Source organism: Nicotiana tabacum, chromosome 20 (assembly GCF_000715075.1).
Source record: "Nicotiana tabacum cultivar K326 chromosome 20, ASM71507v2, whole genome shotgun sequence".
In the NCBI taxonomy this organism is placed as follows: domain Eukaryota; kingdom Viridiplantae; phylum Streptophyta; class Magnoliopsida; order Solanales; family Solanaceae; genus Nicotiana; species Nicotiana tabacum.
Genome location: NC_134099.1, coordinates 108,009,882 through 108,081,970, shown reverse-complemented (window position 1 = coordinate 108,081,970; position 72,089 = coordinate 108,009,882). Strand labels below are relative to the sequence as shown.

General features: G+C 37.3%; 1 protein-coding gene and 1 long non-coding RNA gene across 3 annotated transcripts; both read right to left on the bottom strand.

The window, feature by feature from the left end:
• Positions 1–9,882: 9,882 nt before the first annotated feature.
• On the bottom strand, positions 9,883–13,114 carry LOC107780223 (cyclin-D4-1). Of its 2 annotated transcripts, none has more exons than XM_016600758.2 (6): positions 12,597–13,113; positions 11,634–11,720; positions 11,459–11,557; positions 10,963–11,164; positions 10,739–10,863; positions 9,883–10,595 (listed from the first exon to the last, which is right to left on the bottom strand). In XM_016600758.2, exons 1-6 carry the CDS (start codon positions 12,888–12,890, stop codon positions 10,368–10,370), a joined length of 1,035 nt encoding a protein of 344 aa, XP_016456244.1. In that variant the 5' UTR covers positions 12,891–13,113; the 3' UTR covers positions 9,883–10,367. The 2 variants fall into 2 exon arrangements, with proteins under 2 accessions (XP_016456244.1, XP_075096985.1); XM_075240884.1 differs by having other exon boundaries at positions 10,228–10,595; positions 11,459–11,554; positions 12,597–13,114.
• Positions 13,115–37,255: 24,141 nt separating this feature from the next.
• Positions 37,256–43,428, bottom strand: LOC142174144 (uncharacterized). Its single transcript, XR_012703477.1, has 4 exons — positions 42,586–43,428; positions 39,196–39,280; positions 38,446–38,515; positions 37,256–37,518 (listed from the first exon to the last, which is right to left on the bottom strand). It is a non-coding gene; the product is annotated as an uncharacterized LOC142174144 (long non-coding RNA).
• Between the last annotated feature and the right edge of the window lie 28,661 nt (positions 43,429–72,089).

Below are 72,089 nucleotides of genomic sequence, written 5' to 3'. Positions count from 1 at the left end.
ATTGCTGAGTCTCATTAATCTACATTGCATCTCATTTCCGGTACTTCTAATCTTTGCTTAGCTTTTAAATGTGTTTTATTTTCTTTTAAATTGGTAGCTCTACGCTTCTTCTCCCCTTTTTCTTTAATTTTTTAGCTTAGGGTTTCATAAGTTGTGTAGATTAGGGCTAAGTAGTTAAAACGCTGATTGAACACGTACGAGATCAATAATAGGTGAAAATTAGACTAAAAATGTGAAGAAAATTGAAACTCTAGGTTGGTGTTGCTGGGGATAACTCATCGCAGTCCGTGGTGTATTTATTGCGGTCCACAATGCCATTTTGTGCGGACCTCAATGATGAAACTTTAGAAAGTTGAGAATTGAGGACCGCGTCCGCGGTAGATTTTATGCGGTCCGTGGTACCTTAATGCGGACTGCGGTACCATTTTGTGCGGTCCGCGATGGCCTTTATCAAAGTGTGGGTAGTCTGATCCCACCTCAATGCGGACCATAGTGCTATTTTGTGCGGTCTGCAGTGGTCCCTTTGCGGCTGCACTACTTTTTGTACGGTACGCAGTCTGCAGTCTGCAACTATTTTCTTTTGTGTCTGCAATTATTTTCTTTTTTGATTCTTTTGATACTGTGATACTAACAAGCTTCAACTGAATTCCACTTGCAGACAATGGTTCAATCATGAGGCGGTAGTAGAAAACAACATGGAAAAGGAGAGTCCTCCCGGGGTAGAGGAAAAGGCATGATCAAATTGACTCCCCAAGTCTGGCAAGCTATCAAAGACACCGGGAAGACAATACGGGCAACTGATAGAGCTGCTTCCCATTCGGGAAGTGAGTATGTACCCTCCCGGGAGGCATCTAACTCAGACTCCGTGCCAGAATATGTTCCTGACTGGAAGGAGAGGAAAATATTGAGAGATAAACCTCCGGGCACCCCTACTGTTCAAGCGTCAGTGCAAATTTCTTCTGAATCATCTAAGGTCTCAACTGCGGGTAGTGGCAGTGCCTCTTCTACCTCATATACAGCTTCAATACTCGGTGAGGATCCTGTAGAAGAAGAAGGAGGGGGTGAGCCCCAAGTAGGAGGAGTAGATAGAACTAGGAAACCGGGAGCATGGCAAGATAGATTCATGAGTGAAGTGGCCTACCACAAGTTCAGAGAATGATGGCCCAAGAGGAAGTTGATACCTGAGCGGAAATTCATTACAAAGGACCTTTTGCCTCACAACCCCAATGTGCTAAGGCAGTTCAGAGAGAGAGAGCAGGCTGGGACTATTTCATAGGCCACGTTGAGGATGCAAATGAGCACTTGGTGAAGGAGTTTTACACGAATGTTGCCCACATCAAAAAGGGCACTACAGTTACCAAAGTGCGAAATTTGAAAATAAAGTTTGATGGAAAAACGATCAATGACTACCTGGGCTTCCCGGAGGAGGATGAGACATTGTACTTAGAGAAGGTAGCTTTGGGGGAGGATGCCCGTCCATGGTTAGCTGAGTACTTGGCAATCTTAGGTACCACCTAACATGGTTGACAGCGAGAGTAAAAATTCTGAGGAGAACCTTAAACTTCGAAGCAAAAGGGTGGGAGACATTTGTTTGTAGTAGGCTAGACCTCACTACTCACGACAACTCTCTTCCTATCTCCGGGGCTATATTGGTGGCATCTATCATGGCGGGGTACCGATCAATATCGGGAATGTGATGTCCAAGGTGATTACACGGGTGGTGAATGAAGGTGATAGATCCTACCTCTTCCCAAATTTCCTGACCATGTATTTTGAGGATCAATATGTGGAGAAGAGAAGATTTGATGTGAAAGTGAAACCCAAGGCACCTTTCTCCTGGTACATCACCAAGGGTCCTAATAACCCCAAGGACCCTAAAGGCAAAGCCACTACTTCTACTGGCCAGTCTGAAGAGCAAGTAGTAGTAGTAGTGGCTCCTACTCAGCTTCTTTCAGCCACCCCAGATATACCCAGGACCCTCCACTTCTACAGTTCCAGATATCCCCTCATCTGCATCATATCCTTTGACTGCCCACCACTTGAGCCAGACCCTTGCCAGTATCAACATCTGGATGCAGGCAGCCACTTCTAAGCTGTCTGTACTTTCTACTTTGGTGGCAGCCCAATATGCACCTCCTCAACCACAGGTCCCACAGTCAGTGAAGGACACTCTCAAGGAGCTTTTGGAGAACCAAAAGAAGCTCCTGGAGAACCAACAATTAATATTGGACGTTGTGGGTTCACATGGAAAAGCATTGAAGGAGTTGACCAAAGAAACAAAGAAATTGAGAAAGACTCGGGCATCCAAGGAGTCGGTGAAAAAGGTGCGGGTGGAGGTGGAGAATTGAAGGTTGATCACTTGCCTTTGTACCTTTTATTGCATTACCTGGCTCCAATAGCCTAGCCTGAGCCAGAGCAGGGGACAGAAAGGCCAGCCAAGAGGAAGTGGGTGATTCCTTGTGCTGATGTAGCTGTGATAGAGTTGGAGGAGCCGCAAGGAGGTTCCTCTAGCCAGCCTCAGGCCCCAGTGTAGGCCCAGGACTCAATACAGGCCTAGGTCCCAGTGGATACACAGGTTCCCGAGCAGACCAAGGACCCAGGGACCCAGACTCATGATCCTATGCAGACAGAGGGCTAATAGGGAGTTTCTTTTTACTCTCTATCTCTTACTTTAAGCTATTTTTAGTTAGTTAGCATTGAGGACAATGCTAGCTCTCATTTGAGAGGGTAGCCCTATTTGGATGATTTGGGTTGTATATATGACACTATTTTCTTTTGTTATGCTTTCTTTTTACTTTTGGTATGTATATAATTTTACCATTCTAGTTTACTTTTCGTACTTTGCAATTTTGGTCTGTATACAAAGTTACTTTCTGATGTATATATTCATTCCCCCTTATGTATATTCATCTAAATCCCCTCTTGTACATATTCATTCTACTTTTCGCATTTTTTCTTTCATAGCTTCTTATTTCATTTTGATAGCTTCTTATTTTGAGTTTTGCGTTCAATAAGCCTTTGGTTTCCGTAATGCCACAGTTCTTTCCAAAGGTGAAATTTGTATGAACCGGGTGGCTCTTCCCGATGATGGATGGCATGACAACCTTCTTAAGGGTTTGAGTCAATTTTCTTTTATTTTTTGTGTAAATAGTAGCTAGTTAGTAAGGGTGCCTCAAGCAAAGCTTCACTTGGTCCTAACACATTTGCCTTTGATCCTATGGTCAAAAATAAATTGTTGCGTATAGGATGATGAAAGTTGTGACCTTGAGACTCTTGTGTTGGCCGATAATCATCAAGTGATTTTTTGGGACCATTCATGTTGCTCAAATCTTAGCTAAGGTTGTTGTGGGACCCCGACTCTGTCTCTTTAGCAATCCTATAGCTTGTGTGGTGAGAATTTGAATTGCAAGTCCAAGTCCCGAGCCATTAGTCTAGAACTTGCCCTGAATGTTTGTCTAGGCGAAATTCTAAGTGTAGTTTGACTTGAGATATGATTATAGGCTCTCCTTGATCCAAATGATGTCTTGAAAACTTCCATAGCCTACCAAAGTTAATATCCCCAGTCAACCCTTTTGAGCCATAGACCTTTTTCTTTCAAAAACCACGATACAAGCCTTTACCCTTTCTAAAAATACCCTCTCTTGGCACTCGATCTTTCCTTAGCACAAGGCAAAAACATAAGTTTGCGGGGAGAGACGAGGAATGCAACAAAGAGGTAAAAGGTACAAAATGAAGAAAAGGAAAGGCAATGAAAAAGAAAGAAAATCAAAAAGTAAAAAAGAATGATCAATGTAGAAAAAAAATGAAGGGATTCTATAAAAGTAAAGAGATGAAAGGTGTGGAAAGTTGAGAAAGTAGAAAAAGGTTTGAAATAAACAAGAAAGAGTGATAGTGTGTCTCTCTAACCCCTTAGAAAGAAGTTAATAACTCAAAAAGTCAAGAGAATGTATGCCAAAATGAAGCAAATGAAGTGCTTAAGGGAAGATGGAACCTACCTAGACCAAATATTTCCTACCATGAACCAAAGGCCTTCACGATATCTCCACAAAAGCCCTATATGATCTTGAGTTGAATGAAGCTTACATTAGTGGTGACTCACATAAGGGGCAAGCTTATGGTACTTAGAGTCGGACTTGTGACCTTTTTTTGAGAGAGATGAGTGTGTTTCCACTATCCTCGTTCTGAGTGCTACAATCTAAAAATGAGGTTTGCTTAGGGAGAGTTGAGGAGTATGAGTTTGGATTCCACAATGACCAAAGCAGTAGAAAGAGTTTCTTTGATGGGTTGAGTCAACTCTTGATGCTCTTGTGTCGCACTAAATCCATGGTGTTTAGAAGGTCGAATGTTGTTAATGATTCATTTGAATTGAGGGCAATTGTTAGTCCCAATTGATGCTAGATGAGGTCACTTTAGGTCAGCTAAATTTTCTTGAATTTACACTTAAGGAGGTGGTTATTTTGTTTGCTTGAGGACAAGCAAAAGCGTAAGTTTGGGGGAGTTGATAACTAGGGATTATGGTTCATTTTACACTCCTTCTTACTTGAGTTTTGATTAAAAATGTATACAAAATAGTCCCAAAGGCTTACATGTTGTACTTGTTTGCAGGGTTTGGTCAAAAAGGTGACAATTAGTCAAAACCAGCTCAAAAAGGTGCGAAACATGCACAAGTACCAAGAACAAGTCCAAGCACAGTGCAATAGATCTACTGTGGCCACATTCCATTTAGTGCGGGCCGCAGTGAGGAGATTCAGAGAGGTGCATATTTTGGAAACTCAAGCACTGCGGCCGCAAAGCATTTTGTGCGGATCGCAGTGGCCTCATTACAGCCACAATCGAGTTTGTGCGGTCCGCAAAGATGGGGTTCAGAGAGTTGGGAGTTTGGAGATTAATGTCAATGCGGTCCACGGTCCTTTTTGTGGGGACCGCAGTTGAAGCCACCGCGGCCACGGTACATTTTATGCGGCTCGCGGTGGCTAAGTTCAGAGAGCAAAGACTTGAAGCCAATAAGCCTCACTAATCAAGTTGATATTTGAATTGATTTATGTATTTCATGTTGAATCAGTGGTTGCAAACACTAATTTGTGCCTATTTGACTTGGGTTCTTCTTGAGAAAGAGAGCTTGAGTCTAGGAAAATCAGTTCAACAAGGAATTGGGGTGTAATCAAGAGATTGATAGCCCCAATTAAAGGGTTAAACCTAGAGATAGTAATACCCGACTTGAGCCTATATTGCTTGCACAATCTTGACACCCAATTGGTCTTGAGAAAGTCAATTAGGGTAAAGTCACTCAAGCTACCGAGAGGTGTAGAGTGAGCAATTCCTGCATTGGCTGTATCACAATCCCCAGCATAACGACTTTGCCTTAGGCTTTAGATCCTGTCAAGTATTCACCTAGGAGAAAGTCACTTCCCTAGTGCTTCTTTAACTAATTAGAAAACCCTACAAGAAATCATTCTTAGTTTAATTTAGCTTATCATTAGCCTAAATATTAGAAGTAATATTCAACCAAAAGATGATTGGACGAGTAATTAAGAACACTATGCATCTCTAGTTTAGATAGGAATCCAATTCTCATTTCTAGCTCCATGTGGATTCGATCCCGACCATCTCGGATAAAAGCTGCTTTGACCGTTCTTGCCACTTCGTAGTGGTATAGGGTTGGCTTTGATCACTCGACACTTACCAGTATATGGAGTCGGTTGTACTGATACTACACTCTGCATTTATTGTGCAAATTTTGGTACCGGCCCTAGATTATCGTGAGGTTAGTTGCCGGACTTGCTCGTCAGGAGACCCAAGGTAGATCTTTTTGACTCTGTTTGTAGTCAATCATAGTAGACTGTGAGTTGTGACTCCAGATCCTAAATGTATCAGAGGTTATGGGTTTATGTTATTCCGCAATCAGTTTTAACTTCTGTTTAGCTTAATTGTTCTTATTATTGAAATTGACTAAAATTGGCATTAAGAATCCCCTAACGTTGGCTTGCCTAGCAAATGAAATGTTAGGTGACATCATGGTACCGACGATGGGAATTCCGAGTCGTGACATTCCCCCTACTTTTATAAGAGCTACAACTATTTTTAAAGAAGTACATAAACATAGTATGTACCTCTTATTTAATTAATATTTGCTAATTGTAGATTATTTTTTATTTCATCACTAATTATGAAAACTTTCCCAATTACTACTACTGGTGGCAAAATGGATTAGAAAAAATAGTTATCCATCCATATTATTCACTTAAAAAATGGGTTGGATAATGAACTTTTTAAAAACGGATCAAATATGGATAAGAACCATATTATCCACTTAAAAATGGATAACTAACGAGTTTAACTTTTACATTTGTAAATATTCAAATTAGGGGTTACTCAAGTTTGGGAGACTAAGAATTCTCCCAAAATGATCATATTCAAAAAACCATTGATAATATTGTTACTCATATTATCCCCTGGTTAACCCATTTTCTATTAGTATTAAATATGGGTCAAGTTGGATAATTTATCTATTTTTACATTACCCATTTTCGACCTACCCTGATTCAATCCGACCTGCCCGTCTACCATCCCTAATTAATAGTAAAAATAACACGGATTAGCCAGTTTTTGAACGGGTAATCGAAAAAAAGTCAAGTTCGCAAATTCTTTAAAAATAACCACTATTTTACCTGAAATATGGAAAGTTCCAGCATAATATGCGGGATTATGGAGCTCATGCATATAAACTTTCAGCATATTATATTGGAACTCCAGCACATAGAAAGTTCCAGTATAATATGCCAGATTTTGAAGCTCCTGCATATAAACTTTCCACATATTATGTTAGAACTCCAACACATTATGAAATTCCAGCACATTATGTTGGGGAAGCTCATATGCAAAAAATTCGAACTTTCCGGATTTTAAAGGGTATTTTTGTTCAGATTTTATTTTTACATAAAAAAAAATAGCTACATTTTGATTACTTTTGAAGCTATGGATATTTTTCAATTACGAGTTGTAAATCTGGCTATTTTTTATTTTTTTCCTTAATTACTATTATCAATATGCTTCTTGAGCCTAGGGCAATGGAGATATGAACCTTGTTCAATCACATGGGCTAAGATTTTGGGCTGGGCTATGAGTCATGACAAATCTTCATCATTCATTTCCCTACGCTATATCCAACTATGTTAATTTGCTGCAGTGTTTAATTTTCATATGCTTCTTTGCTTCATCTTATATATCACAGATCCTAGTTTTTTGTTTCTCTTTTTCCCACCAAAGTTTCAAGATTTGGAACTCATGAGGTTTTTCGAAGTCAATTTAAATCCGTTTATATCAACGAGGAAAAAAACAGTGTTTTTTATGCCCAAATGTCGTAGTCCCACAAATGAACCGCTGCAATTTTTGTAGAGAGAGTCAAATGAAAGACCTTTTATTAGGATTTGTTATGGAAAAACATGGATTTCATAAAGCCACAAATCACGCCTTGCTATTGAAATAGGAGTCGATTCAACAGAAAAACTTTCTAATAAATGATTCCTTACAATTTTTATTGAAATATACCTCTAATTAAGACTGTTAGGAACAATATGAATCTTATCAAACTATAAATGCAATGTGATTTAAATAGGATTTGGTTCGACAAAGTTTTTAAAATAATATTGCGATGATATTCACAATCCATATATGTCATTGAAAATGAGGGAAACTTGAAAGAATCATAATTTATCTAACTTTATTCTTGGGAAGATATGCTAAAATTGAGTACAAGGAAGCATGAAAATTATCAATCCAGTTGTAATTGCGAACAGGAAAAAAAAGTATATTTGAATAGAGAAGCACTATACATAGAATGAATTGGTATCCACAGTGTCGTTACTGATTTCGTGTTTAACATTTGTGAGAGGTCAATATATTAGAAACGCATCCAAAAAGCCACATTATATCTTACAGAAATACTAGTCCACCTTTTATGGTGATGTAATAGATTGTTATTAAAAATCGATATATAGAGACAATATCTGACATCGAATTAGTTGTAATGTAAAACCTAACAATCTACTTTTGTGGTCTTATAATGTAGTGAGTTGTCAATGGTTTAACATAGGAATAGAAAAATAATAGAGTACAAAATTACTTCTACTGATGGGTTCCCCCCTTCCCTTGATTCATGAAGGTCAAATTCATGCTTTTTTATTCACGTTTATAATTAACATTTTCACGTCACACCGTATAAATTATATTAATTCGATGAATAGCTGCTGTTAGTAGAAGCTTTTCAAAGGGAAAGGGTGAGGGTCCAGTAAATGTATTATTGGATCACAGAAGGGACACTCAAACCATAGCTTGCCTGCTTGGTTTATCTAATTCTAAGGTCCTAAGGCACTCAATTTCAGTGACAAAATTAACGACTCTCTTGAATATTCAAACATATTTGTGCATTTAATATTGTGCTTCCACTAATATATATATATCCTTATATTATGGTAGCTAATAATAGTTTAGGTGTCACAGTGCAAGTCAATGATATGCATTGTCAGTTTTGACCTAACAAATCTCACGAATTTGTTCCTTAACCTATGCCATATTGGACCATAAAAGCGCGCGCATCAGGTAAATCAGTAATATTATATACGTTGTCAATATTTAAGGAAGTGAAAACACAAACAAATCACTGCAACAAGATTGGGACATAGAGAGCAATTGATTGCACATTGCGTTTAATCCTTCCAACAAATTTCCTCCTATACCATGCAAATTCTCGACAGTTAAACATCATCAAGAAAATTAAATGAATTTAATTGTTTTTTTAAAGGAAAGAATTCGTTGTAAATAATAGAATGAATCTATGATAATATTGCATAGTCCCAAATGAAATAGCCGCCAAGAGAGAGATGATTATTATTGTACACTAGTAAATTAAATACTGGTTGAGACTGAGCATCCTCAGCTTTGATGTATGAAGGGGGCAATGCATGTTATAGTTAAAATAACATTGTCTTCTGCTTCATCATATATCATCTATTGTCATATTTAGGTAGCTTTATTATATCTAGTGGTTCTCTCATTTCTCCATTTTAATATTAATAATGTTCAGGTACACCGACTGAATTTCACAATTTGCTTTGGTTAGAAAAAGAAAAAATACATTATGTGCAGTCCAAAAATATTTATATAATAAAAAACTTAAAGCCTGCAAGGCCTTTTCTTGTTGTTAGATTCGATGGAATTGATTCCAAAATTAAAGTTGAGAAATCTTTACAAAAAGCGAGCAGAATATATCTGTTATACTTTTCTGTATATTCTTAGCCCATAAAAGTCCTTTTGCAAGTTAAACTAGGGAAACAAGTTGGGAAAGGACTTTTTCAATATATTCCTAAGAGGTTGTTAGGGAAAAAATTTAGTTTAAGAATTCATTGGTCCGAATATCCGACTAATCTAGATTCGTAAAGTAAGAATTATAATAGAAAGATTATCTATTTCAGGAGCTCGAATCTGAAACGGCGAATAATTTTTAATATTTTCTATTAGGCATAGCAGCTAAACCCGTAGGCCATCTAGACAATCAGTCAAACAAGAACTCATCACATGTGATTCAGAAAGGTACATGGCATTGGAGTTATTTTACTCTTCAGTTAATACTTGATAGACGCAGGAATAGGTAAATGACCAAATATTACTACAAATCCTAAAATCAAGCATGTTACTCTACATTGAGAACAGTTATGCACAGAACAAGGAGGGGTACGACTTGTGAATGCAAACGATTCTATTAAAAAAAAAATCATCGGTCAGGATGGCAAAATGAACCAGAGATTAAAAATTCATGTATTTCGAGATCTAAGAAGTCATGAGTTAACCCGACAAGTGAAATAGAAATTGAAAGAGTAAATATAATTTGCCCCGGAAAAACTGTTTTTTATTGCAAAATTTAAGACAATACAGTAAAGGACAAAATAAAGATTGCGTATAATAATACATTTTTTTTTTTGTATATTTCTATTTATAAAACTTTAAATATAGTTATCTCTTCAAACAAGATATAAAAAGTATAGATTGAATGGAATCTCAAAAAGTCCCATGTTCAAGATATTACTCGGTAACATTCTCCGAGTTCCCTCATACTAATGGCATAAAGATGCCTTGTTGACGTGAAGTTGACTTGAATACCACTTTTATAAAATGTGGCATGAAATTCTTGAGCGTATCAACCTCCAAAAACGATCCAACTACTTCAATCTCTTCCTCACAAAATTTTTATTTTTCTCCATATTATTATCTTATTATTATTTTTTTAAGTTCTGTTTGGGGATGCACTTTCAAGTATCACACCATAACTCTCATTGCATCAAATCAAAGGATTTGAAAGGGGTAAAAGGCTTTCACTCATTTATCCATCCCTTTATGTCCACTGCATAGGTTCTATTCATCTTTCTCCTCTTAGTATCTGGGCTATTAGGTGTACATGACTCAACTCCTGAATCATCAGTTTTGTAACTTAGGCATGTAGCATCCAACACACCAATTGGACTTTGAGGAACAAAACCTTTATCAAAATCACTTAGCAAAGATGATTCTTGAATCAATTCAATACACTTGTTTACTCTATCCTGCAAAATAGTCACAAAAGGAAAGGAAAAAACTTTACCATTTTGGTCAAATGTGAAGTAAATCAACATGAAATGATTGGATAGAAAAAGTAATAAATGATCTATATTTCATTTGCCTTAGCTTTTTGGACCAACAATTTTACCTTTTGTACTTGCTGCACAAGAGCAGATATTGCTTTCTCAAGGCAAACTGTCTCAGTTTTCACCACAACAGAGATTGCTACTGCTGCTGCAATCTCAGAGTGCTTGAATTCCAAGAAGTGAATTCCTACATTCAGTTTTCACCCACCTAAAAGTTTCAGTAACAATCTTCCATTTTCACAATTTCAATCATAGATAGAATGATCTCAATCAAGATCAACTTCACCTTTCAGTGTTCTTAATATAACTTTTACTGCTTTAGTGATTAAAGATCTTGAAGCAATTTGATCACCATTTATCTTCCTAATGAAATAATCAATGAATGTGAATGGAGTGATTGCATGCATTCTCCATTTCAATGTGCTTAATATAAGAAGCTCCATTCTTTGTATGGTTCTTGCTTCAAATACAAATCTTGCTTCCTTTATCTGTCAATAATCATTACAAATTCAAAACAATTATTAGATCAGTACCAAATTAATAAGATTAAAATAATCAAGGTATTCAAACTTAAGTTGTTGTCTTTGCGTAACAGGTAAAGTTGTTGTCATGCATGTGACCAGGAGGTCACTGGTTCGAGCCGTAGAAACAGCATCTTGCAAAAATGCAGGGTAAGGCTGCATACAATAGACTCTTGTGGTCCGGATCTTCCCCAGACCCAGAGGATCTTAGTGCACCGGTCTGCCCTTTTTATTCAAACTTAATTTGATGTAAATGTTCACCTGCAGATCTAGAGATAGAGGAACTATAGTCTCTTCCATTTTAGCTGCCAGAGACAAACAGGCTATAGCCAATAACTGAATCATCCATACTTTTCCCTTCTATAAAACAAGAAAATATTATTAGAAATGTGATTAAATAAAACTAAATATAAAATCTTGATGATCAAAAACTTACAGGTAAGTCATAGGCAGAAAGAAACCTATCAAGGTAGTTCACAGACAAATATAAACAGAGTGGCCCAAAATTGAAATGTGAATGAACCTGCATGCAATAACAACATATAATCAAATATTTTACAATGTGAAACTCTAGTTTTACCAGTCAAGCAAAACAAGACAAGAATAAATGTGAAAATTCAGTCAAAGACAGCTTAGAATTGAATGAAGTAGGAAAAAGCTGAAGTATATATATATATATATAGAAACATATTTAACGTACCAAATTTACCTGACAATTCAACAAAAAAATCAAAAAGATCCTACCAAACGTTCATTTCACGGTTCTTGTAAATAATAAATATACTGTGAGTGGTTTTGCAGTATAAAGTAAAAGCCAAGAATTATACTATCATCATATCCCTTTTCCCACCCCCTTCAACCCCATCTCCCCTACAAATTACAATACCAAAATACAAAATATAATACTCACATGATATCAACCTCCTCAATTATTCTTTTTTTTTACTATTTTTTAAGGATTTCCTTGATTATTCTATCGGATACATGCTGTTAGGATCGGATCTACCATGTTAGCTATGCGTTAACGTGAATCCAGTAGCTTTTACCTATATATGTATCAAGAAATTCATTAAATATCTACTATAAGCGTTTGACTGTAGATCCAATTATTATTTTGTATATAAACTTGAGATCGTAAAAAACTCATAAACTTTAGATCCTGAATCTGCTTCCGCTTCTACCTCCCATAAATAGCTTTGCCTCCGGTATCAACCACCTCTTTTGAAACAAGAAAAATACATTATGTAAATTTTCATTCATTATTCACTACCGATCTAAACTTGAAAGTGAGATCTACTTAACTAAAGTAAAATATAATAATCAGTAATTAAAAAATCGCAGTAACCATTCAAGATCTGAATTATATATACTCTAATGGATTAGTAAAAGACGAACAAACCTTGCCAATCCAATCAAGAATCTGCTCTCTAATCTCAATATCCAACTTCCCATTTCTCAACTTGTCAAGGTAATCAGCACAAGGCATATGTTGATTCTCTTTCTCAATCATCAAATCCATACACTCTTCACTCTGTAATTGCATAACAGCCAAAAAACTATGGTTTTCTTGACTGCTTTGATTATTCTTAACATACCATTTTCCAACATCATCGTTATTGTCATTGCAAAATATGATATTGTTATCTTCAGCACAAAGAAGACTAGAAATTGCAGAATTCATACTGGCTGCCATTGAAATAAATTCCTTATAGATCGTATGCGTATATATATAATTATATGTATATACTATCACCCTCAAAACAAGTATATTTAATGTATGTAAATCGATCTCTAGTTTAATGAGACATTGCAAATAAACAGAAAGATGAATTTCTAGTAGAAATGACAACGAAAAAATGGTAATAAAAGAGGAGAAAATGAAGCAGTGGAGTTCTTTTGGTGATAGAACTGTGAAGAGATATAGCGGCAAGAACAAAGGGTGTCCTTTATATAGGATTTTAGAGAGAGAAATATGGGGTGGGGTTTAAGGGGTGGGTGGGAGGTAGGTTTATTTGAATTTTTATTTTATTTTAAATCAGTAATGCAAGAGGAGAAATGGGGTTGGAAATGAAGACAGGGACCAATGTATATCTATAGGTATGAGTACCCAAAATCAATAGCTTTTATTTGGATCGTACATTGCGTTAAAAATTTGCTCAACAAGTATAAATAATTAATTTCCAACAAAGTCAATTAAATGAGTTAGTGGTACAATTCTGAAGTCCTGAATTTACCTCTACATGAAGAAGTAAAAAATATAAAGTTAAAGAGAAAATTGTTTGGACATTTATGTCATATAGCTAAAATAATATTTGTAATAAATTACTACTTAAATAATAGCATAAATATTTACTGTATATATTGAATTATAGTTAATATTTTTTCTCATAAATCTTTAACTTATTTTGTGAGTGAAAGTTATGTCCCAGTAGAAGGAGTAGATGATGCCAACCAACTCGATAAAGATATTTAGATATGAAAAGATAAAGAAAAATGTGTTAAGCTAGTATTTTACGATCAACTCGCTCCTGAAGACTAATTTTCAAATACTCTTTTCTTGCTTCAACTTAAAATAAATTTCTTAGTTTAAATCATATATATTATCTAAATGGTGCCAAAATGAACTTGGATTGGAAATTTAATTGTAGATTTGGAGTTGGAGTTCATAGGTTACCGAGGTTTAACTTTTGTTTTGATATTTGACCATATGAGATTGGGGTTGACTTTGGATCGACTTTAACTTATGCCTATATATCTTTTGATCTCGAAATCAAGTCCTATAACTTTATTTGTCATCGTGAGATATTCTTTTGAAGTCTCACATATTTACCATTTAACCACCATCTCTTCGTTATTTAGGAAAAAAATTCCAAATTATTTTTCTGATTTTTCATTTTACTTTCACGATTCACGGTTTTATGTCTATAAAGATAGAAAAATATATACGTAGAAGGAATTTTTACATTCCTATTCCATATAGGAAATTATATTACCCTCAATGTTTAAGATTTGATTTAATTACATTTAGTATACCTAATTACCAATTCTATACCATAATGTGTTTTAAATGTACAATTAATGTACCGTATATCACTCATTAATTAACGCTACCATATATTCCTCCAAAATATTCCCCCCCCCTACGTTTCTCTCTCCCAAATCCACACCCACACTCACGTATCTCCCCACACCCACATTTCAAACCCATTATTCTCTCTGCTAAAACCAGAGAAACATATGTAACACCCTTCCATTAACGTCCAATTTCAAGTTTTTTTCTTCTAAAACCAGTCAAAATTGAAATCAAATCTTCAAAGTTCATACACACATTTACCTTCAACTTCAAATTTTCTCAATGAAGAAGAACAAACCTTCAAAGAGACAAGAGAGCAGCAAGTCCATTATTGACAGCCATTAAAAACCTTTGAATTCAAATTTGGGTTTTCAAAAATCATTATTTGTTTTGATTGGGTGTTGTTGTAAATAATTTAGAATATGTTTTGGAGTTTATATCTCAATTTTGAGGAGTTTTGGTGAAGATTTAGACTTGGTTTTGGCTGAATTTCAGATTGAAACTCGAAGAAGAAGAAGAAGAAGAAGAAGAAGAAGAAGAAGAAGAAGAAGAAGAAGAAGAAGAAGAAGAAGAAGAAAAACATGACATACATTATATTGCAGCAATTACAGATAAATTGTAGAAAAATTGTAGACTATTTTTTGCAGAAGATTTGTAAAAGTTTTAGTCGTTTTTTATTTGTGTAAACAGAAAACAAAACATCTACAATCAGAATACAAATAATCTATAATTTATCTACAAAATATCTACAAACTGGGTACATTGAATTTTAATATCTCAATTCTTATTCAATTGTAGCTTAATTGGTATTTTTGACATAATTGCATTTTTTGCAGAAGATTTGTAGAAGTTCTGGCCATTTTTTATTTGTGAAAACAGAAAACAAAGCATCTACAATCAGAATACAAATAATCTACAATTTATCTACAAAATATCTACAAACTGGGTACATTGAATTTTAATATCCCAATTCCCATTTGATTGTAGTTTAATTGGTATTTTTAACATAATTGCGTTTTTTGCAGAAGATTTTGTAGAAGTTTTAGTCGTTTTGGATTTGTGAAAACAGAAAACAATGCATCTATAATCAGAATACAAATAATCTACAATTCATCTACAAAATATCACAAATTAGGTATATTGAATTTTAATATCCCAATTCCCATTCGATTGTAGTTTAATTGGGATTTTCTACATAATTGCATTTTTTTCAGAAGAATTGTAGAAGGTTTAGCCGTTTTTATTTGTGAAAACAGAAAATAAAGCATCTACAATCAGAATACAAATAATCTACAATTTATCTACAAACTGGGTACATATTTGGAATCGACATGCTTCCCCTGAAATATATGTTTCACATTTTTTATATATATTTTTGTCCAAACCAGTACTAAATCATCCACTTTAATATAATTTTTACACAATGTTGTTCAACTTTCATACAATAGGTAAATGAATAAAAGATAAATAAATAAACAATAATCTACAATTTATCTATAATTTTTCTACAATTTTTGCAATATGTCTTCTTCTTCTTGTTCTTCGAGTTTCAATCTGAAATTCAGTCAAAACCAAGTCTAATCTTCACCAAAACCCCTCAAAATTAAGACATAAGCTCCAAACCATATTCCCGATTATGTTCAACAACACCCAATGCAAACAAATAATGATTTTTGAAAACCCAAATTTGAATTCAACGCTTTCAAGCTTTTTAATGACTGTCAATGGTGGAATTGCTGCTCTCTTTTCATTTGCTTTGTATTACTAAAATTTGCGATTGAGAAATAGAGAGAGATGTAGAGAGAATTTCTGGAAACAGAGTGTATCGCAAAAATAGAGTATGAAAAATCTTGTTCTGCGTTGTGGAAGATCAGAGTGAAGCCGACGATAATTATGGAATGTGCGTGATTTGCGTTGGGGAAGATCTGGAAAATATTTAATTCTCCTTTTTTAGCGCGCAAAATAAGGAATCATAAAGCTACAGTGATTCATTATTTAATGCATTGTATATATTAGGTAGAAATACTATTAGCATGAAGGGTAATAAGCAAACTATGAACATATTTGGTAATATAGTTTCATAAATGGTATATATACGAAAAGCCTCTACGTAGAACACGCATTAATATGATCTTGATGGTGATCAAGTGGATATTTGCCTATATATTTAGTTGAAAAGACATAGTCACTATTAGAAATTCGGCCAAAATCAATCGCGGTAGATCGATCGACTTCGATCGGTTAAAAAATCGACCGAAGTGGGTCGATATTTCAAATTATTTTTTTTATTAATTGTTTTTACGAAACCGAACAACTTCGGTTGATTTTTTTTTTTTGCGCAAAAATGCGAGAAACTAATTTGGCGTCCCGTAATTTTTTTTTTATTAAAGAAACCGACCAACTTTGGTCATTTTTCATAGAAAATAAATTAAAATTAATATTCAAAAAATCGACCGAAATCGGTCAATTATTTTTGTCAGACATTTTAAAAATCAACCGACTTCGGTCGATAATTTTATATTTTTAATAAAATCGGTCGGTAATATTCGCACGAAAATGCAATTAAAGAATACAAATAAAATAAAAAATAATCTTAAACCAAAATGTACCAATAGTGTAGTGGTAGAACAATATCCTGCCACAATATAGACCCTGGTTCGATTCCTATACATTGCATTTTTTAATTACATAATTAAAAATACCTACCGACTTCGGTCAGTTTTTTCGGCAAATTTTTTCTTTTTTGGGCGCTTGTGAAATTTTATTGATCGATCGAAATCGATCGGAAATTGCGACCGACTTCAGCCGCTATTTACTACCGATCAACCTAATTTCGACGAATTAAAATTGGTAAAAAATCTATTTGTAATTATGGCCAATATTTTGGCTAATGGATTCCATCATACATAAGCACGCTTGCAAAGTAGACTTTGTCAGGAATGTTCTTTGGGACCCAAAAATATTGTATTATGTGGTGGACATCATTTGTACAAGTTGTATCTCTTCTTTTACACCTAAGAGGCCAAAACTTTTTTGCCTATAAAAGGGAAGGTAATTAGTTTATTTTAGACACACCAACAAGACTTGAGTATTCATTTCTTGTTTCTTCCTTTCTTCCTTTTATTAAGAGTGTTTTGTATGAGAGTTAAGTGTTGGGAAGCACTTGTGTGAACCCTTTCTTTGGAGTGATTTTGTGAGGTTATTCTCTTGGGTATTTGGAATTAATTAGAGTGTTTACTCTAATTTGTACTCTCTTTTGTACTCTTGTTGGTATATTGTAAAATTACTCCTCTCCGCTTGTGGATGTAGGTCACTTTGACCGAATCACGTTAAATTTGTGTCTTCTTTATATGCTTTAGTTGCAGTTGTTATCAACTCCATTGTCTTTATTATTGTTATTATACTATTGTTTGGCTAAATTCTGCACTATCCGGATTCCCGATCCTAACACTATCAATTTTTTCAGTTGTTCGATCGATTTTGATCTGTATTTCTGAACGATTTTATGCAGTTCTCTAATAGTGTGCGTACGTTTTCCTTTCACTTCCTTTTTCCTTATTAAGTTAGCCTGCGCCGTGAGAGTCACTTCGGGGGCAACCGATAAACAATCTGCCCCTTCAAGATGCATTTTATTTAAATGACCATTAAGAAAAAATGTTTTACAAAAAAGGACACCACTTTACTGGACTATAAATACAAGAGTTATTGGTAAAAAGCTTCAAGCTTAGAGGATTTATTTCAAGTGACAAGGCTAAAGTTGGTAGTCTCACTTATAAACTCTCTTTATTTAACTTTCTCTGATTTATGATAGGGTAATTTTATACTTTGAAATTTATTTTCAGATGATCAATTTTTATCTCCGAGTGTAGCCGCCCACGATAGCTGCAATAGACTACTATTTTTGTTCCATTAAAAAAGGTATTTGATATTTGGACATTAGACTTTTAAGCTAACTCGTCGTTATTTCCATGATCACAGTTCACAGTGTCAAAATGTCCACTCTAACTCTGATGTGAGTTATATGAAATTTACCATCATATTTTTTTTTGTTATTGCAATTAATATTTAGTTTTAGTAACTATATTTAGAGACTTTTGAAATTTAAAAGAAATGGTAAATGGAAAATGAGAAAAAAAAAAAAAAAAGAGACAGAACAATTTAAGTTTGTTAGTTCAAAATAAGTGCTGTGTAAACGTTTCTACCAAAAAAGAAGAAGAAGAATAGGGAGAGAGAGAAAAAAAATAGAAAGAATAAAAGTAATCCTAAAATGAAAATAGCAATTCCCGGGAGATTTGCATAGAACCCGCGAAAAGCAAAAATATTTATGTCATAGGATACTAGTTAAGCTGGCATAATGTCGTCCATCTTCTGAAATTGATAGATATTAGTACTAAAGAAGACAAAAAAACAAAAAATAGAAAAAAATATAGGGACCAATCCTCCATCACGTGCTGGACTTATTTTAAATTGGATTATCTCAAAATGTTACAATCAAACATGGGTAAGGGACAGCATATATATATATATATATATATATATTGAAGACACATTCAGTACACATCACTCTGAAAAATTAGTATGATCTCAGTCCCTAGGGATCGACAAAAGTTTGGAAAAAACTCTTTTAGTTCCGAGAAATTGATTACCACTTATATTATAGGAGTAATAAGTAAATACAAAATTACCATGAAAGATTATGATAAGATGAATAGGATTTCTCTATTCTTAACCGGAGGTTTCGTGTTCAAACCTTGAGAATAAAAAAAGAAACTTGATAGAGATTGCTTTTGTCACGATTAAAATCCCATGATAAATCGTGGAGGCGCCCAACCTTTAGGCAAGCCAACAAACGTACCTCCAACTTAATTATCCTTTTTAGCCTTTAAAATCAGAATTTTTATTAAATAATTAGAATTAAATCCATAACCCATAAAAACATACGTATTTCTTTACCAAAATACCGAGCACGGATAATACATAAAACGTAGTGATAATAATAATTTGTACAACTATGAACATCCACAGAAACTCCAAAAATTCGGAGTCACAAGTGCATGAGCAATTACTATGGAGTATAATACTAATACATACGTTCATCCTCGAACGTGCCAAGAACAATTCCTAAGTCGTCAGAATAGTTGTTAGCTCCATCTAAACTGAAGATCATTCATGCTACTTTAGCCCACAAGCCTTAGAACCAAACTCCAACATCTAGAATCTCCTATAAGACCCAATCTCTTGCATACGCACACTGTATCAATCTCCAAAAGCTATACCAAAACATACATATACACTCAAGTCGTAACCACATGATGCATCGCATAATTTATATGCCCATAGTAATATTTTCTAGCCACTCTAGCTGCAACCCAGCACCACTAATGTACCTCAGGACACATAAAAATCTTGTTCCAAGCCTCATAATACTGCAACGATGAAAGAGATATACAGAATCTCATAACTACCTGCCAAATCAATAAATCATGGAGTCCCTCTGTTCGACGAGAACCATTGCCTCATTCTGAACTGATTTGTGGCATTCCTTCTCCAAACATATATTATACCAATCCGATTATACTAATTCCGAATCCAACAACTTCGTCTTACCCAATATAATCTGTCCTGCAGACAAGCCACACCAAACACCATATAAAATCTCATACGACATCATCAATGCTCCAACAAGCCACAACTCGAATATGACTAATAAAGAAAGGAACCCAGGTACAGAACTAACCCACACGCGTAACAGATATAACCATCGAACAAAATACTATAAGTCTATCCCATAGAGGGGAAATAAAACATGCAGAACAATATAAGGAGAAGTACAAAAAATTTCACTATTGCGCCGTGCAATCCAATCTACACATGATATCATTGTGGCGTGCAACCCGATCTAAACATCATACATGTGGTGACGTGACACTCGATATATACATAACAATATGCATACGAATACACATCGATCCAACATGCTCATACTCGCTAGACACACGTATATCAATTACAAGCACGCCAAGTGCATAAACATAACCTTGGGGGAGATGGATAACATCATGCGCCAAAAATGCCCAAGCATGACTAAGGCGCAATAAACAAACCACCATCTCGAGAGACATCTCACTCACATAATACCACAAGACTACATAGGATCCCAACACATATGTGGATAATCAAGCCGCCTCACAACCCGTATGACGTAGAAGGGTAACACATGAAATAGATGAGGACAGGAATAACATCTTTCACGCCCAAAGACTCATCCATAAGTAATGTTAGGCTGAATAAGCATATCTGATCTGGTGTAGAATATACACTCATATTAGGTCTAACAATGGACCTCAAAGCCAATTCTTATCGCCCCAAAATAAGTCAATAACCTTTCCGATATCCACAATGACCCTATCCATAACATAAATAATCAACCGTCAAATTCGAAACAAACTTTCACAGTCTACAACCAAAGGAATAGAGCGTCTCTCAGACATAAACTCTCCAATCAAGAATAGTACCAGAATCTTCATACCTGATTTCAATCTCTATCACTTAAATGAGCGACATGTCACACTTATATGATCATCTTGTGGGAGATACTCCCACAACCTTCCGCACTGGGTAGCAAAATTTGCGCATCCATGTCTACCAACCATACTATTTCTGTAATGCAAATCAAGAATCCACAAATTAATACACAATTCCCCTCCACTGAACATCATTCTTAGGAAATACTAAAATAGCGCCAACATATTCTAAACACCTGAAATCTTCCCTCCGCTCCTCCGAGCTCGTGACGACCCTGTCAAAAGAATTGCAACCTTGATCCTTCAATTCAAATTCTACACTGCTCATTGTACCTATCATGATATTACGCGAAAGTGCAAGAATTTCATCATAAATACTGAATTACCGGTGAAATAAACACTCCATCGGCTAGAACCTTTTGCTTAACTCATTTCAGGAGAAAGAATCACAGCACGCAACCAACTTCCTATAACAGTAGAAGACAAAAACCTCAATTCGTTGTTGAAACCATTATAACCTCTTTGGGACCCGATTTTACATACCCAAACTATCAAGATTGAATCCCTCCAAATTAGCCAAGTTATGGAGACTTCCAATCCTGCAAGTACAACCACAAAACACCTGTATAGCCTTATTGCGCTAAAGGAATCGATCATTTTCTTTACTATGCTGATCCAAGCCGCTGCTAAACTGACTTAACTCCTCAGTTTTCTCTTGACTTACCTTTAGAATCAATACCTCTCTTTTCTAGCACATAATGGACCTCAATTGACACTCCTCTCAAGTGACCCCAAACCGCAAGACCACATTGCCTCAATAACCGTAAGTCTCTTTATACGAAGTTGTTTCTTCCATCTCTCTAACACTGTATCCAAGATCCGATGATCACATAGAATACTCCAAGTACCCTTTACACTCTACTGCAAAACCCAATCTTCAGCCACATAACGAACCTAAAATCCGAAGCACCACACCTTAAATATTGAATCTACTAGAGCTATTATTGAGAGTCGCCACTTTAAACTAGTCACGAGTATAACCAAACAACTAGCGCTCCGTTAGCACACGAACACTGCAAAAGAAGCAACTAAACAAATCCTTTTCCTTGCATATCACATTCACAAAGAAATATCCAATCTGAGTCATTCCACAACCTTCACACATCAATAAGGTGAAATGTAGCACACATCTATAAAATTTATTGCTCGAATTACCCCTGATGCTCTCTTTCTCAGTCATAACTAATCCACCAACGTACTGATAACCAGAAACTGCAAAGACATATAACCATGTGACTCATTCATCGATGGTAGGCTACTCCACTTGGTTTTAAACCACATTCACATAAATCAAGGACCCATAATAACTTCTCCCCCTAGCCACCATGATCTTACACTATTACCCAACCAAATTTCTCACAAGCTCTTGTTGCACTAATCATAACACATCCCGAATTATCAGCCACAATCGTATACTAGACCTCCTAACAATTGCACCATCTTCTTCCAGCAATCCAAGCTCGCATCATAGTACATGCATGCCATTGGATAGAAGGCAGAACTCTTTATAGGAACTTCATTAAAAGTCATGCAACCCTTAACCTTTTCACATGAGATAGCCCATATGTGTAATCTCACATCGACATTCTCCAACGACATTGCCATAGTTGCATCCATTATGAAATCAATTAACCCTTCTAGGTCTACACTCTTCCGCCAGTAGTAAGAATCCTTTAGTTACATTAACATCAACTAAAGGTCCAATAATACGTTAAAAACTAGAAGTTGTATTGTACCCAAAACGAAAATCAAGCACTCACGTTCCTCTACATCCCAAGCAAACTCTTTCTGTCATATTCAAACTACCGAACTATTAGAAGCCACCATCTCAAATGAAATACACAGATTTAGTCATCTGTCCATCTTGACCCAAATCACACTAAGCTTTCTCAAAGCAGGTGGCTATCCTGTCACAAAATCCATACGATACGCTACCTCTCCCGCTCTGATTCAGCTATCTCCCAAAGCAAACTACTCGATCTCTGTTGTTCGTACTTGACCTACTAACGATTCAAACACCGCAAGACATATCCCACCATGTCCTTTCTCATCATTCGCCACTAATCATACCGCCCTAAATCATGATCCATCTCAATAAAGCCTGAATAAATAGATTTCCACAACTCTCAGCCTCCTTAAGGATCATTTCCCTCGAGCCATCCATATTGTAAACATCGATCGGACCCTGAGATTGCAATACACTATCATCTCAGATAACCGCTTCTTAGGTACCACTTCACAACACCGTGCCACCAAGGGCAAACAAATGAAGACCCTCATACTGATGACCCTTAGTGCACTCAAATAAGGACGACGACACCACAACACAAACAAGAATTCCACCAAGTTCAAAAAGATCAAGTCTCACTACTCCGTCAAATAAAACTTGAACATCTATAGTCCAATTGCCTCTCCTGCACCGAAACTAAATACCGAGTCTTCCAACCACGAACCGAATAACCCTTTTCCCGAAGTACTCACTACCGCAACACATAAGCAAACACCATATCGTTCACACCATTACCGTGAGATAATAATGCATAATCATCAAAATACACTATGTATTAGCCTCGCAACCATGGGCAACACTAATACTAGGCCGGAACGATAGAACAGCCCTCCATAAGGCGGCGATAATAATCCGCTTGTATACGCGGGGAAAAATATCCTACACCATATATGTAGCATCTCCACAACTTGTTGGTGTGGTTATCAAGTGCTCCACGTCATGTTCGACTGAGTAGGAAGGAACATAAGACATAAGATTGAATAAAATCAAATTGCACGATAAGGAATCAAGAAAGGGAAGTTCTCCTAACAGCCTTGTAGCCTCTCGATGATAAGTACATACGTCTCTGTACTGATTTGTAATACTCTACTACACTTGCTCATGACTCTTGAGACCTAAGGGAACCTGGCTCTAATACCAAACTGTCACAACCCAAATCCCATAATAGGTCGTGATGGCACTCAACAATGTTGTTAGGCAAGCCAACGAGCGTACCTGCAACTTAATTATCCTTTTTATCCTTTAAAATCAGAAATTTTATTAAATAATCAGAATTTAAATCCAAAACCCTTGGAAACAAACGTATTTCTTTACCAAAATACCGAGTACAAATAATTCATAAATTTAGTGATAATAATAATAATAAATACAACTATGAACATCAACTGGAAATTCTCAAATTTTGGTGTCACAAGTACACGAGCATTTACTAGGGAGTCAATACTAATACAACATCTGTCTGGGATATAAAATAGATAAGATAAAATAAATAAATATGATGGAAACTCCTTGTGCTGCAGATCGTAACTTGCAATGCAACTCAACATAAAGTTCCCTCAGCAGTTGTACCTATGCATCAACATGACCACCAAATGAACCTATCTTAGTACCTGCACAATTAGTATCGAAGTGTAATATGAGTACATAAAACAGCGCGTACCCAGTAAATATCTAACCTAACCCCGGAGAAGTAGGGATGAGGGGGTCGACATCGACACTTACTAGTGATTCAATAAGTCAAGTACAATAAAGTAGACATGTATGAAGCATGGCAAGTAAAAACAGTGAAATCAAATATATGTACATAATACGATCCTCAATTGAAGAGTAATCATGAAGTCCTCAAATACCGGATACTTCCTCAAACGGAATACATAATGGTCAACACCGAATGAACGATCACATCTCAAGTCAGGGAGACTCATAAGTATGTTTACTCCTTATCAAATATTTTGCATGATTTTGCCGAGGCAAACGGCACGATCCTATAAGAGTAATGGAATGATTTTTTGCCAGGGCGTACAACCCGATCCCATAATAATTGTATACACTGTCGAGGGTCGACCGAGAAAAACTATGGATACATCTCATAATTTTACCGAGGTCGTACTGCCCGATCCATAATAGTACTGCTGAGGCGTTTAGTCCGATACTATAGGAATAACGAAACTTGACAAGTCACCGGCCCCACTCAAAAATATATATGTGAGTTATGAAATTTAAGAAACTTTTCGGACTATTTCGTACAATACGGGAGAAATCCGTAAAAAGAAGTACAATTTCTACTACAAATTAATTAGCTCGCCAAATGTAAAAAATAGCACGTCTGATACTTACGCAAGTCTAGTCTTAGGCAAAATGTAAATTTAAGCATTTAAACGGGCAAGAGTAACTCAAATATTACAATTAAAGCATGGCGTGAGTCTAAGTCTACCCGAACCTAATCAGGAATCCTAGCATACGCATGGAGACTCGTCACCTCATATGTGCATAGCTCCCACAACATGTAGCACATAACAAATATACACCTACAGGATAAATTTTCCCTCATAAGATTAGACATGAGACTTACCTCGCTGCGAAATTCGATAACTGGCTCCAATGCCTCTCTAACACCTCAAACCAATAACAAAGGTTCCAAAACTAGTCAAAGAATTTGCAAACCAATCAAAATATACTCTAAGACTCATAATTTAATTTTTAAAAATAATTCCCAACTCCATACAAAAAGTCAACAAGGTCACCCCTCCAATCCACGTGCCCGAATTCCGAAAATTCTTGAAGATAAACATTACCCATAGCACCACAAACTCAAATCTATAGTTTGTTCTCAATTTCATGTCCAATTTCGTGGTCAAAATCCAAAAATACCATTTTTAAGTTTTCTTCAAAAATCCCACAATTTCTACTATTTATTATGTTAAAATCCATATATAATCCAAGTATTTAACTCACAAAAGTAGGAATCACTTACCACGTAATATATGTCAAAAATGACTCTTCAAAATTGCCCCAAAATCGGGTCCAATGGAAGAAATGATATAAAATGAGCCAAAACCCGATTTGTTAACTTATACACTGCCCAAGCGTTGCCCTTCGCGATCGCGGTCTAAAGCTTCGCAATCGCGAAGCAATATTGCCTCTGCCACACGAAATGGCCTATGTGATGGTGTCTGACACCTCGCAATCGCAAAGCCCGACCATTTCACCAACTGCGAATGCGGGACTCCTTCGCGTTCCCGAAGACTAACTCAACCCAGCCCAACTTCCACTCTACGCGGACGCGGAGCTCACCATGAGAACGCGAAGCCCCATCCCAGGCAGTGGCGGATTTAGGGGGTTCAACCGAACCCCCTTTGCCGAAAAATTACACTGTATATATAAGGCAAAATCTATTTTTTACCTTTATATATTAAGTTTTGAACCCCCTTAATACAATCTAAAAGTGTAGTTAAGTGGTCAAGGGGGTTCAAAACTTGCATAAGGTCATAGGTTCAATTCCCACTAGCTACAAAAAAAAAATTTTGAATCCCTTTCCTAGAGATCCTACCTCCGTCACTGATCCCAGGCTACTACGCGAACGCGAAGTACATCACGCTCCCAGGTCCAGTTCACCCTTTGTGATTGCGATTCCATACCTGCGATCATGATGCATTCCGAAGACACTAGAAACGAGGAGTCCCAAAACAAAGGGAAATGGTCTGAAACCATCGCGAAACACACCCGAAGCCCCCAGGATCCTGTCCAATCATATTAACTAGTCCTAATACCTTATCCAAACTTAGCCAAAGGCTCGAACCGCTATGAATAACATCAAAATCACGATTTGTCGATCAAAATCTTTCTTTAAACTTTCAAACTTCGTTGAATGTGTCCGAATCATACTTAGACATTTTGGATCACGACCAAAATTCACACACATGTTCCAATCCACTAAATAAACCTATCCAATGTCCCGGAATACTGTCCGGAGTCCGATAACACCAAAGTCCATTCTAGGTAAAACTTGGGGAATTTCATACCTTAAAAAATGCTAACTTTTAACAATAAGCGCCGAATCGCTCCCAGACATACGCGCAAGTACGATATCACCTTACGAATCTATAGGAACCTTCAAATCCTGATTCCGAAGTTGTTTACTCAAAAGTCAAACCTTGGTCAACTCTTCTAACTTAAAGCTTCCGAATTGAGAATTATTCTCCTAAATCAACTTCGAACTTCTAGAAAATCAAAACCAACTACACGTTCAAGCCATAATACATGAAGTGAAGCTACTCAAGATCTCAAACCGCCGAACGACATGCTACAGCTCGAAACGACCGATCGGGTCGTTACAACTTTTCCTTTAATGGACCTTTTACAGAGCGAATCAAAACTCATCGAAACCCCGTTATAAATATCATGCACAAAAAAAAAACAAATATATGGAAGATAAACAATGATTTCATTTATGAAAAGACCTATGGCCTATGGGTGTTCCGTACTTTATCGATGGAATGAACTACAAGGTTCGTGAATAACATGGTATTTCCATGATCACAAAGTCAGAATGTCCAGGCTTTGCTCTTGTGTGAGTTATACGAAATTTACCATCATATTGTTGTTTCGGTGATAATATTTTATTGCAAAGTATTTATCAGTAACTATGTTTAGAGAGTTTGGATTTTTCTGATAGATAGAAATGCGAAAAATAAGAAGGAGAATAAGGGTAATCCTAAAATGAAAAAAGCAATTACTAGGAGATCCAAACTGAAAGGATCGGAAAGAAATGGTCTATCACTGTTAAATCAGAAATAAAGACCAAATAATGTGTTCATCACATCTTCCATACACAAAATGCAAAAATTGAAGTGTCCAAAAAATTGATATAACTCAAAATGACTCCAAATTCACAACCAACATTTTTTTTTTTTGAGAGGATCTCTTCATGTGAAGCCAGTATTTAATTCAGACCTCCTTTCTTGCACGTTCAATTGCAATCTCAACATATATGATGCAGAAATTCCTCGCTTTCTATAGCTTTTCGTGCGATGTTCAGTATTTACGGTGAAGCTTCAATTAATTGAAATTTATGACGCGGAGCGAAAGATCTATTAAAAGTGAAAGTATTCCTTATCAAGATTTTTAAAATTATTTTAAAGCTCGAACTCAAGATTAGTGTTTTAAAATAGGGGAGCATGAGACGGAACGTGGGGCGAATCGTAAGCCTTTTATTAAATTAATAAAATACCATAATAACCACAAAAATATATAGGTATATTCAAAGTTTGAAAAAATGAAAAGGGTTAAAAAATCTCATAGAAAATAGAATATGTAATATTTTTTCTTTATATAAATATAAACAATGTAATAGTGTTAAGTTAAAAATTAATTATAACGTCTTATCTTTCAAACGATTAAAAAATTATAATATTTAAAAAAATATTATCAAACTACATAGTTTATGTCTCTAAAAGTTAATAATCAATAAATTTTATTAATTCTGTAATTTAAAATATTACTTAATATGATTAAATAAAAAATTACTTTTAAATAGCAAAATAATAAAAGTTGGACGACTTTGAGAGATGTATAACTAAGATATAAAGACCTATAGCAAGTGACGATATAAATTTTGACTATTCAAATGATATTTATCCTCACAATGTTCTCAATTAGTAAATATGCAATACTATTTTGAGTTACTCTCAATCTTCATATTCTTATAAATGAATAAAAATTTAATCAGTCAATTGTTAAAGAATTTTGAGGGCCAACAACCCTAATTAGGGAATTTGGTGCATCATTTGCATTAGAAAATGTTAGGTGAGCCCCAAACAGAGAGCATTAAAAGTATTTCGAGCATACAATCGAGCGCTTGGGGCGTAAGCCTCACATAACTAAACCTCACATGTAAGTCTCAAGCGTTTTGATAGTACCCTACCTCGGGGCAAGCCCCAAGATGAATCCTAATAAACCGTCTAAAATATTGTCTATGACCTCTGGTAAAGGATGACGTTCCTCGATATATATATATACCTTATCGTAACCGTTGGCGACAAATCCCTTACCATTGATGATGCATTAGATTCTGCCACATGTCCTATAATGGCAAATCTAGTCATGCTCATGCTTCACTCTCTTGATCACATGGAAAGATGACAACTACAATAATTCTCTCAAAATATACCAACTTTCCCCCAATTGAAAACGTTCATACATGAAAATGGGTCATTGGATTCTATTAGGGAAGATCCACTTGTTTATTTAATAGTAGTAATGACTTTTCAACTTCTTTTATATCGAATTTTCGAACTTCTAACATAAATTGAAAATGAGTGGAGAAAATATGAAAAAAAAAAGAGAAAAAAAAAAGATAAATAGGTTTTTAGCATATGTGAGATGCCAAGTTACCTTCTCCACTACCACAAAAAGATAACAATAATAGTACTAGCTTTAATAAAACTATACACACATTTTGTGACAGAGACACCATTTAGCAAGGGTGTCATTTGACGTCGATTTACAAAGAATTTCATTTATATATGTAAATAATATTCTTTTTAAAAATATGTATATACACAGTACCCCAATACTAATTGAAAATAATACAAAATATCACAAAAAATAAATCCTTAAAAATTAAAAGTACCACAACTTCAGACACAAGCTACTTAAAAATCGAGTTGATGATATGTGATAATAAGCCGACATAATCGATTGTGGAAAATTGCCCATCCACACACGTAATTTATCTAGGATTCCAATTAGATAATGGATAGACGTGCATCTCTCCAAATAGATCTCGATCTAGGTCCTCGATCTATAAATAAATTTTATATGGACTTATGAAGGAAAAAAAAAAAGAAATACAGAAAATCTTATACGTATAAAGAATCAGTTTTGGAAAAGAATCTCATTTACTTATGAAAAGAAATTCTCTTTATTACTTTTTGAAGGGTTTGCTTTGGGACTTTTGAATTACTATTTGTCATGAAAAGGTACAACTTTCCTCTTATTTATTAGTGAAATGTTTGGTGATTAAGACAGTTTAGAATGCTAATTAAGCAAGATATCTGGATGATTTCCAATGAGAGTAATTATCACACTGATTCTGTTACTTAACGACGACGATCTTTATTAGTTTGGCCCTCTTCTTTCCGTTACACACTATTTGGTCTTTCCTCTATTAATTATCAATCAGACAATGACCAGGGGCAAGCTGGAGTATAGTTTACAGGTTCGATGTGCAAGCTAGAGCATAGTTTACATATTCGACCGAATTCAATATAACTTTGTGTCACTATCCAAAAATCACAAGTTGTGATGGCACCTAACTCATCCGCTAGGTAATCCAACTAACAGAAAATACAATCCAAATGAAATTATAGGAAAATAGTGAAGAATTATCTGAATATTTACAAATTGACCCAAGAACTGGTAGTACGAATCATGAGCTTCTAAGACTTGGAATTTACAGCTTGTACAAAAAATTACACGACATGTCTGAAATTTACATAACAGATTAGCAAAACCTAAGCTACAAGGACAAATGACAGCTATATCCGGAATGCACGAACATCTTCAGAGTCAACTCTCGACATCACCAGTAGCTCCGCTCCAAAAGAAAATCTGCACGCAAGGTGCAGAAGTGTAGTATGAGTACACCTGACCCCCATGTACCCAATAAGTATCTTGTCTAACCTCGTCGAGGTAGTGACAAGACTTTTTAGTTAAGAGATACTCGCTGATAAAACCTGCACCGTAAATCAGTAATAGAACTATACCACGATATAACAGAGAATAATACATGAAACGAATATGCAAAACAATAACCGAGTGCTAGCATAGATCACAAATTAGCATCTTCCAATACCCCGACCAATCATTTCCTTAGAACGAAACCAATAAGCCACGACAGTTACTTCAGAACTTTCATAGCACGAGGAATGTGCTCAGATATCAAGTCAATTACACAGCAACACCCTTTGTGCTTTTATCTCATCCTCACCCAATATATGTATAACAGGACCAACCAGATATACATAAATATTGATAACAGAAATTAAAAAGTAGGAAATACGCAAGTAGCAATAATGAACGAGGATATACATATGGGCAACAGTAATAGACTAGGCGAGAGGCATGTGAGTAATGACAACAATAGAAAGGCAAGGAATATCGACTTCAACTAACTAGCATGGTGGAGGCCTAGATACAGGTATAACAAATAAGAAGGAAACACGTGGTCTTTACAAGTTAACAAGTAGAGGCATGAATGACTATCATAGAAAAAAGGCTTGTTCTAAAGTTCAACAGAATAGATACGACATAAGTGTAATTATAAAAGCAGGAAATAGGCATGGTATTTGCAAGTTAAGCAAGTAGGAGGTATGAGCAACACAACAACAATTGAGATAGAGATCAATGACAGAACAATAGCAACAAGTCACATCAGATCTATAATTACGACAATAACAGCTCAAGATAAATACATGAATGTATACACAGAAAATAGATATCACAATATAATGCATGTCCCTCATCCTCGCCTGCACGAAAACACCCATCGTGCCATGATCTCACGATAATATAAAAGCATAACAATATAAATGAAATAGCACACATCACCCTTTGTGCTTTTACTCTCAAATAATATGGCACGGCATCACCCTTCGTGCTTTTACTCTCAATAATGTGGCACGACATCACCCCTCGTGCTTTTACTCTCAATAATATGGCACGACATCACCCTTAGTACATTTACTCTCAATAATGATATGGTATGACATCACCGTTCGTGTTTTACACTCTCCCTCATATGATAATGTATATACAATGGCACGACATCACCCTTCGTGCTTTACACTCTTCCTTACTAAGAATATATATATCAATGACAAACAAGGCAGGAAGCATAAATCACATCAAGTAGAGTGGTTAAATGGATATTCCAAACGAATCCCAATCACAACTTCCCAATGCCAACAATAGTTTAATAAACCTTCAAGGACCGTATTATTCAAGTGTTTCAACAATTCTCACAAATGATCTATAACACGAATATAGAATCTAGTATCTCAAGAATATCGGCTATATCAATGATTAATGATTGCGCATAGTGGTTACCTAATTAGACACATCAATGTATTCTCAGAATTCCATCAAATTTGATCAAGTTGTAATAAGCTAAGTCTTGATTTCTAACATTTAATACTACATTCTTAGTATCTAGGGGTCAAGTAAGGCATGAAGCAAGAAGGTCACGTAATTCTACAAGACACAATTATAACATAATTTACCCCTGGGTATGATTAACCCTGGCACATGCATATACACTCGTCACCTCATGTATGTATCACCCCCGCATGTAGCAAATAATGTCAAATAGTATGAAGAATTCCCTTAACAAAGTTAGGCATGACACTTACCTCAATTCGGCTAACTCAATATTCAATTTAGCTTTTTTCTTTAAAAATTCACCTCCGCTCGGCTCAATCTATCCAAAGACGACTTGAATACATCACACAATGCAAGAGAAAATAGTTTTAATTAATAAAGCTGTGATTTTTATACAATTTCTAAAAGTCAACAAGTCGACCCCGGGCCTGGCCGGTCATAACCCGGGTCCAAGGGTAGGTCTTGACTACCCATAGCCCCGTGAGTCCAAGTATGTGTTTTGTTTCCAAATCCAAGTCCTATTCGACTCTCAAATACTAAATTTTTATTTTTCAAAACTTTGACAAAATTCCCAATTTTCCCCCTAGATTTCTCATGATTTTGATGTTAAATCTTATGTTTAATCATGAAATATAGCTGAGAATTGACTAGAGGTACTTACCCAATAATTTGATATGAAAATCCCTTCACAAAATCGCCTTTCATCGAAGCTAGGGTTCAAAATATAAAAAAATGAAGCTAAGTCTCGAAATTTTAAGCTATATGCAGGCTGCAGATGTCGCATTTGCGACCTGGGGTTCGCAAAATGCGAACCCCGCAAATGCGAACAACTCATCGCAAAAGCGAAGATTGAAATTCTCTGTTGCCTTCGCAAATGCACCAAAAAGGTCGCAAATGCGAACACTGGACCTTCACAAAAGCGACTAGTTGGTCGTAAATGCGATACAGGCCTCGCAAAAGCGTCAAATTCTTCGCAAATGCGAGTCCGTTACCAGCAGCCCAGCTTTGCATATGCAAGGCTTCTTCGCAATTGCGATAGTGGCTTAAACGACAAAAACATCGCAAATGTGATGACACCAGTACCAGCACTCAAAAATCATGAAAAATCATTCCGAAGCCAATCCAAAGCTCACTCGAGCCCCCGAGGCTCCAAACCAACCGTGCTCCCAGGTCCAGAAATACAACACGAACTTGCTCGCACGATTAAATCATCAAAATGACATCTAAAAGTACGAATCAGACACCAAAACACATAAACATCAAAGTAAACTGCAAGAATTTCTAGAATCGCAACCAAGCATCTCATTTATATCAAATCAACTCCAAATTGCGCCAAATTTTGCAGACAAGATCCATATGACAAAACGAACCTACCTGAAGCTTCAAATTACGCACAACAACTTCGAAACGACGAATCACACCTCGAGTCAAAATCAATAAACTTTGAAACTTTAACTTCTACAACTGATGCCGAAACCCATCAAATCACCTCCAACTGACCTAAAATTTTGCACACAAGTCATATTGACATTACAAATTCCAACTTTCAGAATCGAAATCCAACCCCGATATCAAAAAGTCCACTCCCGGTCAAACTTCCCAAAAATTCAACTTTCGCTAATTCAAGACTAATTCGACTACAGACCTCCAAATTACAATCCGGACGCGCTCCTAAGTCCAAAATCAGCCAATGGAGCTGACGGAACTCCATTCCGAGATCAAATGTTAAAAAGCCAAACTCGGTCAATTCTTCCAACTTAGAGCTTAAATCTTGAAGTTCATTCTTCCAAATCGATTTTGGATAACTTGAAAATCAACACCGACGATTTAAGCAAGTCATAATACATCATGCGGAGATACTCGAGCCCTCAAAATACCGAGCGAAGTGCAGATACTCAAAATGACCAATCGGGTCGTTATACTTTGGTCCACACTTTATTTTTATTTTAGAAATTTATTGAATATATATAAATTGTAAATTATCGATTAAAATCTAGTAATTTTAAAAAAAATATCTGAATCCGTAATTTTAAATTGTAGCTCCGCCTCAAATAATCTTTCCTTCTTTTTACCCTTGGGGTAACATGAGGAACATACAATTTATATGAGTGCTAATTAACACCACGTAACCACATACCTATCATCTTAGGAAGTTTCAGCGTCAAGGGATTAGTTTCAAATGGAGTAATGTTGGATAATATTTAATCTTTGTGATCATAAATAGTTTAAAAATTCATAGTGTTATGAATTTGTGAGATATTCGTTGTGAATAGGTAAATTTCATAAAAGGTCACACGCCTTTGTCTTTTTTTTTTTTCCATTAAAGTCAGACAACTTTGTTTTGTAACATAAAAATTACATGACTTTCACCATCGTCTCAAATACCATTATCGTATACTATCGAGTATTTAACTCATCTTTAGAGAAAGGCGGCAACTGTTAGAGGGTGCACTTAAGTTTCTACGTACAGTAATTCTTTATCACCTCCTTCCCACTAGTTTCATAGATATTTTGCTGGTTTTGATCAATAATCATAACTAGTTGAAAGAGACTAAGGCTGTATTGACAAAGCAATAATTCAGTGAAATTGAAGAGATCTGGTGAATCATCATCATATAAATATATTTTGTTTTTCCAATAAGTTTTGAAAAATAATGTGTGGCAATAACAAATTATCTGGTACATAATTGCCTATATTGGCAATTTCTTCAGACTTGGAGGACTTAAAATCTTGCAACTACATACTACTATATATCTTGTAGTATCATAGGTTCCCTTTTAAATTAATTCTATTGTAGGCATTTGAAAAAAAAGATATAAGCTTCTGGCTCATATATGCTAAATCAATAATTGTTCCATTAACGATTGTTAATTGATTAACCGATAATCGATGTCTTATTGTTCCGTTATTTATTTGGCATGTTTATAAATCGATAATTCATAAGCCTAAACAAAATGCTCCAATACTTTAATATGACCAAAGTTTTGACATTTTCCTCGCCTAACTTGAGTTACAATCTTGACCAAAATAAAAGAGAAAAAAAGGACACAATTATTGCATTTCCCTATAGTGATAATAATTATACCTCAACGACAGATCTTGAGGATGAACTGGATTAACAACCTTGTGGGGGTGGGTAAGTTTATGGATACCTAATTTTTGCATCTCTTCAGTTCTCTCAAAGGAAACAGCTTTTCACCAATTTTGTTTCAATTTTAAGTATTTTTCTTCTTGTGTTAGCATTTTTAATTAAATTTTTATATCAAAAAAAAAAATTCTTTACTTTGTGCATCTTTAGTCTTAATTAATCAATTAATTAATAAATTAGTTTAGTATTCAATTAAGCTTGATACTTTAACGCGTGCTAAGAGATATTAGAAATATCATTTTGTGTGTCAACGATGACGATAGAAAAGGAAACATGTTAATACATGTGTAACATGGTAAGAAGGTACATGAGTATGAATATTTAATTACGTGGAAATAAAAGGGAGAAGGTACTCAAATAAAAAAGAAAAAGAATATAGAACATGAAAGTGATATCTTTCACATAATGCATAATATTTTGGGCAGTAAGGTGGCACCACTAAACGCCATTTATTTTATGGGGCATGCCAAGCTTTAAAAAGCAAGTAATTAAAATCTGGCCCTGCAATATAATAATTATCACAGCCGACAAACAAAGAGCAAAAGGTTAGCATTTCTTTTAAAATGCCTCATAGTACTACTCTATGAATGTATTTATCCTCAAAGCTCATTCCAAGAGATATAGTAATACTTCGCTTTAAAAAGTTTTCTTGGAAGCAAACAGTGAGAGAGAGTGCATGTCTTTGTTTTTTGGTCAACCAGTGTGCATGCCGGCCAACCTCTTGGAAACCTTCAAGGTAAATTCCTACAAATTATTAGTATGTTAACTAGAGTTAGTTAACATTTACATCTATATTATTATATATTTGGATTAATTTGATATCAACAAGAACTTCAAGAAAACCCCCACAAGAACGTAGCTCAACTTATTGCTTAGTTTGAGAGAGCTACGTACTTCACCCCGGTTTTTTTAATGTAATTATGGATTGACCATTGAATATTTGGATGGTATGATTGAAGTAGAAATTACCATTTTATTGAAGTTCTATGTAATGTCTTAAAATGAGTTATGTTCAAGTCAGAGTTAAATCGAGGAAGAAGATGAATCGTATTGAATTTAAAAGAACAATGTCATTCGGGGTTTCTAAAAAAGCATGTAGACTCACATATAATGAACGAATTGGAGTTGAAAATCGCAAATCGACCTTTAATAGAAGAATACAATTTTTTTTTAAAAACCTTAGGAACTAGACCGTAGTGTAAGATACTTTATTGATTTATAGCTTATTCGCTCAGGCTTCTCGGTGTGCAAAAGCATCCCCTCCCCCCTCCAGAAAAAATTACTTTTTGATAAATTTAAAATGTTTGGCCATGAAGGAGAAGTGCATTTAAGCAGAAGTAAGGAGCATTTGTATTGCTTTTGGGAAAGTTTACAAATTTTAGTTTCTTTCAAGAGAGGAACATAAGTAGAATTTAAAGAAAAAATATCTTTACCCTAAATTTATATCTCAAAATTATCCCTTGTTAATTTAATCTTTTTATTTTTTTTATTTTTACCAACCCTTTTCCTTCTCTTTTTGTTGTTGCCGTATTATTCTCTTTCTCCTCCTTTTCTTTCAAATAGTCTATCTGCTATAAATAGATATTTTGCCATTCCTATTGGTTCTTCTTTTCATCCTCTCATATTTCACCTTTATCTTTTCTTTTTAAAATTAAAACTCGCATTCCTCTTTGAAATAATTAAGCTAATCACTATTTTTTCACAATGGATAATTTATTTATTTTTAAAAGTATACCAGGTGGTTAATATTACTGTTTAGGTAAATCATATTTTACGTTGATTATAATCTGTAATATATATTTTAAATTTATATTTTATATTTTAATTAGTTAAAAATAAAAACTAAATTATTATTTTACAATAAATCTTTTGAATACGTTTCTCTCTTTTAAATAATATTAATAATAAATTGACCCTTGATATTATTCTTTTTCGTAGTTTGATATTCAAAAGCAACTTTTATAAAGATTAGCCAAACATGATTGGCTTATCAAATATTGTAAAGAGCACTTCTCAATTAGTGGATTGGCCAACATAAACTTTTACTCTCAAATAATATTTTTATAGCCATTTTGGAAAAATACTTTTCAAAATCGGCAATTTTCGGTGTTATAATACGTTTTTTGATATTTACTATATGAGTTTGTATATGTAGATTGAAGGGTTAGATACTGTCACAATCCGGAATTCCCACCTTCGGGACCGTAATGACGCCTAACATTTCATTTGCTAGGCAAGCCAAAGTTACAATAATTTTTTTGCCAATTTTAAACACTTCGAACAATTTAACCAATTAAATAGAAATGAAACCAAAATAAAGTACGAAGTAGCATAATAACTCAATATCTAAGTACAATCCGAATTTGGAGTCACAATTACACGAGCTTCTAGAGGTTCTACACATAGAGTCTGAAATAAATACAACTCTCTCAAATGAAACGAACAGTAAATAAGGAAAGAGGAAAGAAACTTCAAGCTCTGCGAACGTCAACAGATCTACCTCGAGTCTCGAAATAAGCTAATCTGATCTGAAGCACCTCACGTACAACTGGGATCAGTACCAAAATCTGCACAAGAAGTGCAGAGTATTATATGAGTACAACCGACCGAATGTACTCTGTAAGTGTCGAGCCTAACCTCAGCGAAGTAGTGACGATGCTATGACAGGACACCCACATAATTAAACTTGTACAAACAAGGATATATATGCAACATAACAATGAATAGAGATTAAATACGTACGATTTGGGAGACGACATGCGAAGGGGAACATGATATGATAGCTATAATAGGAATGTCAACATAAGACAGTCAAGTAAATCTCCAACCAATGAAAAGGGATAGACATAATGAATAAAGATAGCACGACATCACCCATTGTGCTTTTACTCTCAGCCTCACCATGAAACAATAATAATGGCACGGCATCACCCTTCATGCTTTTACTCTAAATCTCTTCATGAAATGACAAATACAGCACAGTATCACCCGTTGTGCTTTTACTCTCAATCTCGTCATAAAACGATAAATACTGCATAACATCACCCCTCGTGCTTTAACTCTCTTCCTCACTATGTATTAATCAATAAATGAAACAATAATCGATAGGGCATCATCCTTCGTGATTTAACACTCTCCCTTACCATGTAGCAATGAATATATAATATTTGGGAGATAGAATAAGCAAGAATAAAACTTATGTCAATAACGGTTCCACAATACCAAACCTCAACTTCCAAAATACTTAATTATCACAAATAGTTCATAAATACGGAAAGAACGATCAATTAATTAATAAACTAGTCTAAGAATGGATATCATAATCAAAAAAGGAAATAAATTACAAGAAACAAGTCTCACCCGCATGCTTTAACACAATAACAACACATAAGTACTCATCACCTCACATATACATTGTATCCAAACATTTAAACATGTAGCAAATAGGCAAACAAGTCCTAATTCCTCAAGTCAAGATTAACCACGACACTTACCTTGCTCCAAAATCGACTCAAAGCTCAACCACAGCCTTGCCTTTTGAACAAGCCTTCGAGCAAACCAAATCTAGAAAATTATTAACCAAACGATTTAAAATAAGCGTTAGGAACTACCCGCGAATGAAAGAAGTTCAACTTAGGTCATTATTGAAAAATCAACAAAAGTCAACTCCCGTGCTCGATTAGTTCAAACCCGAAGTTCGGATCAAAACCCAATTATTCATTTACCCCGAGCCCGGTTGTGTAATTTGTTTAGAAATCTGACCTCAATTTGAGGTATAAATTTCAATTTTACAAAAATTCCTAATTTTACCCAAATCCCCTAATTTCTACCATGAAAATCCTAGATTTAAGGTTGAAATCTTATGAAATGTAATGTGTAATTGAAAAAAAGTAGGTTGAGAGTCACTTAATAATGAATTGGGGAAGATGAACTCTTGGAAAAATCGCCTCTAAGGTTTTTAGGGTTGAAAATTTGAAAGAATGAGAAAAATCCCGTCTAACTCAGTTTTTACCCAGCATCAGATGTCGCAATTGCAATATCTTGTTCACAATTGCGAGAAAGAGGTCACAATTGCGAACTTCTCTCAGAAGCCAGTTACCACAAATGCGATGAATTGGTCGCAAATGCATACCTCCCAGCCTCGCAAATGCGAACCTTTCTTTGCAATTGCGAAGATTGACAGAAAAATGCTGAGTTGCAAATGCGACTCTGCCTTCGCAAAAGCGGAAATTTGTGAACTTTACCTTGCAAATGCGAGGATCCCCCAGCCTGCCTAGGATCACAAATGTGATGCTTTGTTCGCAAATACAAGGCTTGCAAATGTGTGATCTGCAAAAGAAACCAGAAGCAAAAAAGGCATCAGTTATGATTCTAAGTCCAAATTCACTTCGTAGCCTATCCGAAACTCACCCAAGCCCTCGGGGCACCAAACCAAACATGCACACAAGTCTAAGAATATCATACAAACTCGCTCGCGTGATTATAACACCAATATAACACCTAGAACTATGAATCAGACACCAAATTAAATGAAACTTGGGAATTTCTATTTTAACAACCGGACGTCCGAATCACGTCAATTAAACTCTGTTTTGTACAAAACTTTGCAGACAAGTCATTAATATAGTAATGAACTTCTACCAAGCTCCGGAACCAAAATCCGAACCCGGTGGCAATAAGTCAAACTTTGGTCAAATCTTTAAATTCTTTAAACTTCAAATTTTTGACAAAATGCGATAACTCGAGCTAGGGACCTCCGAATTCGATTCCGGACGTACGCCCAAGTCCCAAATTACAATACGGACCCACCGAGACCATCAAAGCAACATATCCAAGTCTGTTTTCTCAAAACATTGACCGAAGTCAACTCAAATGGATTTTTAAGGAACGAATTCACATTTTAATCAGTATTTCACATAAAAACCTTCCATAAAAAGACACGGACTATGCACGCAAATCAAGAAAGGAAAAAAGTAGCTATTTGAGGTTTCAAAACACAGAATTAAGGTTTAAACTTCTAGATGACCGTTCATCCTCGAACGGACATAGAAAAGTAATTGGATTGGTGAAAAAGTGTGGATATCTACTCCGCACGTCCGACTCAGACTCCCAAGTGGCTGCCTCGACCGGCTGACCTCTCCACTGCACTCGAGCCGAAGGATAACTCTTTGACCTCAATTGTCAGATCTGCCGATCTAGAATAGCCACTGGCTCCTCCTCATAAGTCAAATCCTTGTCCAACTGGACTGAGTTGAAATCTAACACATGGGACGGATCACCGTGGTACTTTTGGATCATAGACACATGATACGCCAGATGGACTGCTGATAAACTAGGTGGCAATAGGAGCTGGTCAGCCACCTCACCCACTCTCTTAAGAATCTCAAAGGTAGGGGTGTGCATTCGATTTATCGATTCGATTTTGGCACTTATCGATAATTACTTATCGATTATCGATTTGTACATATGCTTGTCATACCCCTTTTTTAACCAAACTTCACTAAACCCTCTTAAATTAATAAAAAGATTTAGTAAAAATCTTGAAAAAGGTTTTCAATTTGAAAAGTGACAAAAATTATATTCAAAAGGAAAATAACTTCAGAGTCGCCACCTGACATTTGATTTTGGTGTGTAAGGTCACTGTTTTTTTCTAAAAATAATAATTTTCCTTTCAAAACACTTTGTACTCTAAAACTAAGTCTACACCAGAGATTTGGGTAAGGGGGTTCATTTGACACGGGGAGAAGGTGTTAGGCACTCCCCAAGCCCCGTAACTAGTACGGTTGCGTACCCGATCTAGTTGGCTTTTAGAATATTCAAGTCAAGGTAAAATCACAGAAAAGCAAAATAAACACACATGAGGTTTGAGGTCGTCCCCGTCTAATAAAAGAAAATGAAAAGGAAAGGAAAAGAAAAATCCTAAGCTAACCTATACTACGACTTCTCCACCATGCTCGTCAAGGCCTCCAAAATATTTACATAGTTCTTCGGGGCATACCCTGGATAATAATATATACAAACCCCTCGGGGCATTCCTCGGATAAGTTCAACTAGGAAAACGACCTCTTGCCTCGAAATTAAAAGCAAACTAATAGAAAAATCCTAATATTGCCTACCCAAATGTTGTCGGCCTAAAGCATGCTCCTAACGGACAATGTAATAAAATAAGCAAATAAAAGAAAAGAAAATTCTAAATCATGCTCAGATTTTATAATTAATTTCATTTACTAGACCAAGCCCAATCCTAGCATGCAAATAAGTTTAAACACTAATGGGCTAGTCTTTTCCCTATCCCCACGACCACACAGTCATTCAAAATAATTTAGGCCAAGCAAAGCACAGTGGATAATCCAAATAAACCAACATCTGATAACTCGTGAAGCCAAACAAACCAACTAATAAACAAAGACATGATAAAGTAAGACAATGCAGGGAATCCCTAGTTAAATCTATTCGAGATAACTCAAAGCAATGACAACAAACATGATAATATGCAGGTACTCAAACATGGAAATCATGAGGACTAAGTGACCATCAAACCTTCTGCAAACTGAAACTTGCGCGAAAATTGGTCTAAGACCCATATGATTCTCGAACGATGACGACAATTCAAGGAGAGCGACTGATTTAATTATACCCAACGATAATGAGCCAACATATACAAAATTTTAATCAATCCGTTCTTACTTCAAGCATGGCAGGAAGAGACCATTCATATCAGAGAACAATCTAACTTATTCCCAATCAAGAAAGACATGACAATTTGGGAGAAATAAACGACCAACATAACTAATGTCAAACGAGACACCATAATGTTTGCTCCTTTTGCGTGTATGATCATGCAGGTTCACAACAAGAAATGACGAACTAACTAATGGATAGACAACTTCTAATCACACAGAGAATTCCAGAAAAACTAAAACTAAACAGAGGACTACTTTTATTCAGTCAAAACTCACGGGATCGATCTCACGATCTGGGTTTAGGCGAAACGATTCATTTCACAAAAAACTTGATTCATGTTTACAGATTTTATCAGATCATGAGGAACTCATAGTATACAAACGTCGCAAAACAAAATATTCGGCAGAATTTAAGGTAGCAGTTAATGAAGCCCTAGCCATGAATATGAAAGTTTCATATGGTGATCCAACCAAGCACAACAAAACACTTTCACATTCAGTGACTTCAAACAATGACTCTCAATAGGTTTCAAGAACACTTGTTGAGAAGGTTAATGAATAATAAATAGATTTCGGCAAAAACAGACTTGATTGAATTTGTTTTCAAAACACACATAGAAAGCACCAATTCCAACCGCAAATGAAATGCATCACTGATTCATGATTCATTTAGTGACCATAGGATTAGCTAACTCAAATCACACATATAAGACTAAGCATGAAGATTCAGCAAGCTCCTCAAAACAGTGAAACCAAATCAAGTGCAGCACATCGAATGACAAGAACAGATTGACAAACAGCATTCTCGAGCACAAATCTCAACTAGAAAATAACTCCAAACACAACCTCTACTAAAACACGATCAAATATCTACCACTACAGAGCGAATTCCTTACGGCTCATATCATATTTCGATCACCATTAACAATAATGAGAAGGAAAGAAATTAACCTGAAATTGCAAAACTCTTCTTAATAACAGAAAGCAAGAAACTCAGCTACAAACTTCAGAGTCTAGAATCCGAGTGAGAAAACAACGCTGAGTTCGAACAAGGAACCGCATCCGGAATTCACGAACGGACAACAATTTGAAACTCGAACTCGAGCACCTCAAGCAATTCCATGTTTGCAGACCAAAACTCAAAATGGAAATTCCACGATAGAAAAAGACAGTAAAGAGATGTATATATTTTTTTGTGTTAGTTTCTGATTTTCGAAAATGGAATAATACTTGAACAAAAATCAAACAAACTATTTTTTTGTATTTTGTTTTCTGGAATTGTAACTCAACCGAAAATGGACCAAAAAATGAGAAGAGAAGAAGAAACTTCCTATTAGATCCTTAATTTATTTCCTAACCTTTTTCTCTCCCTCCATTCTTTGTCCCAGACCCAAATATATAGCTCTCTCTCGAAGCTTCTCTCCTTCCTTTGCAAGAAATCGCCAGAACCCTTCAAAAATTCGTGTGGACCCCCAAACATGATCCGAAAATCCTCATTTTTAACAAAAATAAAAAAATGAAAGTCTTGGATCAAAATTTAATTCAATGGCTCCCATTTTCCAACCTTTATTTCAAGGACTCGGATTTTTTGTTTAAACAAAAGAAATAAAAGAAGAAATCCATGTGAATCGGATTGAAATGATGAGATTTGTACGGAATGAATGACGTGGAGGAAGGAGAGAAGAGAGGAGGGGACCATGGGCTATCACGGGCGAGCGGAATTGCCCGATTTGAGCGAGTTGGAGGGGCTGGCGCGGCGGATTCGTGTAGAAGAAGGGGTGGGGCGCCTGGTGGTCTCTTAGGTTTAGGATTAGGGTTTAGTGTAATATTGGGCTTTTGTATGGTTTTGGAGGATTAATATTGGCCCTAGGATTTAGTGGAAATGGAAGGCTGAGATTTAAAGGGCATTGGGTGGGTCGTGGGTGTTGGGTCGAACCTGGGTCAAAAGTTGGGGCTGAAGGGAATTGGGATTGAGCTGCCTAGATTTTGGGCCTTTATTTGGTCTTCTTTAAGACAAGACTAGCCCTAAAATCCATCAATTTAATAAGTTTAAACCTTTTCTTTATAAAATAATTTAAAATTAATTCTAACTAATTAAAGTAAACTATATCATACTATGACACTATATATATGTATATATCATTTTTATATAAATTAAATTATTATATTCAAAAATAAAAGTAAAAATCTATTGAAACAAAAAGATATCGCTATAAAATACTAATGGCCTTAAGTTAAAAATAAGGAAATATATAATGAAACTATTTTTGTATTTTTTCAATTTTTGTGCCTTTAAAAATAGAACTAAAATTAATAATAAAGTGAAATCACATAGAAATAAGCTCAAGTAATATTTTAAAAATACTAGGACTATTAAGGGTAATTCTAATGCGCGGGTCAAAAATTACATGTCTACAATGCTTATCGTTATCGTTTCAATAAGGTTTCGATTTTTTCGATTTCGATTTATCGATTTTTGGGGCTTATCGATTCTGTTATGGATTACACCAATAAGAAAATTTGCGGGATTCCACGGAAAGTATATTGCTATAAATACGTCTAACTAATATGGACAAAAAGAAGCTAAAATAAGATGAACACTGTTTATAACATAAAAATTGTATCAACAAGCACATGCAACGAAACTAAAGTAAGGGATCAAATGTATGCCACCAACACTCCAACGGTATAAAAAAAATAAAAATACATCATCACGGCTAATTTAATTTTCCATTAATTTGAACTTCATTCCCTTGAGCTTTAAATATGATCATTCCTTAAATGTGGTAGATAAAATAATAGGGTTAGAGACTTAGGGTAAAGGAAAGGGTATTATACAATAAGGGTAAAAAAAATAATTTTTTTAGTATATCTTATCGGTTTATCGATAAACCGATAACCGAAGAGGACAAAATCGAAATCGAAATCGATAACTCGATAAGGAAAATTTCGAAATCGATAAACCGATATCGATAAACCGATAATAAATAATCGATTCGATTTATCGATAAACCGATTCGAATGCACACCCCTACTCAAAGGGTCTGATATACCTAGGGCTTAACTTGCCCTTCTTTCCGAACCTCATCACACCCTTCATGGGTGAACCCGGAGCAATACCCTCTCTCGAGCATGAATGCAACATCACAAACCCTACGGTTGGTATAACTCTTCTTTCTAGACTGAGCTGTGTGAAGTCGATTCTGAATAATCTTGACATTATCCAAGGCATCCTGTACCAAACTGTACCCAACAACCGAGCCTCCCCTTACTCGAACCATCCAACTGGAGAACGACATTGCCTCCCGTATAATGCCTCATAGGGAGCCATCTGAATGCTCGACTAGTAGCTATTGTTGTAGGCAAACTCCGCAAGTGGCAAGAACTGATCCCTAGAACCCCAAAATCTGTAACATAAGTGCGAAACATTTCCTCCAATATCTGAATAGTACGCTTGGACTGTCCGTCCGTCTAGGGATGAAATGTTGTGCTCAACTCAATCTTGTGCCCAACTCATGTTGTACTGCCCTCCAGAAGTGCGAGATAAACTGCGTACCTCGATCAGAAATGATAGACACAGGCACACCGTGAAGATGGACGATCTCGCAGATGTAAATCTCAACCAATGGCTCTGAAGAATAGGTAACTGCCACATAAATGAAATGCGCTGACTTGGTAAGCATGCCCACAATAACCCATACCGCGTCGAACTTCCTTTGAGTCCGTAGGAGTGCAATACCAAAATCTATAGTGACACGCTGCCACTTCCCCACTCAGGAATCTCTAACTTCTGAAGCAAACCACCAGGTCTCTATGCTCGTACTTTACTTGCTGACAATTTAGATACCGAGCTACATATGCAACTATATCCTTCTTCATCCTTCTCCACAAATAATACTGTCGCAAGTCCTGTTACATCTTGGCAGTACCCAGATGAATAAAATACCGGGAACCGTGGGCCTCCTCAAGAATCAACTAACGGATCCCATCCATATTAGGCACACAAATACGGCCCTGCTTCCTCAAAACCTTATCATATCCAATAGTAACCTGCTTGGCACCATCGTGTCGTACTGTGTCCTTAAGTACAAGCAAATTGTGATCATCATATTGTCGCTCTCTGATGCGCTCATACAAGGAAGTCCGAGCGACTGTGCAAGATAAAATCCGGCTTAACTCTAAAACATCTAACCTCGCAAACTGATTGGCCAAATTCTGAACATCTAATGCAAGCAGTCTCTCACCAACTGAAATGTATGCAAGGCTGACCATACTCATTGCCTTTCTACTTAAGGCATCGACCACCATATTGGCCTTCCTGGGGTGATACACATGGTGATATCATAGTCCTTCAATAGCTCCAACCACCTTCTCTTCCTCAGATTGAGATCCTTTTGTTTGAACAAATACTGCAGACTCCGATGATCCGTGAATACCTCGCACGACACTCCATAAAGATAATGCCTCCAAATCTTTAGTGCATGAACAATGGCTACCAGCTCTAAGTCATGAACAAGGTAATTCTTCTCATGAACCTTCAACTGTCGTGACACATATGCGATCACCCTGCCATCCTGCATCAATACTACACTGAGCCCAATACGAGATACATCATAATACACTATGTAGCCTCCTAAACTTGTGGGCAACACCAACACTGGCACCATAGTCAAAACAGTCTTGAGTTTCTGAAAGCTCAACTCACACTCGTCTGACCATTTGAATGGGGCACCCTTCTGGGTCAATCTGGTCAATGAGGCTACTATAGATGAAAACCCCTCTACGAACCGACAGTAATAACCCGCCAAACCCAGAAAACTCCGGTTCTCCGTAGCTGAAGTGGGTCTAGGCCAGTTCTGAGATGCCTCAATCTTCTTGGGATCCACATGAATGCTCTCTGCTGATACGACGTGCCCCAAAATGGCGACTGAGTCCAACCAAAACTCTCACTTTGAAAACTTGGCATATAACTGGCTATCTCTCAAAGTCTGAAGTATAATCCGAAGATGCTGCTCGTGCTCCTCTTGACTATGGGAGTAGATCAAGATATCATTAATAAATACAATTACAAAGTAATCCAAGCAGGGCTTGAACACTCGGTTCATCAAATCCATAAATGCTTCTAGGGCATTTGTTAACCTAAATGACATCACTAGAAACTCATAATGCTCGTACCGAGTCTGAAAAGTTGTCTTAGGGACAACTGATGACCTAATCTTCAATTGATGGTAGCCAGACCTCAAATCAATCTTTGAAAACACCTTGGCACCCTGAAGCTGATCATATAAGTCATCAATCCTCAGTAATGGATACTTGTTCTTGATGGTGACTTTGTTCAACTGCCGATAATGTATGCACATCCTCATCGATCCATCTTTCTTCTTTACGAACAACACAGGCGCACCTCAGGGCGAAACACTAGGTCTGGTGAAGCCCTTATCAAGGAAATCTTGCAACTGCTCCTTCAATTCTTTTAACTCTGGCGGGGCCATATAGTATGGCAAAATAGAAATGGGCTGAGTGCTTGGATCCAAATCAATATAGAAGTCGATATCTCTATCGGGTGATATCCTCGGCAGATCTACAGGAAACACTTCTGGAAACTCACGAACAACTGGTATTGAATCCATGGAACGAACCTACTCACTAGAATCACGGACATAAGCCAAATAAGCTAGACACCCTTCTCGACCATATGTCTAGCCTCCATATAAGAGATAACTCTGCTGATGGAATGGCTAAGAGTCCCCCTCCACTCTAATCGAGGCAACCCCGACAAGGCTAAGGTCACCGTCTTGGAATGACAATCAAATATAGCATGATAAGGTGACAGTCAATCCATACCCAAGATGACATCAAAATCTACCATATCAAGAAGTAAAAAATCTACACTAGTCTCAACACTCCCAATGGTAACAACACAAGAACGATAGACACAATTTACAACAATAGAATCTCCAACAAATATGGACACATACACAGGAGCACTCAAAGAATCACAAGACACAATCAGATATGAAGCAAAATAGGATGACACGTAGGAATAAATAGAGCCCGAATCAAATAGATCTGAAGCATCTCTATGGAAATCTGGAACAATACCTGTGATGACAACGTTAGATGACTCGGCCTCAGGCCTAGCTGGGAAAGCGTAAAATCGGGGTGGGCCCCCATCACTCTAAACTACGTCTCTGGGACAAGCCCTAGCTGGCTGGCCTCCACCTCTGACGGCCTAACCTCCACCTCTGGCTGCCTGACCCCAACCTCTAGCTGGATGAGCAGGCGGTGAAGCAACCGATGTTGGGACCATGGCATGAGAACCCTGTTGCTGTGAGTTTCCCGGTGCCCGAGGGCAAAATCTAGCAATGTGCCTCGGATCACCACAAGTTTAACAGGACCTCGGCTGCTATGACTGGTGACCCTGAAACTGACTTTATCAACCTGAGTAACCACCTTAAAAACTCTAGAGCGGAGGTGCACTAATAAGATATAGTGGTGCACTGCAAGCTAGCTGGTCGGGATGAGACATATGAGGGCCGCGACTGCCTGAAGCACTATGAGATGCCTGGAGTGCTGAGTGAAACGTCCTGGGAGGATTTCCTCTACCAAAAGTACCCCTACCTCTAGACGAGGCACCACTGAACCAACTGAAATGATGAGGCCTCTTATCAGACCCCTGCACCTTTTCCTGTGCAAGAACCATCTCGATCCTCTTAGCAATATTTGCAGATGTCTGAAAGGAAATCTCACCCCCGGTCTCCTTGGTCATCTGTAGCCTAATAGGGTGAGTTAGTCCATCAATAAACCTCCTTACCCTCTGCCTCTCAGTAGGAAGCAAGATAAGAGCATGACGAGCTAGATCCATAAAACGGGTCTCGTACTGAGTAACAGTCATACCAGCTTGCCGGAGACGCTCAAACTGTCTGTGGTAATCCTCTTAGTGTGATAGGGAGGAACATCTCTAGGAATAGCTCAGAGAACCAGTCCCAAGTAAGAGCAGGCGACCCTGCCGGTCTGGTCGACATATAATCCTTCCACCACCTCTTGGTCGAACCTGTCATCTGAAACACAGCAAAATTGACCCCATTGGTCTCAACTATACCCATGTTCCACAACACCACATGGCAGCGGTCAAGATAATCTTGAGGGTCCTTAAAAGGTGCACCAAGTAAACTGGGAAGAGCTTTGTAAACTTGTCCAATCTCAATAAGCCCTCAGAAGACATGGCGGGCCTATCACCGGCCTGTGCCACAACAACCGACTGAACTACCCTAGCTGGTGGGGCTGGTGGAGTTTGATATTAGGGAGCCATTTGCTTTGGAGTGTGAGTGGCGGGAGTTTGTGCTCCACCCCCAGCGTGAGAGATAGTTAGTGCCACAGGAAATGTACCGGCCTGGGCCACACTTTCCATAAGGCCCACCAAACAGACTAGAGCGTCTTGAAGCACTGGAGTGGCTATGAACCCCTTCGGGACCTGAGCTGGTCCAACAGGTACAATATGAGCTGGAACCTCCTCATCAAAATCTACCTGAGGCTCCACTGCTGGTGCTACAACTCAAGCTTTAGGCTGAACTCTGCCTCTGCTTCAACCTATGGCGCAACCTCGGCCTTGACCTCTACCCTCGTAGGAGCTGCCATTGGGGGCTCCGACTGCTGTCCAGCTGAAGATGCAGTACGTGTTCTCGCCATCTGCGAGAGAACAAGAGTAGAAGAGTTCAATTATCAATGAGAGAATAATATCGCACGACTAAGAAGAATAGAAGTGAAATTTGTTCCTAAACTCCATAGCCTCTGGAAGATAAGTACAGATGTCTCCGTACCAATCCTCCAGACTCTATAAAGCCTGCTCGTGACTCATGAGACCTAGGCAACCTAGTGCTCTGATACCAACTTTTCACGTTCCGGAATTCCCACCTTCGAGACCGTGATGGCGCCTAACATTTCACTCGCTAGGCAAGCCAATGTTAGAGTAATTCTTTTGCCAATTTTAAACACTTCAAACAATTTAACCAATTAAATAGAAATGAAACCAAAATAAAGTATGAAGTAGCATAATAACCCAATTATCTAAGTACAACCCGGATCTAGAGTCACAAGTACACGAGCTTCTAGAGGTTCTACAACATAGAGTCTGAAATAAATACAACTGTCTCGAATGAAACGAACAATAAAAAAGGAAAGAGGAAGGGGACTTCAAGGTCTACGGACGCTAGCAGATCTACCTCGAGTCTCCAAATAAGCTAATCCGAGCTGAAGCACCTCACGTACGGTTGGGACCAGAACCAAAATATGCATAAGAAGTGCAGAGTATAGTATAAGTATAACCGACCCATTGTACTCCATAAGTGTCCAGCCTAACCGCGACGAGTAGTGACGAGGCTATGATAGGACACCCATGTAATTAAAATTGTACAAATGAAGATATATATGCAACATAACAATGAATAGAGATTAAACACGTACGATTTGGGAGGGGACATGCGAAGGGGAACATGATACGATAGTTATAACAGGAATGTCAACATAAGACAGTCAAGTAAATCTCCAACCAATGAAAACGGATAAACATAATGAATAAAGACTGTACGACATCACCCATCATACTTTTACTCTCAACCTCACTATGAAACAATAATAATGGCACGACATCACCCTAATTTTACTCTCAATCTCTCCATGAATGACAAATACGACACGACATCACCATTCGTGCTTTTACTCACAATTTCGTCATGAAACGATAAATATGGCATGATATCACCCTTCATGCTTTAACTCTCTTCCTCATTATGTATTAATCAATAAATAAAATAATAATCGGCACGGCATCACCCTTCGTGCTTTAACACCCTCCCTTACCATGTAGTAATGAATATATAATATTTGGGAGATAGAATAGGCAAGAATAAACCTTACGTCAACAACGGTTCTACAATACCAAACCTCAACTTCCAAAAATACTCAATTATCACAAATAGTTCATAAATGTGGAAAGAATGATCAATTAAGTAATAAACTTGTCTAAGCATGGATATCAGAATCAAAGAAGGAAATAAATTATAAGAAACAAGTCTCACCCGCATACTTTAACCCAACAACAACACATACGTACTTGTCACCTCACATATACATTGTATCCAAATATTTAAACATGTAGCAAATAGGCAAACAAGTCCTAATCCTTCAAATCAATGTTAACCACGACACTTACCTTGCTCCAAAATCGACTCAAAGCTCAACCACGGCCTTGCTTTTCGAACAAGCCTCCGAACCAACCAAATCTAGCAAATTATTAACCAAACGATTCAAAATAAGTCTTAGGAACTACCCACGAATGAAAGAAGTTTAATTTAGGTCATTATTGAAAAAATCAACAAAAGTCAACTCCCGTACCCACTTGGTCCAAACCCAAAATTCGAACCTAAACCTGATTACCCCTTCACCCCCGAGCCTGATTATTTAATTTATTTCGAAATCTGACCTCAATTTCAGATCTAAATTCTAATTTTACAAAAATTCCTAATTCTACCCAAATCTCCCAATTTCGACTATGAAACTCTCCTAGATTTAAGGTTGAAATCTTATGAAATGTAATGGGTAATTGAAAGAAAGTAGGTTAGAGTCACTCACAATGAATTGGGGAAGAAGAGCTCTTGGAAAAATCGCCTCTAAGGTTTTTAGGGTTGAAAATTTGAAATAATGAGAAAAATCCTGTTTAACTCAGTTTTTACTTAGCTGCAGATGTCGCAATTGCGATAGATTGTTTGCAAGAGAAAGAGGTCGCAGTTGCGAACTCCTCTCAGAAGCCAAGTTATCGCAAATGCGATGAATTGGTCGCAAATGCGAACCCCTCAGCCTCGCAAGCACAGACCTTTTCTTCGCAATTGAGATGATTGACAGAAAAATGCTGAGTCACAAATGCGACTCTGCCTTCCCAAAAGCGGAAATGGCAAGTTCGCGAATGCGTACTTTACCTCGCAAATGCGCGGATTCCCCAGCCTGTCTAGGCTCGCAAATGCGATGCATTGTTCGCAAATGCGAGCCAAACTGCAACAGAAACCGGAAGCAAAAAAGCATCAGCTATGATTTTAAGTCCAAATCCACTATGTAACCTATCCGAAACTCACCTGAGTTCTCGGGGCTTTGAACCAAACATGCACACAAGTTCAAAAAATATCATACAAATTAGCTCGCCCAATCAAAATACCCAAATAATACCTAAAACTGTGAATAGGACACCAAATCAAATTTAATTTTCAATGAAACTTAAGAATTTTTATTTTAACAACCAGACGGCCAAATAACATCAATTTAACTCCATTTTGCGCCAAACTTTGCAAACAAGTCATAATTATAGTAATGAACTTATACCAAGCTCCGGAACACAAATCCGGACCCGATAGCAATAAAGTCAAACTTTGGTCAAATCATTAAATTCTTTAAACCTTTAAACTTTAAGTTTTTGACAAAATGCGATAACTCGAGCTAGGGACCTCTGAATTCGATTTCGGGCATACGTTCAAGTCCCAAATCACGATACGGACCCACCGGGACCGTCAAAATATGGATTTGTATATGTTTTCTCAAAATATTAACCGAAGTTAACTCAACTAGATTTTTAAGGCACAAATTTATATTTTAATCAGTATTTCACATAAAATTCTTTCGGAAAAAAATACTGACCACACACAAATCGAGAAAGGCAAAAATGAGCTATTTGAGGTTTTAAAACATAGAATTAATGTTTAAAACTCTAGATGACCTATTGCGTCACCACAAATACCGCTGGGATGACCGACAATGTAACTTTTAGCTAAATTAAGGGACTTCGATGTATGTCGATCTTTAATTTATCTTGTATATTCGAAAAAACAGTTTATGTCTTTGATGAAATAAAACAAATAAGACTTCATCATGTGCACAACAAGCTTGAATGTTTTGTTTCATAATTTTAAGTGATAAATAACTTGGCATAAATTAATAAGTATTTTAAAGGATTAGAAGCTTGATGATTCATGAACTAAATAACTTGACTTTAATATATTTTAATATTTAGATATTTTCTTTACTTTGTTGATGACAAAATACATCATGTAACACCTCAAATTTTAGATAGAATTTTACATGGACATAACACAAGAGGAATATTGGGTATATAAGTTAACAAGCCTTAAATCCTAGTGACGTGTTTTAAATCCGTGAGGGCCTAGGCCCAAAGCGGACTATATCACTAGCAGGATAAGCTGTTACAGATGGTATCAGAGGCACTCTTGTATCGGCCTTGTCGATGGTGGGTTAGATTTCAATTGAGTTAAGGCAAATCCCGATTAGGCGGGGCAAACCTCATTACTGAGTCTAGCGAATCTTGTGTGGTGGAGAAAACCTCAGCAAAGCGCTGAGTCCATAAGAGGGGGTGTATGTAATACTCTAGATTTTAAACAAAGTCTCACATCGGCAAAACACAAGAGATATGGTGGGTATATAAGTTAACAAGCCTTAGACCTTAGTGATGCGTTTTAAACACATAAAGCCCTAGGCCCAAAACGAACAATATCACTAGCGTGCTGGACTGTTGCACATCACTTGCTTTTGAACGGCATGATTAACTATTTTTTTTATTCTCAGTAATAAATTGAATAACTTGATTGAAAGAAAAAAAAGAATTTGGCTAGAGAGTCATAAATTGAATTATTGTCGTGCCAAAGAAACATAAACACAAAGGCTCTATTATCGTATCATTGAAAACATAAACACAAAGTCTATGTGTTTATTTATCCTATAATTGAAACACAGACGTAAGAGATGTGTACTTTATTACGGTAACTTTGAAACACAAGTGACAAGACTATGCACCATTTCACCGTTGGCGAAAATTAAATGAAGTAAAAAACATTACTCACTCCGGTTCAAATAAGTGATGTGAGCACGTGATTTTTGCCTCACGAAAAACTATTCCAAAATAAATCAAAAATAAAATAAATTTCTTTTGCTGTGCAATTTTTGAATTTGCGTGGTGTTTGTTAAATATTTGTCTTATATCCGTAAATGTTTACTTTGTCATAACAAAATGAAAATAAAAATAAAAATATATGTTGCATGCATATCTAGGATTTAATTATGCATTTAATAATTGATTCAAAAAAATAAAAGCACAAAAATATGTGTCTGTTCTAGTTTTAATATTTCAATGTGTGATTAATGTGTTGTCTATGTATTAGTAGGTAATTTATCTTTGGAAGGGTAATTTTATTTTTATAATTTTAATTAGGAATTTAATAATTAGGAATTTAATTAGAAAATGAAAGAATGGGGAATGATAGAAACGGACCTGGGCCAAGAATTTTTAAACAAAAATCAGGCCCAAATACTCAAAGGACCCGGTCCATGTCAACCAGTCCCATACAGGACTCAAACGACGTCGCTTCTGGATTTTTAATCTGGGCCGTTGATTCATTGCAATCAAACGGTCCAGTTCAGCCCCTGCATAAATGAAACGACGACGTTTAGGGCAATTAGATCTGAACCGTTCATCCATCTTGATCCCACGGTCTTAAAAACTCACCCAAACCCGATCCATTTCAACCTCGGGTTGACCCCTTTCCCAAACTTAAACCCAAACGATGTCGTTTGGTTAAGTGGATTGATCTCAACCGTGCATCTTAATTGATCCAACGGATGAGATCAATCCACCCCGTCCCTATATAAGTCCAAACCCCTACCCCGGCCCCCTAACTTAACACCCCCCTCTCCACTGTTCATCATCATCTTCCGAAACCAAACCCCTAACCCTAGCCGCCCTTATTCCCCATCGCCTGAAACCCGGCGGCATCAACGCCGCCGGTCACCACCTTGACACCCCAGAACCCCCTGAACACCCTCTATCCGAATATGTTAGCCTCTTGGCTCGAATTTTCCTGAAGGTTCTCGAATCTTCATTTGAAGATTCGAGCCAAACTCGGATCTAAACCAAACAGCCCTCAGTTAACACCATAGCATCCCCTAGCCTACCTCGTTATGGATCTAGTGTTGGTTTGGTTCGAATCCCCTCAAAACTCTTCGAATCTTCTTTTGAAGATTCGAATGAAACCTAACCCTACCCAGATTTGTTCTAAACTAACACCAAATCACCCCTAGGTTTCCCTCACCCTTGTGTCATTGTTGGTTCCCCTCGAATCTGACCAGAAATGGTTAAGTCCGAAATTGAACCTTCAAGAACCCTAGAAACACCAATTTTTGGATTCTGCCCAAATTAAATAGAAGATTGAGGTTTAATCGACCTTAGTCAAAGTATTTTCAGTTGAAAATACTTCGACTAAGGTCTGTTTGATTTCAAAAAGCCCGAACCCAAGTTGAGTTTGAGTCCGGTTGAATTTGAAGGTTCAGAGGTAATTTTTCTGTTTCTTATGTGTATTCTACATGTATTCTATGTTTGTTTCATTAGTTTGTTTAATTTTTTCATAATTTTCTAGTCAATTCTGTTATACTGTCTCATACTCGTCTATTTGATCCTAATTATACCATTGTTTCTGTCAATATGATTATTTACAATGTGTGTAATCGACTCGATTAAATTCGTCGATCAGTTATATTGTGAATTCTCGTTTATGATAATACTGATTGAAATAATCTGCTTCTATAGACTGTTTGTTGACAATTGTTGTAGATAATCAGTTTAAATTAATACTCGTTAGTTAAATCACCCTTGTTTACATTTCAATGAGTCTGTCAAAATGAATGCTTGTATATGTTGATTTCTGAACATTGAGTTTCAGGGCATTGTCAGTATATTGACAATGCTCCTGTGTGTGTTTGATTTTTATGCAAAGTTAAAGTTCAGTATGAATTATTATACTGAATTCAGTGTAATGTTGTTGTGATGTTAAGTTTGAATTCAAGTTTACAAGGGTTAGGTAGATACAATTATCTTAAGAATTTGTCTAGGATTGATTCTAGCTGTTTAAATCAGAAGGATAATTAAGCCTGTACAGATTTTAAAATCTGTTTTGTAATAGATTCTGAATTTAAGGGCAGTAATAACAGTGATTACAGCAAGATTTCAGGGGCATTTCTGGGGTAAAACAGTAAAGGTAATCTGATAATAATAGTGAGCTGAAAGTGGAATGTTAGTGGCTATAGTTTAAGATAATAATGGGGAACAAAGGGTAATGGGGCTGCTTAAAATCAGGATAAGATCATTTAAAGTATTCAAAAGCAGTTTTTAATGAAACTTTCTGATTTTAAAAGAAGAAAAGGGTCCAGCCAGCACTTAAAGAAGAAAGGGACAGACCTGTATAAATAGAGGAAGCCAACAGATTTTTAAAATCAGATTTTGAAGATCAGAACAGGGAAAAGTGATATTTTGATCAGATTTTAAGAGAGAAGAAAAAAATAAGGAGAGATTAGGAGAAAGGTCAGATTTTAAATACAGATTTTGAAGAAAGATTGAGATCAAATTTTTAAGAGAGTGAGAGAGATTTAAGAGTCTGATTTTAAGGCATGAGGTATATACACAGAAATATATATACGTAGAGGGAAATCTGGACAGAAGAAGAGAAGAAAACAGAAACAGAAAAAATCAGAAATAGGAATCCGAAACAGGAAGAAACTGAAATCTGAAAAAAAAATGTTATTCTTCTAGAATCTGTCCGTTGTTTGTTTTTGTGGATATTATTCAGTTTGAATCTGAAATCTTTCCCTCAAGTTTCTGTCACTGTTCATCTGGGTTAACGGGTCTTGTTCAGACTTGCTGTGTTATTGGTATATTCTGCTGATTTTGTTACTGCTGCTACTGCTGAAATCTACTCTTTCTTCCTTCATTTCCAGGTACCTATCTTTTAAATTCTATGTTGGGAAGAGATTCAATATGACAAATAAATGAAGCTTGAATTGTAATACTGTCTTTTATTCGTTTAAGCTTAAACATTTAAATTTCAGCTTTGTTTTATGTTGATTAACTAGTAGTAAGTTCAATACGATGGCTATAAGTTAAACGCACTATACTAAAATTCGTATAAAAGTTTTTGTATTACTGTTATCCATTTTGAAATCTCATTAATATAGTTATATTTGAATTGCCAAGATAGGAAAATATGGCATAAAGATTGGCCATTAACTAAGCCTTGTGGTGTTGTTAGTTGAATAAAGAGTAGTATAAAAATGTCAAAAACCATATTGCTAGTTTATTCTAATACCTGATTTAGTTATGGATTGAATGATGTGAGTTGTACGTTCATATATGGCATGATAACAGGTATATATAGAACCATTAATGGATGGTGAGTTGATATATCTCATTACGATGTTAAAATGCTATGAATGTTTCAGACGTACAACTATGTTGCATGTAAGGCAATATTATTAATCGATTTATAATTCCCTTTCTTATCAATTTGATGCCTATTTACCATCGTAAATAAATTAATTTAATTTCGCCTATTAGATTAAAACAAGTATATGAGAATGAGATGAGATGTATAAGCACGAATCACAACATTTCATATCAAGGGTAAGTAGAAATAGAGTTTCCATTAAATAAAAATAATGAAAAATTCTTCAAAAATATCTCTTCCCTTTATAAAACATTTTTTTGTGTAGTTTCACATGTAATTCATTTTTATATATATACATATATATATATATATATATATATATATATATATATATATATATATATATATATATATATATATATATTGTATTTACGAGAAAGTGGTATTCTTAATCATACTTTGTTTATTTTACTCCTAAAATTTGAATGGCTCGAAAGAATATAATTCATATTTGGAGATATAATCAGCTGTAAACATTTAATAAATTATGAATTCTTTTAAAAGAATTTAAAGGCATCCCCTAAATGTGAATTTCTCAGGAATTTCATATAAAATGTGTAGATATAATAAACAATTTGTGGAAAATCCATAATACCATTACAAATATTTTGCGCGATTAGGGATGCGTTCGCGTACCCTGATTATATTTTTAAAAAAGCAAATTCGGATTATGCGTACGCGCAATTTCGAGCGAATATTTAAGAAAGGGATTTTTCCAAGGATGTTAAATTAATTTCATAAAACCCGAGATGTGCGGTTCACTATTTAAGAAAGACAAATATTCTTGATTCGACACAATTTCGAAAAAATGATTGTTTTAATAAATATATTATCAAGATTATCGTGTACACGTACGCGTGACACAATTCCGCAATTTTAATTTATAACACGAATATACGTACGCGTAATTCGATTCAAAGAAGGGCCCTTAATCACAATAAGTAAAAGCGGTAGTAAAATCATGTAACAAAAACGTATAATTAAGCCAATAATAAAAACAGTTGAGCGACCGTGCTAGAACCACGGAATTCGGAAATGCCTAACACCTTCTTCCGGATTAACAGAATTCCTTACTCAGGATTTCCGGTTCGCAGAATAATAAACAGAGTCATATTCTCCTCGATTCAGGGATTAAAACCGGTGACTTGGGACGCCTTAAAATTCCCAGGTGGCGACTCTGAAATAATTAAATAAATTCCGTTTCGACTGTCCTTCAATTGGAGAAAACTCCCCACGCGCCCCGCGGGCGCGGTAAAAAGGAGGTGCGACAGCTCTGGCGACTCTGCTGGGGAACAACTGTGCCGTAACCCAGAACCACTGGCTCAGGGTTTAAAGAATTCGAGCTTAAAATAACTGTGTTAATTGGCTTTATTTACTATATGATTTTCAACTGTTTATATGCTAATATGCTAAATGTTGTTTTTTACCGCTTTAATATTATTTGAATTGTGCATAGACAATTGCTACGAAACCTCCTTCTTTCTGAGTCTTCTGAATTTATGGTGCACACGTGCGCGTGGCCCACCTTTCTGTTAAAGTCATACCAAATAAGACGAAGTTGGGACAAGTAACTAGGCCGGGTAGACTTTCGTGCTCCCGGTACGTTGCCCCCGCTTCGGCTCAAACTGTCCGTTTGGGTAAGCCAGGTTTAGAACAATCAACCTCAGGTTTTTCACCTAGAATAACTCAGCCATGAACCGGATCCCTAGTAGGAACGTCTATTTGCATCATGTACATTTGGCCTTGGAGACTCAACACAAGGGTTGGGTCTGTCTAGGACAGGTGAACCCGAAACAAAAAGACCATCCTGATGCATCCTACTTGCTACCTGTGCATTCATTTGCCTCAAACATGCTTGTTGACCAGCTTAAATGAAATCATGGTGAGAACCGAGGAGTAAAATGGGTTGTTTTAAAATTTCAAAAAAAATAGTTTTAAATCTTGAAATAAAGGTGTTTAATAAATAAAAAATTTTGAAAATGATTTTTTTAGTGCATATTTTCAAAATGAGTCTTGACTGTATTAAATTAAATTTCAGATACAAAATGAGCACCACGCAAAACCCCCCATCCACGAATATAGAAGAGTTTCTATTTCAGCTTCAAATGTGATGGTATGATTTAGGCGAAGATGGTCAAAAATGGGTCGTCAAGCATTTAGGAAATCTCACGGATATTATGAAAGTTAAACCCCGTGATGATCTGATTGCGGCGTTAGTAACTTTTTGGGACCCTGTTCACAATGTCTTTCGTTTCTCTGACTTCGAGCTTACTCCTACATTAGAGGAGATAGCTGGATATGCTAGTTTTGACGGAAGTCTAAGAAATCAAAGCCTGATATTCACAAAGGCTCCCTCGGTACATCGATTCTTCGGTCTTCTGAACATCAGCAGTCAAATCAAGAAAAGCAATGTCATCAATGGATGTTGTTCCTTTAACTTTTTGTATTCAAGGTTCGGAAAGTCAGATGGGTTCGAAATTCATGAGAAAGGCCTTACTAACAAGCAAAACAAAGACACTTGGCAAATTCACCGTCGCTTTGCCTTCATGGTGGCTTTTCTAGGAATCATGGTCTTCCCAAACAAAGAGCGAACAATTGATATTCGCACCGCGAAAGTTGCGCAAATCCTCACCACCAAAGAAAATCACACCCTTGTCCCCATCATTCTATCAGACATTTATCGGGCTTTGACTTTATGTAAATCAGGAGCAAAAGTCTTCGAAGGATGCAAAATTTTGTTGCAAATGTGGGTGATTGAACATCTCCAACAACAACCCAGGATCATACAGTATGGGCCAAACAATGATAATTACATCGAAAGTTATGAGGAAAGAATAAAAAATTATCAGGCTCCAGAAGGGATAGAAGCATGGGTATCTCATATAAGGGCTCTAACGGCAAATCAGATTGAATGGACTTTGGGATGGCTCCCGATGAGGGAAGTGATACACATGTCAACCTCAAATAGTTATCTGCTACTATTGGGATTGAGAAGCATCCAGCCGTATGCGCCACTAAGAGTCCTAAGACAACTAGGGAGATATCAAGTAGTTCCTGATGATGAAGATTTGAGTATGCAAGTAATCGAATTACACCCAGAAGCCACTATTCCCGAGGCTTTACTTCAGCAGATGTGGAATGGATGTTGATACTTGAAAAGTGATACTCAAGTCCCAGACACTACAAAGGGTGAGATAAATCCTGGATATGCAAGGTGGTTTGAAAAACGGTCACGCGTGGATGATGTACCAGAGCCTGAGCTAAGAAGGCCAACAAAAAGACCCCATGTTCAAAACTTCAATGATAAAATCCAAGAGCGGTTGATCTGGGGAGAAAAGGAAAAAGGGTACAAAGCAACTATCCATGCCCTAAAAGAAAATCTGAGAAGCCTCAGTCTGGAGAAATATTTGCAAGCACAAGAAGCCGAAGGCGAGAAGAAGAGTCTAGCTTGTGAGAATGAAAATCTTCATGCTCGATTCCAAAAAATGAAAAGAGTTTCTGAAATACCAAAGAGGAGCTGGAAGGATCAAAAAACCATCGCCAATCTTTTTGAAAGAATGCAAGATTATGATTCCATTCTTGCGGAAAACGAAAGGGCGTTGAGCAAAGCAAAAGAAAGGATCCAACAATTAAACGAAGAAGCCAGATCTAATAAGGAACGCCAAGATAGGCAATCCGAAAAAGACAGGGCACAATTCAAGAAGGAAAAAGACCATTGGATACGATCAGAAGACCAGCTTCGTGCACAACTAGAAGAGACAAAAAGATACAACAGAGAACATCAACAAGTAGACATCGACAGGGAAAGAGCGCATGCAAGATTAGAGCAGGCTAGACTCCGAGCTCTATTAGAATCAGCTCTAGATCGTGAAAACCGTGTTAGAGATATAGCCACCACTCGTCAGCAGCAATTGCAGAACCAAGACCAACGTCTCCAAGATTTCAGTGCACAAATCCACGACCTGGCGGTCTACACTTCCCAAAGTTACGTAAACTGCCAAGGAATTGATTATGAAAGGTTTACAGAGCATGTACCCACTTTTGCCCGTCATCTAGCAATGGAGTTGGAAAGGATGTATCGTACGCTGAGAGGTCATCCAGGTCAAGCCCCACATTGAGCAAATAATCTAATAATTTACAAACACAAGTGGAAAGTGGGGCACGTTGTGAGATGTTAAGAATTGTATCTTTTATTTTGATTTAAGTGTGTGTTTCAAGCCATTTTCTTACAAAGTTTTCAAATGTAATGTCTGTTCATCTTTGTATAATGAATAAAAGTGTTTGCCTCATGTCCGAACTACGCAAGGTCTGATTCATGCGGGGGCATGATACGTAGGCAATCTCTATAAGATTCGACCACCACAATAAAATATATATATAATAAATAAAATTAAAAGTGAATAAAGCTGGGACGACACAAGCAGCCGAGCAAATGCATAATAGAAAGGGATTATTTGTTTAGGAGCATTGCATCTCAACGTGTAATTATATATGTGTTAAACTCTCAAAACTAACAAGTTTGTTCATTTCCAGAATTCAAGTAGTTAGTTTCTCTAAAGAGTATACTGGCATATTATCATTATCACACGAGATCAAAAGGACCAATACCCGAAAGTATGTCTATCCCAGATGTTGACACAGGTATGGAGCTAGAGGAGATGGATGTCGGGAAAATGAAAGAAGAGATGTTTAAACTCAAGCAGCAAATGACTGAGATGTACCAAGCCTGGTCTACAGGACAGTTACCCCCGTCTTACCCAACTAACCCTGCTCCATCAATGACCCAAACTCAGGATAATATTACCACTGAATTATTCCCAAATTTCCCCATTTACCAGCACTACCGAGGCACCACCTCTCAGACACCGCAGTCTCCACCTCCAAAACCAGTTCCATATTTTCCTCCGCCTATGACTCCTGTTTTCGTAGCACCTCCCCCGACTACATTCCACAAATCTCCTAGTGAGCCTACATTCCAGGCCCAGGACAACCAATATTACCCCCCGGAGCCCACCCTCAAAGCCTCCGAAATCCATTCAACTGCTCCTCATTTTGATCTCCCAACCGAAATTGACAAGCCAGCCAAAAATGCTGAACAAGAAGAGATGTTCAGGAAGGTCAAGAGTCTAGAACAATCGTTCAGAGACATGCGAGGATTAGGTGGGCAAGTCAGTGTAGCCTACAAAGATTTGTGCTTATTCCCCAATGTACAATTACCAGTTGGCTTCAAGATGCCCAAAATTGACCTATACAACGGGCACGATGACCCAGTAGCCCACTTAAGGGGTTTCTGTAGCAAGATGCGAGGAGCTGGGGGAAAGGATGAATTATTGATGGCTTACTTCAGTCAAAGTTTAAGCGGATCAGCTTTGGAGTGGTATACACTCCAGGACCATGGGAGATGGTACACCTGGGATGTCCTGGCACAGGCATTCGCATACCATTTCCAACACAATCTGGAAATCATCCCAGATCGATTATCTTTGACAAAATTTGAGAAGAAACACAATGAAAGTTTCAGAGAGTATGGTTTCCGGTGGAGAGAACAGGCAGCAAGAGTGGATCCTCCTATGAAGGAGAGTGAAATGGTAGACTACTTCCTCCAAGCCTTGGAACCAACTTACTATGCCCATTTGGTTTCAGCGGTTGGGAAATCATTCAACGAAGTGGTGAAGATGGGAGGTATGGTGGAAGAAGGCCTCAAGACAAATAAAATCATGAGCTATTCAGCGATTAAGGCGACTACTCAAGCTATTCAAGGCGGGGTAGGAGGAATCAGAAGAAAGAAGAGGGAGGAAGCAGCGGTAGTTGATTCAGGAATTTGGTCAGGACCCAGAGGCTCACCGCCTTACTATAATCAACAACGACCTCGCCAATCAACTTACCACCACGATTCATCCCAACACTACTATCACCCTTCGGAGCCTCATTTTTCCATTAACCATGCGCAGGCATACAATCAGCCACCCGTTCACACTAATTGGTGTGCTCCTGCCATACCAAGTACTTACCCACGAGCCTATCCCGGACCAGGTTTCAGGCCTAGGCCGACATTCAGGGGAGAAAGGGAACAGAAAAAGAAAACCTACACTCCATTGGGAGAGTCTTACACTAGTCTATTCCACAGGCTGAGACAGCTGGACATGCTAAGACCAATACAATCCAAGCTACCCAATCCTCCTCCAAAGAATCTGGATTACACCATTAGCTGTGAATATTGCTCCGGTACACCAGGCCATGATACAGAGAAATGCTGGCATTTGAAAAATGCAATACAAGAGTTAATTGATACTAATAAAATCGAGGTTCAAACCCCCGAAGCTCCCAATATCAATAGAAATCCAATGCCAGCCCATCAGGAGGCCAATATGATAGAAATCATACAAGCTGATGGGGAGACAAAGAAACCGTCACAAACTGTCATGATGATCAGGTCTCATGAAGCCGAGCCAGATAAGCAGTTAACAGAGGAGAAGCCGATACCTAAGCGGAACAGAAATGGTGATGAACCATCTATGATAGTCGAGAAGGGATCATCGAGCAAAGTTGCCACAAAACAAGAACGGCCGAAAGTGATAGTACCAGGGGTTGCTAACAAACCCATTATATTCGTGGAAGGAGCACGTACAGATCGGGTTATTATCATACCTGTAACCCAGCTGCCAGTGATCAACAACAAAGCCATCCCATGGAACTATGAACGAGTGACTGTAATGTACAAGGGAAAAGAAGTCAAGGAAGAAGTCTGTGAGGTGCAAGGCTTGACTCGTTCGGGAAGATGTTTTACTCCCGAAGAGTTAAGAAAAACTAAAAATAATCCAACACCAATAAAGAGAGCTGTGACGGAAGAAGAGGCGGAAGAGTTTTTAAGAAAAATGAAACTCCATGACTATTCTGTTGTGGATCAATTGAAGAAGACGCCCGCTCAAATTTCATTGTTGTCATTACTGATCCATTCAGAGGAGCACTGTCTGGCTTTGATGAAAATCCTGAATGAGGCTCATGTTCCTGAAAAAATCTCTGTAAATCATTTGGGGAGAATAGCCAACAGAATCTTTGAGGCAAACAGAATTACATTTTCTGATGATGAATTGCCTATGGAAGGTACCGAGCACAACAGAGCTCTTTACCTCACCGTGAAATGTGAAAACTCCGTAGTAACCCGGGTATTGGTTGACAATGGGTCAAGTGCAAACATCTGCCCTCTCTCCACTTTAAGCAAATTGAAAATCAAAGAAGAGAGGATCCAGAAAAATAGTATTTGCGTACGGGGGTTTGACGGTGGAAGCAGAGATTCATGTGGCGACATAGTGTTGGAACTGACAATAGGGCCAGTTGAATTCACAATGGAGTTTCAAGTACTGGACATAACTGTTTCTTATAATTTGCTGTTGGGTAGACCATGGATCCATGCTGCTAAAGCAGTCCCGTCAACACTACACCAGGCGGTCAAGTTCGAATGGGATCATCAAGAAATAGTTGTGCATGGAGAAGAAAGTTTAAATGCTCACAGCAGGGCCATTGTACCGGTCGAAGGAACAGAAAATGACCAGGGACCATGGGTATATCAAGTATCCAACACAGTGTCGGTAGAGAAAATTCCAGAAGGGAAGTACCTTCCGAATCCAAAGATATCCTCTGCATCAGTCATGGTAGCTTATGAAATATTAAAAAATGGTTTTATACCCGGCAAAGGTCTGGGCTCATCTTTGCAAGGAATTATACAACCAGTATCTCTCCCCGAGAACTGGGGAACATTCGGTTTGGGGTTCATACCCACTGTCAATGACATGATAAAGGCCAGAAAGTTGAAACACCAAGCGTGGGTTCTTCCAAAACCAGTCCCACGTCTGTCAAAGTCTTTTGTCAAGATCGGTGCTAAAAATCGCCCGATAACAACAATTCCTAAATCCCGGGTCAATCCTGAGGAGGAATTAATTGAAAGATTCGAGAAATTGTTTAATGATGTGAATATGTTGGAAAGCGGAGAAGGGTGTAGCAACGCAGAAGTTCAATTCGTTGGGCCAGAAACAAAGCTTAATAATTGTAAAGCCACTCCTCTCCCCATTCGAAAGGAGTCTTGGTAGTTTATTTTGATTTTCTTTCAAGTTTGTTTGGGTTACTTCAGGGTTGTAATCCCAAAGCTTTTCTTACAGTTTGTTTTGAAATGTGCAAAACCTTGTTATCTTTCATCATCCAATAAAAAGCAGTTTCCTTTTTATTATCATTCTTGATAGTTTTCTTTTCTTTTTCTTCTTTCCTGTACAGTTCTTTTTACGCTGGCTCTAGTGATATGGCATGCGTGAGGAATCCTCAGCCCAGTCTTAAAAATCAATCTGGTTCCGAAATATTAGAAATATGTTGTGATTATGAATCAGAATATGATGAAGATGAGGATTTTGAAGAGATTAGTAAAGAGTTAATTCACTTTGAGGAAAAAATCAAACCTAACTTGAGTGATACCGAGGACATCAATATAGGGGACACGAGTAATATCCGGGAAACTAAAATAAGTGTCCATCTCAAACCAAAGATCCGAGAAGAGTTAATTAAAGCACTCATAGAATTCAAAGATGTTTTTGCATGGTCATAGGACGACATGCCGGGCCTGAGCACCGATTTAGTGGTTCACAAATTGCCCACCGATCCAACGGTGCCTCCTGTCAAGCAGAGACTGAGAAAATTCAAGCCTGATATGAGTGTGAGAATTAAAGAAGAAATCACCAAACAGTTGGAAGTAAAGGTCATTCGAGTCACTCGATATCCTGTTTGGTTAGCTAATATTGTTCCTGTGCCAAAGAAAGATGGCAAAATTAGAGTATGCGTCGACTATCGCAATCTCAACAAAGCAAGTCCGAAGGATAATTTCCCATTACCCAATATCCATATTTTGATCGATAATTGTGCCAAGCATGATATAGGATCTTTCGTGGATTGTTATGCCGGGTATCATCAAATCCTAATGGATAAAGAAGACACAGAAAAGACGGCATTCATCACACCATGGGGAACTTATTGCTACCGGGTAATGCCATTCGGTTTGAAGAACGCCGGAGCAACCTATATGAGAGCAATGACCACAGTGTTTCATGATATGATACACAAGGAGATTGAGGTATACGTGGACGATGTGATCATAAAATCAAAGCATCAGGCCGACCACGTTGGGGACTTGAGGAAATTCTTCTTAAGACTTCGCAGGTACAACCTCAAGCTTAACCCTGCCAAATGCGCATTTGGAGTTCCATCTGGAAAGTTGCTAGGATTCATAGTCAGTCGACGAGGTATCGAGCTAGACCCATCAAAAATCAAAGCCATCCAAGAATTGCCACCTCCAAGGAACAAAACTGAAGTAATGAGTTTGCTGGGAAGGTTAAATTACATCAGCAGGTTTATTGCTCAGCTCACAACAACCTGTGAGCCAATTTTCAAATTGTTGAAAAAGGATGCTGCGGTCGAATGGACCGACGAGTGTCAGGAGGCGTTTGACAAAATAAAAGGATACCTGTCAAGCCCACCCGTGTTGGTCCCGCCAGAGCCAGGAAGACCTCTGATTCTTTACTTGACGGTCTTGGAAAATTCATTTGGTTGTGTATTGGGGCAACATGACCTCACTGGCAGAAAAGAGCAGGCCATCTACTACCTTAGCAAGAAGTTCACAGCTTATGAGGTTAAGTATACTCATCTGGAAAAGACATGTTGTGCCCTAACATGGGTGGCTCAGAAGTTAAAACACTATTTGTCGTCCTACACTACTTACCTCATTTCGCGTCTGGATCCATCGAAATATATTTTTCAAAAACCTATGCCAACGGGAACACTTGCAAAGTGGCAGATATTGCTCACAGAATTTGACATCATCTATGTGACTCGGACTACAATGAAAGCCCAAGCACTAGCTGATCATTTAGCTGAAAACCCGATCGACGAGGAGTACGAGCCGTTGAAAACCTATTTTCCTGATGAAGAAATAATGCATATCGATGAGATGGAGCAAATTGAAAAACCTGGCTGGAAACTTTTCTTCGATGGGGCCGCTAACATGAAAGGAATCGGAATAGGAGCTGTAATCATCTCTAAAACAGGGCATCACTATCCTGTTACGGCTCAACTGCGATTTTATTGCACCAATAATATGGCTGAATATGAAGCTTGTATTATGGGATTAAGGCTAGCCGCAGACATGGGTATCCAAGAAATCTTAGTCATGGGAGATTCGGATTTTCTGGTACATCAAATTCAAGGAGAATGGGAAACCCGAGACTTAAAGCTCATACCATACCGACAATGTCTACATGATCTTTGTCAGCGGTTTCAATCAGTGGAGTTTCGGCATTTTCCAAGGATCCATAATGAGGTCGCCGATGCATTGGCTACTTTGGCATCAATGTTGCACAATCCAGACAAAGCTTATGTGGATCCACTACATATTCGAGTCCACGATCAGCACGCTTATTGCAATATGGTTGAAGAAGAATTTGATGGTGAACCATGGTTCCACGACATCAAGGAGTATATCAGGATGGGGATATATCCCGCACAAGCCACAGGAGATCAAAAGAGGACCATTAGGCGATTAGCAAATGGATTCTTCTTAAGCGGAGGAGTTTTGTATAAAAGAACACCAGATCTTGGATTATTAAGATGCATAGATGCCAGACAAGCTACAGCTGTCATGTCTGAAGTACATTCGGGAGTTTGCGGACCCCACATGAGCGGATATGTGTTGGCAAAGAAAATCCTCCGAGCTGGTTACTATAGGCTTACCATGGAGCGAGATTGTATCAGTTTTGTGCGCAAGTGTCATCAATGCCAGATACACGGAGATTTGATTCATTCTCCACCATCCGAGTTGCACACAATGTCGGCACCATGGCCCTTCGTTGCCTGAGGTATGGATGTAATAGGCCCAATCGAGCCGGCAGCGTCCAATGGGCACAGGTTCATTCTGGTAGCCATTGATTATTTTACCAAATGGGTTGAGGCCAAGACATTCAAATCGGTGACCAAGAAAGTTGTGGTCGATTTTGTCCACTCAAATGTCATATGTCGATTCGGAATCCCAAAGGCGATCATCACAGATAACGGTGCTAATCTTAACAGCAACTTAATGAAGGAAGTATGTCAACAGTTTAAGATTACACATCGCAACTCTACCCCATATCGGCCCAAGGCGAATGGAGCAGTCGAGGCAGCCAACAAAAACATAAAGAAGATACTTCGGAAAATGGTAGAAGGTTCAAGACAATGGCATGAAAAACTACCATTTGCGTTATTGGGATATCGCACTACTGTTCGCACTTCAGTAGGAGCAACTCCTTATTTGTTGGTATATGGCACTGAAGCAGTAATTCATGCAGAAGTTGAGATTCCTTCCCTTCGGATCATCGCCGAAGCAAAGATTGATGATGATGAGTGGGTCAAAAGCCGTCTGGAACAGTTAAACTTGATTGATGAAAAACGATTGGCCGCAGTATGTCATGGTCAATTATATCAAAGAAGAATAGCAAGAGCATACAACAAAAAAGTGCGTCCACGGAAGTTCGAAGTGGGTCAACATGTGCTGAAACGTATTCTTCCACATCAGGTTGAGGCAAAAGGCAAATTTGCCCCAAATTGGCAAGGACCATTCATTGTGACCAGAGTATTATCGAATGGTGCACTATGCTTAACAGATATTGAAGGCAAATGCATAGATATGGCGATCAATTCTGACGCGGTAAAAAGATATTATGCATAACTTTTGGATGTTTGTATTTAGCATTATTTCGAAGATTGGAATGACAAAGGCAATTTATTCTGCTATCCAAACACTATACCATTTGCTTCCCCTTTTGGGCCATATTCGTTTCGTTCCTACCCTCTCTTGGAATCAATGAAAATCAAATATGAAATAACAATAAAAAAAAGAGAAAAGAAAATCACTATTATCTAGCGAACTACGTTTGACCTGATTCCTCAAAGAAGGATACGTAGGCGCCTCACGGCTCGGTCATAGGGTGCACAATATACATAATGTGCACAAAAAGAAAACATCAAGAGACCCCAATCAAGAAACTAGGGCAAAGAATTGTATTGGAAATAAGAAAAAGATTCCAAGAGTTGTAATTTTAAACCCATACCAAAGCTATTTAGCTTTTAATACCTTTTCCATTTCTAACCACATACCAAAAAGACCTTTCGATCAATCTTAGAAAAATGCTGAGTCAAACAAATGAAGATGGTTCATAACACTCTGGTACAAACAAGAAAAGAAAGTAAAAATGAGAGAGTCTTATAGGTGAAAACCCACACGGTCACCATAAGGCGACGGAAGTTGAGAGAAAGTAAAAATGAGAGAGTCTTATAGGTGAAAACCCACACGGGCACCATAAGACGACAGAAGTTGAGAGAAAGTAAAATGAGAGAGTCTTATTGGTGAAAACCTCCGTAGGCACCATAAGGCGAAAAGGAAGTAAGAAATGAACAAATGAGGAAAGTTTGTCGGTGAAAACTCTTTGAGATATTGCAAGTCCAACAGGTTTGAAAAATGAAAAATGAAGTTGGATTACGGAAATTTTTGGGGAAAACAAAAATGGGACAATTAAAAGAAGATTGATTAAAAGACTGGGTTGATTAATCCAAAATGCATACCCTGATCATTGGCGCCAGTAACTCCAATCAGATAAGTTTTTATTCTTTCTCCAACAGTCATCCAAATTTGGATTTTTCTTTTCATTCTATAATTGTCGAAATCAGCGCGTTTCGTCACTAATAATCTTACTTTTCTAAAGCTTTGAGATAAGTTTTATTCCAAACAAATAAGAAGGAATGTCAGGGTATACTACCAAGATTCAGGATTACATGAAAGGCGGGAGATAAAAATAAAAAGATACGGGAGGAAGAAAAGTGAAATCAAAAGTGGATCAGCAATGTCAGGAGAAACGTATGATTACAGTTAAAAAGGTTTGAAGGATCACATACAGAGGAGAATCCTATAGTCAAGGATCAATTACAAGGACAAAACAGTCTTTTTCAACCATTCCAAGGCAATAAACAAAACAAAGAAGAAGCCCCACCATCGGCAAGAATACCCCAGTTAACCACTCTGCTTTAAACTAACGAATTTTTCTTTGATTTAAAACAGGGGCAAAAACAACATTTGTGTCAGGAAACACTTGGAAGAGGATAAAGGAATTAAGAAGAAGTCAGGCGTCCACCTGGAGAATAAGGATGAAGAATTGAAGAAATCAGGCGTCCACCTGGAGAATGAGGATAAGAAAAGAAGAAGTCAGGCGTCCACCTGGAGAATGAGGACAAAGAATTGAAGAAATCAGGCATCCACCTGGAGAATGAGGAAGAGAATTAAAGAAGTCAGGCGTCCACCTGGAGAATGAGGACAAAGAATTGAAGAAATCAGGCGTCCACCTGGAGAATGAGGATAAGAAAAGAAGAAGTCAGGCGTCCACCTGGAGAATGAGGACAAAGAATTGAAGAAATCAGGCGTCCACCTGGAGAATGAGGATAAGAAAAGAAGAAGTCAGGCGTCCACCTGGAGAATGAGGACAAAGAATTGAAGAAATCAGGCGTCCACCTGGAGAATGAGGATAAAAATTAAAGAAGTCAGGCGTCCACCTGGAGAATGAGGATGAAGAAGTTAAGAAGAAATCAGGCGTCCACCTGGAGAATGAGGATGAGAATTAAAGAAGTCAGGCGTCCACCTGGAGAATGAGGATGAGAATTAAAGAAATCAGGCGTCCACCTGGAGAATGAGGATAAGAAAAGAAGAAGTCAGGCGTCCACCTGGAGAATGAGGACAAAGAATTGAAGAAATCAGGCGTCCACCTGGAGAATGAGGATAAGTTAAAAAGAAGTCAGGCGTCCACCTGGAGAATGAGGACAAAGAATTGAAGAAATCAGGCGTCCACCTGGAGAATAAGGATGAAGAAGTTAAGAAGAAATCAGGCGTCCACCTGGAGAATGAGGATAAAGAAAAGAAGCAGTCAAGCGTCCACCTGGAGAATGAGGATGAACAATTGAAGAAATCAGGCGTCCACCTGGAGAATGAGGATGAGGGATTAAAAAGAAATCAGGCGTCCACCTGGAGAATGAGGATGAGGGATTAAAAAGAAGTCAGGCGTCCACCTGAAGAATGAGGACAAAGAAAAGAAGAAGTCAGGCGTCCACCTGGAGAATGAGGACAAAGAATTGAAGAAATCAGGCGTCCACCTGGAGAATGAGGACAAAGAATTAAAGAAGTCAGGCGTCCACCTGAAGAATGAGGACAAAGAAAAGAAGAAGTCAGGCGTCCACCTGGAGAATGAGGACAAAGAATTGAAGAAATCAGGCGTCCACCTGGAGAATGAGGATGAATCCGCAGTCAGGCACCCACCTGAAGAACAAGGGAATACAATTGAAGTATTGAAGTCAAAAGCCCGCTCATATGAGAAAAGAGCACACATAGAATCAATAAAGCAGAGTGATCCAACAAAGTCCCCAGCAGGAAACGACAAGAGTCCCAAACAGATGAAGAAAATACGGGACACAATGAAAAGGAATACGGAATAAGCCAAATGCCCAAGAGTCACCAAGATATCAAGACAACAAGAAACGCAAGGGCATGATCTAGATAAGATTTTATAATTCATGTACCATAGTCTAGTTTAGCTTTTTGTATTACCTTGGAAGTAAGGTGTAATAAGGAGGTCAGCAAGCAGTAAAAGCAGCAATAACATCACAGTCCCATGGTAGTTCCAGCTACCCAAAACTTCCTGAACTACATTGACCTGATTCCTTTATAGCCAAGGATATGTAGGAAAACCTTTGAAGCAGAGGTTCGGTCAAATCTTTCAAAAAATTCTTCCCACGGAGTATTTGAACGGGCAAAAATCGCTCGTATCCGCTCACTTTATCTTTGCACGAAAACTCTTCGAGTTTCCGCACAAAGAGGGGCAGCTGTGAGCACGTGATTTTTGCCTCACGAAAACTACTCCAAAATAAATCAAAAATAAAATAAATTTCTTTTAGTGTGCAATTTTAGAATTTGTGTAGCGTTTATTAATTGTTTGTGTTTTGTCCGTAAATGTTAACGTTGTTATAATTAAACGAAAATAAAAATACATGTTGCATGCATATCTAGGATTTAAT

Excerpts from the sequence above, each read along its gene's own strand:
- LOC107780223 (XM_016600758.2), bottom strand. The coding sequence starts at position 12,890 with ATGGCAGCCAGTATGAATTCTGCAATTTCTAGTCTTCTTTGTGCTGAA. Across the intron at positions 11,558-11,633 it reads TTTCTGCCTATGACTTACCT|AAGGGAAAAGTATGGATGAT; the intron begins GTAAGTTTTTGA and ends CTTGTTTTATAG. Across the intron at positions 11,165-11,458 it reads CTCTATCTCTAGATCTGCAG|ATAAAGGAAGCAAGATTTGT; the intron begins GTGAACATTTAC and ends GATTATTGACAG.